Source organism: Mytilus edulis, chromosome 6 (assembly GCF_963676685.1).
Source record: "Mytilus edulis chromosome 6, xbMytEdul2.2, whole genome shotgun sequence".
NCBI lineage: Eukaryota > Metazoa > Mollusca > Bivalvia > Mytilida > Mytilidae > Mytilus > Mytilus edulis.
The window spans coordinates 44,939,322-45,011,410 of record NC_092349.1 but is presented as its reverse complement, the minus strand read 5'-3'; the positions used below and the strand labels follow the sequence as shown (position 1 = coordinate 45,011,410).

The 72,089-nt window shown below is 31.8% G+C and overlaps 1 protein-coding gene and 1 long non-coding RNA gene across 2 annotated transcripts; both read right to left on the bottom strand.

Moving 5' to 3' along the window:
* Positions 1 to 18,642: 18,642 nt before the first annotated feature.
* On the bottom strand, positions 18,643 to 21,134 carry LOC139527741 (uncharacterized). Its single transcript, XR_011665424.1, has 3 exons — positions 20,923 to 21,134; positions 20,399 to 20,504; positions 18,643 to 18,752 (listed from the first exon to the last, which is right to left on the bottom strand). It is a non-coding gene; the product is annotated as an uncharacterized lncRNA (long non-coding RNA).
* A 9,371-nt stretch (positions 21,135 to 30,505) lies between these two features.
* LOC139527740 (uncharacterized) lies at positions 30,506 to 70,100 on the bottom strand. The gene is made up of 18 exons (XM_071323382.1): positions 69,936 to 70,100; positions 67,593 to 67,657; positions 66,076 to 66,247; positions 65,419 to 65,724; positions 61,407 to 61,458; positions 60,459 to 60,532; positions 57,342 to 57,395; positions 53,431 to 53,496; positions 52,351 to 52,605; positions 50,979 to 51,530; positions 48,577 to 48,707; positions 44,215 to 45,411; positions 42,288 to 42,489; positions 37,773 to 37,981; positions 36,165 to 36,245; positions 34,476 to 34,683; positions 33,990 to 34,207; positions 30,506 to 31,276 (listed from the first exon to the last, which is right to left on the bottom strand). Exons 2-18 carry the CDS (start codon positions 67,623 to 67,625, stop codon positions 31,199 to 31,201), a joined length of 3,888 nt encoding a protein of 1,295 aa, XP_071179483.1. The 5' UTR covers positions 67,626 to 67,657; positions 69,936 to 70,100; the 3' UTR covers positions 30,506 to 31,198.
* Positions 70,101 to 72,089: the final 1,989 nt, after the last annotated feature.

The following is a 72,089-nucleotide window of genomic DNA, read 5'->3' as shown; positions in this document are numbered from 1 at the left end:
CCATTATAAAATATATAAGAACATGACCCTTGTCATACCAACAAATGGTTTTAGAATAAATGTGTTTATTTCCGATGCAAAGAACTTATAAGTGAATCAATATAAAAACCAAAATATGCAATCTTTAATGACCCGACAACATTATCGTAACTATATCCCTTCTTAATAAGTCTGTTCAGAGGTTTTTCTAGCTTTTGAGGTGAATACTGTCATTTTTGTGTTTTGTAAAGAATATTGCCATAAAAGATTGAATGTGAAATACCTGAACGTATAAGATGTCTGCATGTTGAGTTATATTTATATTTACGAATGATGTCATTGTACCGATGATAAAATTTAGGAAAGGTTTGAGTAGTATGTAATATCGAAAACCCTGGTGTAATATTTTTTCAGTAAAAAATAATTTCTTTAAGTATACATACTGAAGTCGTCATTATTGAGAGCCAATATCTAAAAGTATTGTTAAATAATCAGATGTTGTTTCGATTGGCGTTTGCTGATTTTAGACATAATTTGTAACTCAAAACAATACAGAAACAGGTCCGCAATAAAGGGTGTACAAGGAGTCCCCATTGGAAATCCGATCACTTGACAATATACGTAATCTCCAAAGCGAACAAATAGGTTTAAGAAATAATTGATGCAAGCTATATCTTATTGTAGTTTTAACATGGGTAGGCATTATATTCGTGATTATTTTTGCCTGAGCGATAGCAATACGCGTGTTATAACTACAATAAAGTATAGCTTGCATCAATTATTTCGATTCTGAATAGGACAATTCCGGTTATTTCTATATCCGATAAGTATAAGTGTAAAAGCGTTTGTGTAGGCTCTTCAATGAACCTTCCTTTTTGTAGTAAAGACGCAAACTGCTGGCACTGTGATTTTTAAGAGGGAGTAGTTTGAACAGCCATCATAAACGGTTGTCGTATCTAGGTCAAATAAATGTGCAAACAAATTTTATTGGATTTAAAGCATCGGTATGGTCACAAAGGTAAGGAAGCACGTCATTATAGAATAACTTATAAAAAATCTAGGGCAATTAAGGCATCAAGCATGTTCCATTGACATACATGTAGTTCTTTTGTTTGTTGTTATTATGAATCGGAAAAATAGTTGGAAATGACTTTGATATATAATTGTATTGTTTAGTTCCGAAGACATGTTTACAACATAATTTCTGAGCTAAAAACTACAAATTACAAAAAAAGTCTTTCAATAATTCCGTGTAATGGATCACAAAATGGCGGTAGCCTGATTTTTGAAAGTCAAAATCTGTTAAACTCTTGACTTTACATGAATTGAAAAACAAATAAAATGCTTGTCCGAAAAAACGGCATATACTAGTAGTTCGCTGGTTGTCTTTATGCTAATTAAAAGACGTGGTATAATTGATAGTTTTACAAGACTCAGGTAACAAATATCACAGATACTATCGACTATAAGTCACCTTACGGCATTCAACAATTAACAAAACTTCTATAACAGTCAGTCATAAAAGGTCACGAAATAATAAAATGTAAAACAATCAAAACGAAAATACTAACGAGCATTTATACATAAAAAAAACAATGAACAAACTACAAATATGATATACAACAACAAACGACAACTACTAAACTTCAGGCTCCTGACTTTGTATAGATGTGCTAGGTGGCTATATAGAACACAACATTTTATAAACTTATTTCCATAAATAAAACCAATTGCATTACATATCATTTGTTTATAGAATAAAAATTTCAATAACATGGTTAATCATTATCAATATATACTGTGTAATGCTACAAATTAAAAGAATGGTAAAGCTCAACAGATTCCATGAAAGTATGGTTCATTTGATACCACATTAATAATATAAATATGTTATTACATACTTGTTATCATCTGCACAAACACCCTCATCATGAAGTTGTAGGGTCATTATGATGCTATACATGTTATACAATATAATACACAAACAAATACATTTTGACATTTTGAATTACACAATGTTTAGTTTATCAGGAAATATTTGATATGATATTAAATTCTATATTTGAAAAAAAACACCGGATAGAATACAGGATAACGTTTAATTTGACAGGGAAGTTTTGTGAAATTGCCCGATGCATGACATTGTTAATTGCATATATTGTTTTATTTGTTCCAGGTCCGAAAAAAAAGAAATATGTCAACAATTTTGGAAAAACATTCAAAGATAAAAAAAAATAAAGTCAAATTGTGAAGCAAATTTCGGTGTTGTGTAAGTGCAACTCACACGTAAACTAAACAAAATTACGTTCCCATTGATAAAACTCAATGTTTACATGTAGTGTAAATCATGTTTTGTCTACATGCAGTCGATACTCGATGTAGGCCTTGTGTAGATTAAGTGTACACAAAACTAGGCATTTAAAACATTAGTTTCACCGTGCATATTTAAGGAAGAAACGATTTTTTAATAAAATTGATATTTATAGCAATTATGTATGAAGTTCTTTACAGAAATATTTGTCTCAACTTGATATATTTATTTGTTTTGTTTAGAAATAAAACTTAACGTAGCTTTATTAAGCCCTTATCAAGACCCAAAGCAGCATCATTGCTGAACACATAATTCATTTGAAAATTAAAGTCTTTCCGAATTGACTTAACTTACACAGAAATATTTGCCACTGGTCTTTACTCAAACAACGATTCACTCATAAAATTACTTAAAAAGTGTGAGGTAAATGTATTGTTTGTCTAGTATCTCGGATCCGTGAAATTACACTTAAAAAAAAAAAACATTACCCACTCCCTTGCCAAATACTTCTTGGAGGAGAAATACCATTTGAACAAACAGAAAAGACAGAAGTATAGTGATCCCTAATATATCAATCCTTCTTCTTCGTCCGTAAGCACGCTGTTGCAGCCTACGTTTTCTAATGCTTAATCGAGACATCTTTAGTATCTTTAAACTACTGCAAATCATCAAAATGGCTTTCATAAAGAAGCAACCACTTAACTTCAAAAAAAAGGGGGGGTATTTTGTTTATTTATTTGAGTCAGAATTTTGCCGTGCAAACGTTTTATTCCGGTTTTTTGTTTTTTTCGATGCTGGTAATCAATTTTTTTTTCTTCAACATTTAACACTTTAATGTATGGGGAGACTCTTGATTCAGAATATTTTTTATCATCTGTAGAACCAGAATTGTTTTCTTTATCCAATTGGGGTTCGGAATATTTCCATTCCCCCTATTTAGAGTCAAATGGTCGTTCCCTTACTGCTAGAAAAGTTGTCCGAAAATGTTTCATTCGATTCTACGAAATGAAAATTTAAATGACATAGAGTTTACAAATGTGAACAAATCTTATGTACAGGTAATTAAACAAGGTGTATAGATGTGAACAAATTTAATGTGAAACCAATGTCCAGTTCATTAAACTAATTGTAAACAAGTTTACTGTACATGGAATTTGGTGTGAACACGGCCTTACTCACATTTCTTACAAAATCATTGATTTAGTTAGCTCATTAGTATCAATTTATTAATAGAAAGTTACAACGCAAATAAAGTCCCTTTTAATTGCATTCTTCATATATAGTTAATAAGCTAGAATTTAATTGAGAAGGTGGCGGTGGTGGTCAAAGTCACCGCAAGGTTTGTTTATCCGACATTTATCTTCGAATGGAAAATATTACTTTAAGTTCGATTCTTACATATGTTTGGACTTTAACCATATGAATTAAAGCCATCAAATCTTACTTAGAGCAGAAACCATGCTGATTGTAGTGTCTATAATATTATAATTTAACAGCACCTTCTTTATTGCATACTAAAAATACAAATCACTTTTTTCAAATAAAGTGATGTCCAAGTCAATACAAGTATACAGAACAAACATTCATTGTTGAGGAAAACAGGACCCATAGTGGAAGATATTAGCAAGCAAAATCGAGGGAATTGTTGTTTTTTGGGTTTTTTAATGATCTTATGAATTCGTATGATAACATTTTTTGAAGGTTATGATACACATGCGTTTAACAATTTTGTGCAGGCGCAGACCATTAATAGACATAAAGAGCGATTTGCATGCATTATTCTAAAAATCAAGGCTCTTTTAGAGCTGTTCAAATACGTGTAACTTCTATACTGCCGCTGTTTGAAAACACGCCCATTAAGTTGCAATGCTCACAAAACACCTTACAAATATAGATTTATTTCGCCTTCAAGCCATTGTTCTACTACTAAATTGTCTATTCTTCTTACCAGCACACTTGGTACAATTAAAAACCTGATAATAAATTGTTCAAATAAGGCCTTCGAAAATAGTGGAATTAATTACTATTGGAGTGTCAAGAACTCGTTGGAAGTACTTGATAAATTGCATGCTTATATTGGTGATTTTAAATCTGTTCAAAGTTTTGATTTTTCTACCCTGTATACCACATTGCCTCACATTACCATTAAGAAAAAATTCACGCACCTAATTAAATGGGCATTTAAAAAGTCAGAATGTGAATATATATGTTCAAACTCTTTTAGGTCATTTTTTAGTAGCAATAAACAAAAAGGACTATGTCAATTGGACATGCTTTGATACTATATATGCCCTTGAATTTTTACTAGATAACATTTTTGTTCGCTTTGGGGATTCCGTTTATCGTCAGATTATCGGAATTCCAATGGGGACTTACTCTGCACCACTTATTGCGGACCTGTTTTTGTATTGCTATGAGTTACAATTTATGACAAAAAAAAGCAAAGACCCATCGAAACAACATCTGATAAACAAATTTAATAATACTTTTAGATATTTGGATGATATTTTGGCTCTCAATAATGACGACTTCAGTATGTATATTAAAGAAATTTATCCTGTTGAACTTACTTTAAATAAAGCTAATACTAACAATGACCACTGCCCTTTCCTCGATCTTGATATCTATATCACTAACGAAAAGCTGAATACTACAATTTATGATAAAGAGATGATTTTTCATTTCCTATCGTTAATTATCCATTTTTAGATGGTGACGTTCCCTTGTCACCATCTTACGGTGTTAATATATCTCAACTTGTACGATTCTCTCGTGTATGTAACAATGTTTTAGATTTTAACGAGAGAAATTTATGTATTACTGAAAAATTATTACACCAGGGTTTTCGATATCACAAACTAGTCAAAACATTTACTAAATTTTATCATCGGTATAAGGACATCATTCGTAAATATAGCTCAACATGCAGACTTCTTATACGTTCAGGTATTTCACATCCAATTTTTTATGGAAATATTCTTTATAAAGCACAAAGGTGTCAGTATTCACCTCAAAAACTAACAAAACCTTTGAATAGACTTATTAAGAAGGAATATAGTTAGGATACTGTTGTCAGGTCATTAAAGATTGCATATTTTGGCGTTAATATTGATTCACTTATAGGGTCTTTGCATCGGAACTAAACACATTTTTTTCAAAAACCAGTTGTTGGCATGACACGGGTTATGTTCTTCTCATATATGTTATGATGGTATGATACTAAACACCTAACGGGAAGGATTATGCCTGATGATCATATGATGAAATCATAATCTTTCAGTCAGTTTAATTGAAGTCTGGAGCTGGCATGTCAGTTAACTGCTAGTAGTCTGTTGTTATTTATGTATTATTGTCATTTTGTTTATTTTCTTTGGTTACATCTTCTTGAACTGAATTTTAATGTGCGTATTGTTATGCGTTTACTTTTCTACATTGGCTAGAGGTATAGGGGGAGGGTTGAGATCTCACAAACATGTTTAACCCCGCCGCATTTTTGCGCCTGTCCCAAGTCAGGAGCCTCTGGCCTTTGTTAGTCTTGTAGTATTTTAATTTTAGTTTCTTGTGTACAATTTGGAAATTAGTATTTCGTTCATTATCACTAAACTAGTATATATTTGTTTAGGGGCCAGTTGAAGGACGCAATTCAGTGGGAATGACCTGATTTTTACGGAGAAGATAAGTTTATCGTCATATTTGGTGAATGCACATTGAAATGACTTGTTATAAAATTCTGGGTGATATATTGTGTTATAGTGGATGGACATGTGCCCTCACTGAAGCCGATAATGCAACACCTAGAACGGCAGATTCTTTAAACGTATTTTCAAATGGACCTAGGACTAGACACGCGCAACAGATAACTGCATGTGTTTTGCTTGATTTATTAATATCGGCTTATGAAAGCTAAACGCAATAAATATAATTATGTCCTGATTCTGTGAAGTTCAATGATTTGATAGACTGGTGTAAGGAAATAGAGTAATCTCGACCACACTTTAATTCCTACCGTTCAGCTATAAATTAAGAACTTCTTGTGCTTTTGGTGGTTTGCTCATTTCATGAGTCAGATTTCGTTCTTTACAAACAGTCCATATAAAGCATGTTACCGTATTTATTTATGTCTTGATCGTGTAAATTATGCTCGATCGTTATCAATCCATCTCATAACAATGTTATTGTGAAGGACGATGTTGCAGCCATATGTTTAACCGAAGATCCCTTTAAGACAAATGGAAGGTAGCTGGACAAGAAGTCAGAAGACTAGAATATGAATTTGAAAGATCTAGTGGTTTGAGTCATTCTACAACAGATGAACCACATAATGAGGACTCTACGACAACACAAAAGGATTTCTGTAAAAAGCTTCAAATGCTCCGTAAGGTGATGAACGAGTTTAGAAATATCTAGAAGAGTCGTCAGATTTCTAAAAAATTTTAATCCATCAAGGAAATCATTATTTTGGAAGCAAGTAAGATATGTATATAAACTCCAAAAAATTGACCCAAACTATACGAAGATCTTTTGAAGCAAATGCAAAACGAAGGATAATCTATTTTTATAACAAGATAAAAACAAAAAGAATAACTTCCTCTTATGGCCGTATAATGAACCCGGAAACGTCTTTATCAAAAACAAAGCTAGAGATCCTTAAAAGTGATTGCGGTATCTTTGCTAGACTTTTCAGTTCTTGTCACAGTAGACAGTTTGATTTGGAATATTTCTTTATCCATAAAAACAAACTTCTAACCCGTCTTTGCCCCAGGATGTCGCAGTGGTATTAAATCGCTGCAAATGGGTATACTTGAAACATTCTTAGATTTGCTGATCCAAATTCTGACGCATTTAGCGTTGGTAAGGCAGCAATGGTTAAATCCAGGCCACCAAGTTTGGCAGAAATATTTGATAATTATGCAAATGATGTCATAATGCCTTACATTAAATATTGCATCGATAAGTATTCAAGAGTAGACAATGTATTTGATGTTACCAAATGAATAATTTAAAAGCTGTGACAAGACAAAGGCAAGGTTCTTGGTCTATACGGAAATTTGTTGGTTCTGGAAGAACACCGAGGGTTTTAAGTAGTTTTTTCCGTAAATGTGACAACGAAACGAAAATTTCAAGTTTCTTGTCGATAGAATTGCTTCTTTAGAGACTTATACAAATGTATAGGTCACTCATGGCGAAAATATTCTTTGCAATTTCAAGAAGGATACTTCCAAGATATCTCCTTGTAATCATAAAGAAGCAGATACACAAATTGTTGTGAAATGTAATTTAAGGCAGTACTGACACAGATGTAGTAGTATTAGGAATAACAGCACTCGCAAAATTAGGTGGAACAAATCGTTGATCGGTTTTGGAAGGATTAAAGACTTGTGATGACTTCCTGTCCGTGACATATCAAATGCGTTTGGTCCTCGTTTAGTTGCTCTTCCTTTCTTCGATGCATTCAGTGGATGTGACACTTTGTCGGATTTTTGTTGGAAAGGGAAGAGGTCAACTTGGCTGATATTGAAAGCATTTCCAGATGTAACGGACGTTTTGTTTTTGCTTAAGTATGAAGACACAGACATGGACATAATAGAAGCATTTGTTTTCATCATTTATGACAGAACAGCATCAACATTTGCACTTAACGTCGCACGATGTGAATTATTTGCCAAGAAGCAGCGGCATTGTGATGCAATTCCGCCTACAAGAGCTTTTTTCCGGAGCACATGAAAAGAGAAGCATATCAAGGAGGACATGTTTGGGCTCATCTGATTCATGTAATCGACAGGTACATGAACCAAGTCATGAACACTGGAGTTGGATGAAAGAAAAAATCAATGGCAGATGGAAACCAAAATAGACTTCTTTGGCTGCCGTTGCATATTCGTGTCAGGAACTTTTGAAATGCGAAAACAAAAATATCCAGCTGTGTTGGTAACTGTAAATGATCTCGTTCTGGCCTTCCTTGTACGGGTTTTTGTATTGGCAAATGTCAGATAATTACTAGATAAGCAACCTTTCTTTCTAACTAAACTAGACATTTAAACTTAACAAAGAAAATGATATAGCTTGTTAAAGTGATGAATGCCGCCATTTTGGTACCTGAAGTCAGTTGTTTCTTCAATTATGTGTTGTTGTGTCGTACTGAATCAATAAGAATTTTCATCTCACATAATATCTTTGTACTGTAACAGTCGTGATTCCCCTATTGACAACAACAAAGCCTCTAGTTTTGTATTATTTTAACTTTTAGTTTCTTGTGTACAATTTGGAGTTAAGTATGGTGTTCATTATCACTGAACCAGTATATATTTGTTTAGGGGCCAGCTGAAGGACGCCTCCGTGTGCGAGAATTTATCGTTGCATTGAAGACCTGTTGGTGACCTTCTGCTGTGTTGTCTGCTCTATGGTTGGGTTGTTGTCTCTTTGGCACGTTCCCCATTTCCATTCTCAATTTTAAACTTTCAAACGAGTTTAATATATGATAAAGTTCATTTATAAAAAAATATAGAGAAATCCTATATTAGAAACAAAAATTGATTTATACCCAGGAGCCTCCTTAACAAAGAAAATAATGACCTCACACTGGTCATTATTTAATGCCTTGGAGCATAATTCTTTAAAACATGGTATCATTCGAGTTGATTCTTCGAAAGAATGACCTACCGTTCTTAAAGAAAATATAGGTATATAAATATATTGAGTAAATATCTGAACACCACAATAGTCACTGAATTCTACCACCAGTATATTTTCAATTTTATCATACAGAGAATTACATATTGAATATAAATCATAATATAATACGTACTGCGATTTTTTGAGCTTGTGAAATACAATTTAGTCTAAGGTGCATGGTTTTTCTTATTAGTTGTTAGTGGCTTTTAACGAGCTGTCACTTACTGCAGGTACTCTAGGATCTCTACTAAGTATCGTTTTGTTGTTTGGATATACATGTACACGGCCCGTTTTATCGTTTGAATTGTTTTAAATTGTCATTTCGGGCCTTTTATAGCTGACTATGCGGTATGGGCTTTGCTCATTGTTGAAGGCCGTACGGTGACCTATAGTTGTTAATTTCTATGTCATTTGGTCTCTTGTGGAGAGATGTCTAATTGGCATTCATACCACATCTTCTTTTTTATATTCTGAATATGGCTTATCACCTTGTATATTAAAGCACGAGCAACACGACCTACTAGTGGCACATGTGGACCAAGATCTGCCTACCCTTTGAGAAAATCTGAGAACAACCCCAGTTTTAATTTTCACATTGTCTATTGTCATTGTCATTCTTTGTTTTTCTATGTTTTGTGTATGTTTTGTGGACTTACATTTGTCTATTGATTGTTTTTAGGTTTTGTTTTATTTTACTTTGGAATTATCCCTTTAAAATTTTTAGTATCCACATCTGACGCATATCGCCTCTATAGTAAGTATTTACACGATAACTTGGATGCCCCACATGATTGCTGATACAATTGATGTAACAATTATTTTTTTAAACTGTATTTGATAAACTTTATTTTATACACATCGGTGTTGACATGAATATCAATAATATGGTCATTTTTTCTGACTCGCGACTTATTTGCCTATTGTTACTATTCTGTAAAGAGTGACTGTGAAGCTTACTAGACTAGGAGCCAGCACTTCAATGTTGACATGCATATCAATTATATGGTCATTTCTATAAAAGAGGGACGAAAGTTACCAAAGGGACAGTCAATTCATAAATCTAAAACAAACCGACAACTCCATGGCTAAAAATGAAAAAGACAAACAAACAACAGCACACATAAAATATAAATTTCCTGTTGACAAAACTTTAAATTTTTCGAAAAACTAAGGAGTCTTATGTAGACTAGACGCGCGTCTGGCGTATTAAATTATAATCATAGTACCCATTATGTTGGTTATATCGATGTTTATATATTCTAGACATCCAATGCACATTTGGTTAAAGTCTCAACATAGATCGACCTATGATTATTTTTGATTTATACGAAGTTCAGTTTTGTGGGTTACATGTGTAGTTTAGATGTTGATTGTCAATAACAATTACTTTATAAAGCAGTTTTATGTTGTATGTTTAATCATACACAATGATTAATAAGGCTTGTTTGCTGGTTTTGATGTTATATTTGTTATTCTCATCGGATTTTGTCTAATGCTTAGTCTGTTTCTGTGTGTGTTACAGTTTAATGTTGTGTCGTTGTTCTCCTCTTATATTTAATGCGTTTCCCTCAGTTTTGGTTTGTTACCCCGATTTTGTTTTTTGTCTATAAATTTACGAGTTTTGAACAGCGGTATACTACTGTTGTCTTTATTTGTCCCTACAATACAACAACCCCCAACACTTCATTACATTTATTTAAAGAAAAACTATTTCAACCTTCAAGAAAAAACAGCGTCAACAATTTATGTAGACTTAGCATCGGTATAATCATGTACCTGTGTATTTTGATCTGTATGAATTGAGGGAATAGTTTGTATCGTAAGGTGTTTAAATAAATTGCAATTATACGGATTATCCTCATTATTAGCACTGTCAACTACCGAAACTAATGCATTTTCTTTTTGTGTACTAAGGGGATTATTGCGAGACAGATCATTTATTTCTGTCAATTTTGTTGATATTTGAAGGTTATTTCCTTTACTTGCTGCAATTTCTTTCATTTCATCATTGAAGGATATAACATCAGCCATTTCCTGTTTATTGCAGTTCGGTATCACTGCTTCAACTTGATTGTGTGTTATCCTCGTTATTTGATTATCACCATTGCCCTTTTCTTTAAGCTCCATATATAATACAGAATGTACTGTTGAACTTATTTCACAAGGATGAACCGTCACAGGGACTTCATAAGTGTGAGATTTTTTATTCCAGTCTTCGTTCAGAGGTTGATTTGGATTTAAGTATCCATCGTTAATCATTTGCGAGCTAGAATCGTACGTGTCATTGTTTGAGACGTGTGTGATATCGTATTGGTGAGTTTTCTCTTTCCAGTCTTCATCAATCGTATGATAAGGATGAAGATAACTTGTCGTGTCATTATTTTTGTCTGACTCATCTGAATTGTGGTTCTGATCTGATTCATGAATGGATATGTAGCTATTATTTACGCTTTTTGTAGAGACTGACGAGCTTATTTTATCATCTTCTACATGAATAGGATACAAGTAGCTTGTGTTGTCAGTATTTATAGATGTTTCATTCTGTAATATATTGATATTAGCATTTTCAACAAGCAGGGTTTCGTCAATTTCAGCGTAATTGCTTGAATTGGATTCACCTAAAGAATGGCGTCCATTTGAATGTGTTATCTGCACAGTATTAAGACTTGGTTCAGTTTTAGTTTTCTTTCTGTATTTCTGGACGAAATGCCTTAGACCTAGAATTACTATTATGCAAGCAACAACTACGGAATAAATAACTATTTCTCTGCCTGAAAGCCCTGAAAGCGTGAAATTAAAACATAAATGAAGTTCAAAATTGGAAACATACAATTTGTATTTAATCATTGAACCTTGACTCATCACACCGATATTTTCATTGAAACAAACATATTACATATATCCCATGCCTACGCTACTAAAATTACTTTATTAAATCAACCAATGTTAACTAATGTCTAGTATATCATATAATTAGATATTTAGTGAAAAATACTTTAAAAAAGAGGCAAGAATTACTAGAAGAACATTAGTCGAAAATGAACTAACAACGTCATGGCTAAAAAAAAGAAATATACAAACACATGAAACACATAAAAATAGTACAGAAAAGAAAAGAAGAAAACCAAAGAAGGAGCAAGACGAATCCCACAAAAACTTGTGTTGAGCTCAGGTGCTCCGAAAGGGTGAACATATCCTTGTCCACGTGTAGCACTTGTTGTGTTGCTTATGCTACTAGTATCACAAATAAAGGCAACAGAAGTATACCGCTGTTTAAAAGTCATAAATCGATTGATGGAAAACAAATCCGGGTTACAAACTAATACCCAGGAAAACACATTAACTCTGAGAGCAAATCAACAAAAAAACAGAACACTGACGTGCAACAAGATCACACAACAATGTAACACATAAGTCATAGAAACTATCTTTAGATAACAACTGTCATATTCCTGACTTGATACAGGACATTTTAAGAAACAACGTAGGTTGAGCCTAGTGATGTGGCTAGCAAAACCTCCGCGCTTTATGGCAATGTTAAATTACAAACTCGGTAATAAGTCTAAGGTAGCAATATACAATTAGGGAAAAAAATTACCGTGGTAAATTTTACCATCCCCTTTTTCTTGTTCTCTTACAAATTAATCTTACGGGTTGTGACATATACAGTCAAACCTGCATAAGAAACCACATGAATAAAGCAAATACCTGTGTTATAAGACAAATCAAATACCTGTGTTATAAGACAATTACTTTTAGAATCCTCCATAGTGCATTTCATTTAGATTTATCCTGTATTAAAAGACTACCTATTTTATGAGACCACTGTTTTGCGCTCTCTTAAAGTGGGTTTCACTGTATGTGCATGTATATGTAAACAGTATAATCCAAAGATTTGATTTTACGTAGATAACATATTTAAATTTGTGTATCCATGGTAACAATCTGTGTTAATTGCTATAAAATATTGCAAAACAGGGTTAAAGATGTCACATATTTCCCCACAAATTTGCCAAAAGGTCAATTTCAATCCCTTGGAGTGACATCTTTTCTGAAAATGTTTACACATAGATATCAAAAGATTAAATATGTCATATGTCTTTTGTCTCATTTTTTTTTTTTTTGTAAAATTGCGTAAAACAGTTCGTGTAAAAACGTCCTTGTAAACATTACAATAATTTCTGTACTGATGACCGGTCTGGCTATGATAATACGGTTTCAAACAGAAAACGGATCATAAAACATGTTTAAATTATTCTAGACGTTTTCATCAACCCACTTTGAATGGCTAAATAAGTCGTCAGCTGTCTAAAAATGAGTTTTATTGCACTTTCAAATTTGAAACAAATCTCCATGGCCAAAATACGAAACTACACTCCTATCTGTGTGTAACTACGAAATTCGGCAGGCACATCAAGGAAAAGGAAACCAGTGTAGTAACGACATTAAAAACATATTCATCTGTGAAATATTCCATAACGGTAAACCAACTTCTGATGGAGTTAGTAAAACTTACGAAGGGATGATCTCATTTTCACCACATGGAACTTGGATTTAATCTTTCTTTCGAGCAGCAACCATCTTTTATGGAAATCATGATAGGAAATACAAGACCTGTAATATTGTATCGTTTGGAAGATATATATTCCATACACAGGCGCCGCTGTAATGTTGCTACATAGAAAGTTTACAATGAGGAACTTGAAATCCTCTTTTTTTCGTCGCAAAGTTTTGTTTTTAATCAACCCTCATTGTCTATTTCTAGATTAAAGTAAAACTATGTGGCAGATTTAACTGTATCTGTTGTATCCTTTATTTCACGTTCTATGGAATAGATGCCTTCCATATAGTCACCAAATTTTGAATTATTCAGTTAGGAAACTGTATATAGCATTAAGAAAAGTTTAAAGACATTGTTCATGTTGTTAACATCTCCCTAAGTAGTTCCTGTATGAAGTCAGCCTCATATGATTATAGGAACAAGTCGGCAAGAAGAAGCGCACCGTTTGTTTCTTTGGGAATGCCGATTGTTTTTTGAAAAACATGATCGATTGTTAATTAAGTAATCAAGCTACTTAATAATGTAAGTTTCAAAGAATTTTTTGTTTAAATCAGAGTGATTTTTTACAATGTAGGATTTATCCCTCACTAAGACAAGGTACAAGTATCTATGTAGAACTTACTTTATGAAACAAAGCTGAAACGACTCTTTCAATATGTCTTTTAGCTTGGAATGGGGAATAGTGGCGTAAAGTATAGAAAAGTCAAATGGTTTAATACTATTGCAAGATGACATACTCTTAGACTTATCTACTCTAACAAATCTTTGGATTGTTTTAGAAACCACATCTGACTCGGTCCGCCTTTACAAAAGGTAGTTTCGCAAAAACTTTGATGTCCGGTTTTTATTGCTCATTAAATGGATGATAATAATTCAGAAAAAGGCTTCGTGGAGCACTTTGAAAAACCAGCACCATATCATTGTATGTGAAACACTTATGTAGTTTAGGCATCCAATACAGTGATGGACAATTCAGTTCTTCATCTTTGATTGAAATTCCAAAGGAACATATAACAGACCTATGATTATCTAGGTGTTTCACTTCAGTTTTGTATATGTTGAGTTTCCAAGTGAATTGTCAATAACTAATTCATTAACCAAGCAGTTTATGTAATGGTATTTTAACACAAACACGATGTTGTTGAGGGCTTAACAAGTTTACAATCACATAAAAATTACTGTTACAAACGACTGATTGATTAACTCATTGCTGTTTGCTTAACGAGAAAAAAATAGCTATCGATAAAAAGGTCTCCTCAATTGAAAGGATGACCGAAATGAAGGGCGTGTAATTTATAATGTCACTTGAAAAGTATATATTGGATAGGGAAAGAGGTTGAGTATTGCAATAGGCCTAGGTCATATTATGAACGAACTTGTTTGCTTTTAAAGTAATGTGTTTAAAAGTATTCAATATGTATGATAGGATTATGAATGAAATTTATCTACCCCGTACTAACACACTTTGATATATGAATTGCGAAATATAGAGAGGAATCATTCAAAACTTTATCCTAGTCAATATGGTTAAAAGTTTAACATTTCTGATTTTATATCGCTTTGATGAAAATGTTAGTAATTGCAAAATTAAATCATTTGAAAATAGCACCGTGTAGAACGCAACATGCGTGTCGTTGGCTATGTTTAACACGGGATGGCGGTTTTGAAAAGGTGATCAAGGTCAGTAATAAAATTAACGGTACCAATTTTCTTGCACCAGATGCGCTTTCGACAGTACATGTCTCTTCAGTAAAGTATCTTCATTTTTTTAAGAGAAATGTTAGTACCAAATAATGTATTGATTGCATGGAAGGGAAGATAATCTACTTCCAGCAAGCAGAAGAAGATTTTTCAAGTGTTTTGTTTTCTCAAACACCTCTCCCAATTCAAGTTTTCCTTGTCGACTATTCATATGCAAGTTCAAAATAAATGAAACTACTTTTGGCGATGTTTTCTAGTAAGAATAACATGTATGAATACCTATAACAGATTTTAATCAAGACCTAGCTTCTTAGTCAATATGTATTTGTTTTAAAGTTATTTACTTATGGAAATGTAATGTGTCGCTCTGGATGTAAGAATTTGAGTCTCATAGGGGTGTACCATGTATTAAGAAAAAAAATAGATGTTCCTATAATTCGGTCTTAATCTGTTAGTTTAATTCAATATGTTTTGTCAAACACATATATATGGTTGAATGATAACCCAGTACAATCATTTTAAGTTATTTCATCTGTACCATATTTCACTTTTTTAAGTAATGTGCATATTTTATTTTTAAAAAGCCTTAAATATTTGGTTTTATAATGAACCTGATTTGTTTTCCTTTTCGGTTACTAATATGGTAAGAAAGAAGTAATCACTATAGCTTAATGCAGCTAAAACGAATTAAAACAGATCAGACCTCCGTAAAAGTGTGCTTTGTAGAGGAAACTGGTGATTAAATGTAATGAAGAAAATAGCAATCAAAACCAAGGATTACACAAATCTCACAAAACCAAAGGACATTTACATCAACAGGGGAGAGGTATTTGAGAAAACAGAGGACAGGAAACGTCTGCATCTGCTTGCTGGAGATAGATTATGCTGTTATAGGTATTCATACATATTAATCATACGAGAAAACATCGCCAAAAGTAGTTTTATTTATTCTGAACTTGCATATGAAGGTCCAAAATAATCGACAAGGAAAACTTGGGAGAGGCGTTTGAGAAAACAAAGCACTTGAAAGAGGGACGAAAGATACCAAAGGGACAGTCAAACTCATAAATCTAAAACAAACTGACAACGCCATGGCTAAAAATGAAAAAGACAAACAGAAAAACAATAGTACACATGACACAACGTAAAAAACTAAAGAATAAACGACACGAACCCCACCAAAAACTAGTGGTGATCTCAGGTGCTCCGGAAGGGTAAGCAGATCCTGCTCATCTGCTTGCTGGAAGTAGATTATGTTCAGTCTTTTCCGTGCAATACATTATCTGGTACTAACACTTCTCTTTAAAACAATGAAGATACTTATTCCTTCTTTTTTTCGTGCTTGCAATTCTCAAAAATATTTTGATGCTTTTACTTTCCTTGATCACTTTTCTTAGCTTGGCAAATCTGAACCCTTGTCGAGCACAGTCAACACACCACATGGTGTGTCTAGTCTAAAAGTCTTAAGGAACATTAATAAAAGGATCGAACTTGTTTTGTAAGTGATTCAGACATTTAGATGTTTATAAATGCTCATTTAGCACGCAGAAAACATTATCATTTTAGATAATTTTTAATATACCAACCATCGCCGCTTTTTTTCGTTTGAGTTGTTGTCCTTTCCAAATTGTCAAGACTTTCAAACACATTTGTTGTTCCTTGTGTACAATTCTCTACAAAAACAAATACTTATAAATCTGTAATAACTTTTTCTGTCATTTTCGATGCTAAAATTAAATTTGAGAAATGGGTAATATGTCAATGAGAAAACAACCCGACTGAAAAGTAAACAAAAGCGGAGAGCCACCAATCGGTCTTCAAAGCAGAGAGAAAATCCAGCACCCGGAGGTGGGCCTCAACTGGTCCCTAAATAAATGTGTGTACCAGTTCATGGAAAACAAACGTTACAATAAACCCCAAAACATATAAATGAACTAAATTTAAAAAGCAAAGAAGACTAACAAATGCCAGAGACTCCTGACTTTGGACAGGCGCAAAAATGTGGCGGGGTTCAACATGTTTTGTGAGATCTCAACTCTCCCCCTATACCTCAAGCCAATGTAGAATAAATAAACACATAGCAGGACGCACAGTAAAACTCAGTTTAAAAGAAGTCGGGGTCCGATTACAGAATAGGTAACAAAAGAAACTAAGCAAAATGACAATGACACATAAATGATAACTAGCAGATATTGACATAGCAGCTCAAGACCTCAATTCAACTTATTGAAAGACTACGTCTTAATGATATGTAAATCAAGTACAATCCATCTCGTTAGTGTTTGAGTATCATACTATCATGACATATATGAGAAGAACATAACTTGTATCATGCTAACAACTGGTTTTACAACAAAAAAATATGTTTATTTCTGAAAGGAGTGAATCAATATTAATACCGAAATAAACAACCCTCAATGACTTGACTGCAATATCGTACAAGTTGAGATATATAGACACCATAAAATGGTGACAAGGGAACGTCGCCATCTAAAAAATGGATATTTAGATAAAGGAAATGAAAAATCATCTGTTCTATCATAAATTTTGATATTAATCTTCCCGTTAAGATAGATATCAAGATCCAGGATAGGATTGTCATATCACACACAAAATAAACACAGTTGCTGGCTTAGTTGAGCAATAAGGTAACTATACTGTAAATTGAGGTGAGGATACGTCAAAGATTCTTTTTGCATAAATTCTTTGCAGAGTTAATCAAAAGCAAAAAGAGGTTAAAAGAGTCTTAAAAGAATGACAAATGACAAATGATGAGTCTTATCATACTTCCTTCGTTTTCAACGAACCGCTACTGGTTAACTGTTAGATTACTTAGGTATCATAAGCTCATTCTATTTCTAAGAAAATAAAGTTCAAACTCATACAGAATGTACAGGCAAATAAACCAGATATAAGTTTGCTTTCTTTTGTAGTTTTTTTTTTTTGTCACATATCTTCGAACTTCCGTACGTTTTGTGCATATCAAGATTTCAAATATTTATGTCTGAGAGTTCCTTGTCAACGAAATTAGCAGCATTTTGTAACCATGGTGATATCATCTTTTATTATGCAATCGCTACTTGGAAGCGGGTTGTATTAACAACTGTTTGTCCATTCGTTCACCCTTTTTTTTCCATTTCTTCCGGAATTACAAATCAGAGTTTGAAAACCCTTCCTGTGAAACTATTTTACCGGGAACTTATCGCTTCTCAACGAACATTTTACTAATCACTACAAATGTACATTCTACATGACGATGTACTCATTGAAAAATTCTACTGTTATTAATATTGCTTTCATAAATAATGGCTTTTATATCATGTATATAGCTACTGTCCTTTCTTTTTTGTTTTTCTATAATACCGATTTAGAGCTAAGTATCATCGGTAATTTAAATTTATAAATTAAACTTTTAAACTAAACAACACTAATTGTGTTATTATCAATCTACCTGTGCTGCAAATTGTTGACACCGACAATGCGTGCGTGGTTATGGTTTTATTAACACATCCATTAACATTGTCACACCTAAAGAAAACAATAATTGTTAATGAGATACCATTATATGTATTAGTTGATACTCAGTTTTCAAAAGTATACCTTTGAAAGGGTTTTGATAATATATCAATACAAAATAACAGTTAAAAAACGATACATATGCATACACATACTCTATCTCCTGTCCTCCTAAAAATTATGAAAGTATTTCTGTATTCATCTTTTCTATATCAATATTATAATATACACGCCTCCCAGTTTCTGTGGGTATCTCATTAGCACAAACTTAGTTAATATTGCATGATACCTTAACAAATATTGCTCTTGGGTAGAATTGTGAGAGCCAGTTCTTTAATACAACTGCCTAAATTGTTACGGTGAACCTCGGTTCTAGAGTTGTACAATTCCGATTTATTCTAAGGTACAAATGTGAGAATGTGTTCCAGGGTAGAATATTTTGAAATGACGAAACTAGAAGCGGCTATATTATCCTTATTTTGAACCAAGCTGTATTCTTCCGGGTGGTCCATGAATACTTTAGGGCTGTTAATTGCAGGTAAGATATTTTGATTAAAATGACCATATGAAAAACGTGTATAAATGTTATACCGTTAAGGACCTTATTGAACCAATGCATGTATACTGTTGCATTTAAGTGCACACGGTTACGGGTCGTGACATTTATAAACAATTTGTCCTTCAAGTTGGTGCACTTTGAAAATAAGTGAATTTAATTTAGTACATATATACATGTATGCAATAGAGTGATGTTTATATTTTGTTTATATTTTTCAATATTTTTTATGTATATTTATAAATTAAACTTTCTCATTATAGTTTGTTTCCCCATAAGAGAAATCAAACTGGAACTATTCTTATATTACAAAGGAGGAAACATAGAGGCTAGGGATACCTGATGAGGATAAGCCTAGGTCACATGACCGTAACCGAAACACCTTTTTTTTTAGTATACACACAATGATTGAACTACAAACATGCAATTGTGAATTTCTGAGAAAAATATGGAAATAAATGCAGCAGAATGTATTTCATAACCAGAAATATTTATCATACACTGAGTTTACCAGCTCTTAATTACTCTAAATGTATGCACATAGGAAATCGAATTGGAAACGAAGTTTTATGATAAGATATACTGGATTGGTCCTGGACCCGATTGATTTTAACACTTTTCCTTTAATTGTATACAAATATCATCTATTATAGTATGGCGCATTACACTAAATCTTATAATGTGTTGATTCAATATGATAGTTTACATGTCTTTGTATTGATAGTTGACTTCGTTCTTTTTCATTAAATATCTAAACATGTAATGTACTCCATGTTAGATGAAATAGCTAACAAGTTTGTCTAAGCATATTAATTTCTTTTTCTTTACCTATAATGGTCTACTTTTACAAATTATAACTTGGATGGAGAGTTGTCTAATTGGCAAATATACCACATATTCTTATATCTATTTGTAAAATTTTTAGAATGTTTTTTATACTTCTCTAAAATGAAGATTTTATCATGCTTTATTCATTTAATTTACCGAGAAAAATAATAAATTAAAATAAAGTAGTACTGTATGAATTCGAAAAGATGATGTGTACGATAAATTAATTTGAAAAAAACAAAGACAGAATTGAATGTGAAAAAAAAGGATATACCTTTGGTGTAATAAACAAATACATTTCAGTATACATCGATCGCCGTACCAATTCGTCTTACAAGGAACACATAAACTTTCTTCAATTAGGAATCCAATCTGGCATCCTATAAAACAGAATTACTGTCAAATGCAGTTCAGTTTGCACCCGTCCTAAGTCAGGAATCTGATGTTCAGTAGTTGTCATTAGTTGATGTAGTTTATAAGGGTTTCTCGTTTCTTTTATATAGGTTATATCGTTGGTTTTCTCGTTTAAATGGTTTTACACTAGTTATTTTTTGGGGACCCTTTTTAGCTGCTTGTTCCTAGTTAGCAAAGGCTCCGTGTTGAAGACCGTACCGTGACCTATAATGTTTTACTCTTATAATTGTGACTCATTGGCACTCATACCAATCTTCTTATATCCAGATATAATAAAAATGAAATACATGACGTTTTTTGAAAGTTCATTAAAAAAAAGGAAACAGATTGCAACTGATAATTTGAAACAAACAATTCAGTTCACATTTTTCTAAAGGTACATACCGACACACTTCCCATCGATTAGCTTATGATCAAAACAACATAAAAGGTTTCTGAAAAAATAATTGTTGTACGTTTATCATAAATTTGAAGTACCAAGGTAATAAATATAATACATTAAATTGGTTTTTGCTGTTCATGTTCTAAATTTGTGTCAATGATGTATATCCCATTCAATATCCTTTGTTTTTTTCTATATAGTACAAATGTATTACTAAAAATATGTATAAATGTATCCACTGAAAAGAGTGAGTGTGCAGGCAAACATTTATTTTATCATTTTATCGCCAATTTAGACCCGAAGTGATTAAGAGGAAATCGTGTAAATATTACTTTATCATTAAAGACTGCATATCAACATGATCAACTTTTAAAAACGTTAAGTCAAAGAATTACTGGTATACTTCAAATAAAAATACAGCACAAAAGGCACTCCAAAAACAAACCAATAAAGATCGAGCAAACATAACTTTTCATTTAACTTGCAGTGAACTAGGCCGTTATTTGTTTAACATTTATTATTTCGGGGTCTTTTATAGCTGACTACGCGGTATGGACTTGTTCATTGTTGAAGGCCGTATGGTGACCTATAGTTGTAAATTTCCCTGTCATTTGGTCTCTTGTGGAGAGTTGTCCCATTGGCAATCACACCACATCTTCTTTTTTTATATTATTTGACAAGGACGAGACGATAGGCACCGCATAAAAGTGACACTAATCTGATAACTATATGATGAAATGCACCAGTTGGTGAATAGCTAACACAACATGTTGGTAGTTACCTTCATCTGTCTGGCCCTTTAATAATACAACAAAACACTAACCATCGGTGCATATGTTGTTATTTCGCAGTTATAAGCACACGCAAGCTTCTTCAGTAAACCAACAGAACCGTTCTGTATCCTCGTTAATAATTTATTTTAAATAAGTTCAGGAAAGATCGGCAAACAAAATGATTGACAGATGTTTTTTTCTGCCGTCACATACGTTTTTTTGTATTGTGAACATACTACTATTTGATTCTCCCTGATGACTCGGCAATTAACAGATGGGCGAAAGATACTAGAGGGCAGGACATTCAAACTCATAAATCGAAAACAAACTGACAACGCCATTACTAAAAAAGTGAAATCCAAACAGACAAACAATAGTCCACAAAACACAACATTGAAAACTACATACTAAGCAACACGAACCCCACCAAATACTAGGGGTGATCTCAGATGCTCCGGAATGTAAAGCAGATCCTGATTCGTATGTGGCACCGGTCGTGTTGCTCATGTTAGTACAAACCCGGTAAATAGTCTTTTTCGGTAGGTCTTTTTCGTGAAAAGGGAACGGGGTTGAAGTTACGACATAAGTAACATATTCACTATCATCTGTGAAACGGATATTCCATAACGGTCAACCAACTCCGGAGGGAGTCCCTAAAATTTACGAAGGGACGATTTCAACCTCCCCATTTGGAACTATTGGTTTAATATCCTCCAGAGACCCCCCCCCCCGCCTTTATCAATAAAATCATGATAGGCAATACAAGCCCGGAAATATCGTATGCATTGGCAGATATTACTCCGTGTGTAGTCGCTGCGGGAATATTGCTACATAGAAATGAAATTGTCACAGTTCTGAAGCTGAAATGATATTTTTTGTCTGATAGTTTTCTCCTCATCCGACTCTAACTGTCAATTTTTAGATGTAAGTCAAAATATAAGGCATACTAAATTGTATCTGTGGTATCCTGATTCTCTAGTTCTATGGGATAGATGCGTACAACATAGTAAAAAAAAAATTATCTAGTGAGAGTACATCTATCTATAGCCGAAAGTAAAATTAGAGTTTAGGGATACTGCTGACTTCTTTTATGTCTTCCTTATAAGTTCCTGTATGAAGTCAGCCTCATAAAAATGAAGAAACAAGTCGGCAAGAAGAGGGACAAAATTATTTTCCATGGGAATACCGATAGTTTGTTGAAAAACACGTCCTGTAAAAGTAACCAATATGTTGTCAAACATTAGCTCTCAAATTGTCTGCTTTCAACGTGTTGGTAATTTCAATAAAGCGTTTCGGACAAATGACATTTATAACACGTTGTTTTCATCTTTATTATCACTGGGTCGATGATACCACTGATCATGCTGATGTTGGGCCATAATTAGTCCTTGATGTATCATCAGCGAAGTTATCTGTACTGACATGATGTATTATGAGCATTTATATTATTGTCCGTTTAAAAAATTTAGAAATTATTACCAAACTAACTCCCCCATACACATTTTATCTTAATTGATTTCTAAGTAAGGTTCTTTTTAGTCATATAGCTCTTTTTAGTCATATAGCTCTTAACCTGTTTTCGTTCTTATACATGTTATACAACCTTTTTTTGTTTTGTTTTACAGCATGCTGGTGGACTTTCAGTCCCTGATTTTATCATTCGCACAGAAGTCAGTACTGACATGATTTATTCCAATACTTTAAAACATTGTCCGTTTAAAAATATTATATTACAAAATAAACAATCAAACGACCTTAGATCAATTTGGCTAATTGTTTTGATGTTTTGTTTGGTTCAATAACCTTCATCTCTGTCAGATTTTATACATTATTGGCTTTCAGATTTTTGGCTTTGAGCGTCTCATTGTGATATTTATTGTATATGTGGCATACCTTGAGCTTGCAAGATATTATCTTGAATTTTGGCCTCTGTTCAAAAACCATTTTAATGATGGGCGCAATTATTTCTGAATGAACAATATCATAACTATCTTTATATAAAAAAAGACAATAATAATTTATTATTGGCTTAGTTTGTAAGTGCAAACTTGTTTATACGATGACCAAAAAAATAAATAAATAACAGTTAATCACATGTGAAGATCTAAATGCATTAGTAAATACGTACCCTTTTTTATCCGCGCATACACCTTTATCGTTGAAATTAAGGGTCATAATAATGTATCCCATATTATACAAAACTGTACAAAAAAAAATATATTTTAACATTTTAAACCAATTTGCGTCCAGTATATCAGGAAATATTTAGTCTAATAACTTAGTTTTGATGTTAAAAACATCACCGGATGAAATACATAGTGAATCAGCGATTCAACAAGGAAGTTTGTTTTTAATAGAGTGATAAAAAGCATTGTTCATTCAATATCCTCAGTACGTGAAACATAATAAACACAATATAACATAATTATTAGGCCTTTCCACTTTTCCGTGGAAAGACCTATTGGTTATCTTCTATTTTTTTTTTCTTCCTCCTAATTTTTTCCGTCGCTGTTTTCATGTCCCTTAGATATTTGAAATATAATATCGTACAGTTTGTACGCTTTCGTAACTAACACTGGGTAACCGAATACTTTTCCATGTAAGAGTTATCCCCCCAAATACTGTTTTATTTTGTTATTTCTAACACTTCGTAACCGTATAAGAAACCGACAAATTAATTTTTCTAAATTACTCATTGTATCCTAAGGATGTTTTGTTTAATTTGACCAAAGCCAAATAAAGATTCCATATGAGAGTTATTTCCCCTTTTGTTTTTGATATAAGTGAACTGTATTTGTACCAGGAAAACCACAAGTGATAGGGGTCTAGGGTCTTTTGATTTGAGGTCATTGGTCCAAAAAAATAATAATGAGGTCAAGGTCAAAGGTCAAGGTCATGTTCATTTTTTTGATTTTGGCTTGTTATCACTTATTTTCAGAAATCTTATAAGATACCGACAAAATGTTTTCATGAATAGTTAGTTGCGACATGTTGTAACACGTAAATTTTAGTTGAAAGGGTACATAGACATTTAATGGGAGTTGCCCCCTTTTATATCTAGTCGTATGGTCATATATAACTCTTTAACAATAAATAATAGAGACCTAGAGTCTTTTAAATTGGGACCCTTGTTTCATGACCTTGGAATTGTGGTCAAGGTCAAAGCCTGATTTGACGTTCTAGATTTTGACATTTGCTTTAACTTTTAATTATGCATAATAAACCTAGGTTGCAAGTGATATGACCTTGAAAAAAATCAACTGGAAATGACCTTTTGTAAACCGGAAGTAGTCATTTTTGTACTTATTTGATGTAAAAGTGCATAGAACCATATATATTTGGAATCAGTGTCAAGTTAACTATCAAATGAGACCGAAACTGACACTTTTCAAACAGGAACTTATTTTCCTTATTTGAAACAAACATGTGTAGAAACCAAATATTTTTAGATTCAACGTACAATAAGTTATCATTTAGCACTGAAAGTTACATTTCTAACCGAGTTTTATTATTTTTAACATCAAAATATATTGTTTCGGGTGGAAAGACCTTCAATTGTTCTCTGAACAATTGGTTTTTAATTCTTATATGATTTGCATATAAATCTATAAATACTTGAAACGAATTGGTCAATTATATCGTTTGTCTTTACTTACACTTCGATGAACCATGTTTCCGAAACTACTTTCATAACCTTAACTGTGATCTATTCATACCCAATAAAATTAACGGTACCAATTTCCTTGCACCAGATGCGCATTTCGACAATACATGTCTCTTCAGTGATGCTCGTGGTCAAAATATTTGCAATCCAAAGCTTATACATGCATGCAGGGATCTCGGGATTATCAGTAAATAGAGATTGAAAAACAAAAACATAACAGTTGTTTCTATTCAAATGCATATACATGATATACATTTGTATTACAGAAAAGAAATAATGCAATAGAGCTTTGCAAATGTATAAAATTCAAATTCGTATAAAATTCAAGGAAATTTCACGAATGATTTGGCGAATTTACGTCATAGCAAAACACGACGTCATACGAATGAAAACGTCATGCGAAAGATTATTTCGTTACTTGATCGATTCAAATTCGGATAATATCTAATTCAAATCAGATTTTTGAGGTAGGTGCTTTTTCAATTAGATTCTATTGCATTTTTCGGACATTTTTGCATTTTAAAAAGTGAATATGGCGGCTTACCCCTTAGTTCCGATATGCCATTGTGCTTTTGATGGTATATATAGTAGCCATCAAACCAAAAACGTTAATTAAAAATTCCTTATTGGCTGAAGAATGATAAGGATAAAGGGGCTCTTAATTACAAACTAAACATAAAAGTCTGTTTTTTTAGTTAATCACCCCGGTTTACACATCAATAACCTGCAGAAAATTAGGTTTAATCCTGTAATGAATGCAAATAATAAACATGTAGCTAATATAACTCCAAAAAAAGCCCATATCATGATGATTTTTCTAGCATTACTTGATAAAAATTAAATATATTCTGTTTAGTTTGTTTGACATGTCTGGTATTTGCTGTGAGGCACAGTTAAAAAGAATAACAAAACATTTGGTTTCGAATTTAATTTAGTTCGTTTGATTTTTGGTAAGTCAGATATATCTTACATAGTTCTTATAATTAATGTTAGGCTTTCAAGTTTTCTATGTTTATGTGTTGCTGTGAATGTAAATACAAAATATTAAGTCAACATTGCCTGAGCAAGTGAAACCCTAGTTTCTCAACAATTTAAATATTAAAAATGGGCAATTTTAGAAAGATTTGTAATCAAATATTGCAGTATTGAAGTTCTGACTAGTAGGCTAATGATATCCACGAGAACTGATATCCCAAGAATAGATTTATTGATGACATAAACATTTGACGGATAATATCTAAACTTTTGAAATATTACTAGTAATAATTTGTTGATACTTTCTTTTAGCTATTATCATGACTGAATGGCTACTTTGGTTTACCACTCAAACAAAAAATAAATAAAAGTCGTCAGTAAAGGCAATTATCCCTATAAAAAGTCGATTTGTAGATCTTGTTCAGTTGATATGTTTTCTCTTTCTCTTTTTTAGTTTTCAAGATAAGAGCCGAACTTGAAAAGACATGATGCAAATCCTTTTTATCCCCGGCTTAGTATATTTCTAGGATTTTGATTGGTAAACGCACGTCGTTACAAAACTCATAGCCCCTAAGTGTTGCTAATCCATATCCCCGGACGTTGCTACCCATTACATCGGGGAAACTCACGCGCGTTTTCCTTAGTTCCATGGTTGTTCCATATGAAATATCGAATTCTGTAGATTATCCATGATGTCTGTATAATTAGATACTTAATCCACTAACGATTTTATCTTATTATGTCGATTATTTCCACTCATTTTAGTAAATGCATCACTATTCTGCCAAATTGTCAATGAATGGAACTACTGACCTAGCTTTGCAAATGACCCACGTTGACGTCACACCGTCTATGATGTACAACTCTCACAACTTTGATTGCCAATTTCGACCCATTTCATTTTCTCTGTCTTTAGATTAAAAACGTGTTATATTTGTCTACCTGTAGGGTTCTACCAAAGGTAGTACCCTACACCCCGTTGAAAATATGTCAAAATCCCAAATTTCAATAAAAGATATTTAAAAAATGAAAAAAATGTTACTTGCACGTTAAACTTTTTGGTCGAATTTCTCTAAAAATCGTCAGGTTTAGACTAAGACCGTGGATAAATTCGTTATCTACGTTCATATCCGTAGATATGGATATTTTAACACCCTTCAGTACTCTGTAAACCTGTACTTGGATACTTCAAGGTGTTAAAATATCCATATCAACGGATATGAACGTAGATAACTTGTATTCTTAGAACAGCAAATCTATTAAAAGGAAATCGTCATAAAAGGAGTAGGTTCAGTAAGACACCTTTTTGGCCCCAAAATATAATATTTTTGGAAAATTGTGAAAATGTAATCTTTAGCTATATTTTGGAAAGTAAAATGCTTCTGTTACAAAAAATATGAGTTGTTTTTGACATTACAATGCACAAATATCGCGTTCTAGCATCACTAAGTCATGCTAAATTAATGAACTCTTCAAAATGTTAGCATTTTGGTTAATTTTTAGACGGTTTCCGCCTAAAATGAAAGTGGCCGCATTCGTGTTCATTCATAATATTTAAATGTAAGTTGTATTCTATGATAATACAAAACGTATATAAAGGTTGAGGATGAACACGGATGCGGCCACTTTCATTTTTGACAAAAACCATCTGAAAAGTGACGTTTTTTTTTGGCATATTTGATAGATTTTTCATATTTAAGGTCGAATCAGAGCGTTTTTAATGACTAAATCAGTTAAAATCTTCACATAAACTAATCGAATCAATTGAAATAGACATTTAAGTGTTTAAAAAGTGTCCAAAAACTTTCGTGATGTGAACCTTAAATTTGGGGCCAAAATCGGCCCTTACCGGACCTACTCCTTTGGTCAAAATGGACAGACGGTTGACAATGATATTCTTTTTGACTTATCGTTTTCACGATATAAAAAAAATATAATTGCATTCTAATCTATCGATGTCATGTTGTTTTGTATGGCCAAATAGTCAAAGGTGATTGTGGCCAAGTTTGTATTAATTTGGTTAATTAGTTTCTGAAGAGATACATTTGCAAAAAATCGAAGGACGACGAACGATAAACATCAATAAACGACAAACAACGACTGCCTAATGAATGTCCGCTGGTCATCAATGGTACGAATCGTGTGATAAAAACGCATACAAGAAACCAAGATAAGCGAAATAAAAAAGAACTCATCATAGGTAACAGGTGCAATACTACCAAATCATAATACGTAACATGCGGTTGTATCCTAAAAATGGTCGAAAAAAAATATTCCTTTGAATTTGAAAGTTGTTGGTAATTAATCCTAAATTTCAGAATATTTTGGAAACTTGAGGTTGCATGGTTACTAAAGCTAGTACACAGGTAAATAGAGGTGAACATTTTATATGTTAACTTCCAGTGATGGTTATTATCTCATATACAATAAAATGAAAAGTTAACTTCAGCTATAGTACTGTACATAATAAAACTTAACTCATGCAAAGTATTCTTTATTTGAAACAAAAAAAAAATTCTGCACAATTTTTTGAAAAGTGCAAATTTAACATAGATTAATAATCAATGGGGATGTTAAACCTAATATGGGAATCTTAACATGCACATTAGACCTTGTGTGTACTCTCATTTGATAAAAGGTTCATGCTATTTAAGTGACATATTACAAAAATGATACATTCTGAGTAAATTGCCTTGAAAAAGGACACTACCATGAATAATAGTAGACAGAGCAAGCCATACACAGTGTTTACGTGAGCTTTTTCTGATTTTCTTATTCCTTAAATTTTTCTATAATAGACAACTTTTTTCTAAGTAATAAATGAGTAAAAGTTACCCCACAAATATTTATTTATTGGCTTAAAAAATTGACATTTTGAGGAAATAAGGGTTATAAGTGGACCAAAAGAGACTTTATAATGAAAACAAAGACGTCCATTAGTGGTATTTACCGTCATAAAGTCATCTTTTATGTTATATTCTAGTGTTTGTAGGCCGATAAGATGATTTGTTTAATCATTTGTTGGTCCACACTATATTCCATTATATTGATTTGGATTTTTCGAAGAAATTTTGCTCGAATCACCAGCCTTAGATGCCGTCTTCGATGTACTAGATTTTTCTCAAACTTTTTAACTGATTATGAAAACACTTAAGAGTAATGCTTGGCAAATAAAAATTGTTTAGTTTATTCAACAAGAAAGTCTTCTTTAGGTGTTATACCACAAATCATAGTACGTCACATCCGGTATTCTTATTGGTGACCGTTACTTTTTTTTATTATCGATTATGAAAGCGTAAAAAGCCCTGAAACAACACATATACATACACTTCAAACGAGAAAGTAAAGACCTGCTTAATGAACAAAATAATTAGCAAAAACAAATATTATATGCAACAAACAACAACTGCTGAATGATAAGTTCCTCACTTAGGAGAGGCGCATACAGAAAGTGGCAGGATTAAACTAGCCTTGGGCAGTGGTATAACATTACACATGAGAACAATCTTTATTGTTCTATGTTGTTTTTTATTGATTGTTGTTTTAATCCCATTTTGTTAGTTTTCCAGTAATAAGTTAAAAGTCCATTTGGTATATTTCGCCTCTATTTAAAGATTTTTATTTTTGTGTTATGGTTTTCTTAGAATACTTCTATTAGGCTTTTGGATCCTTTTTTATTATTTATATAGTGCGTAATGCCACTTAACAGGGAAAAGACTGCACCTGATAATCACGACGAATTGACTGTGAAAGGAAAATAACGTAAACTAATTTAACTGACAAACTGTTTTTAGATAGAGAAGGTTATATTCGAATCTCATCCATCGACTGACACACGAAACCTATAGTTCGGACTTAATATGTGAAAAATGTCTAAGGAAGTAATTTGTTTTTGTAAGGTACAAAGGAATAGGTACTTCCGATATTACCATCATCGAAAGTAAACATTCGTAATGACAAATAAGATACAGGCTTCAATTTACAATGTACCGATGATAAAACCAGCCTAAGAGGTTATATACTGGTTTGTTGGTTGTACGATTTTTGTTTGTATGGTTTTGGACCAATGCATTTTTTATTGAAAAATGTGAGTCTTATTAACAAATAAACTTTATTAATAACATATCGGTAAGTTAAGGCAAATATATATTATATAATTAGTCAACAGAGCAATTATTTTCATATATTAAATATAATGACTAACAAAATAAAATTAACAGCATATGCATAAAAAAACATAGAAAAATATCTTGAATACAGATAATGCTAAAGGAAGTAATTCATAGTCTATGTATCAATTTTGAAACTAAAGCTAATCAAACAATATGGGATATTTATTGATCGGTTCTAGAGTATCCATATTCTTGCGTTACTGGCATGATTCTACAAAATGTAATTTCATTTATTATTTGAAGCTATTTTGTAACGTCACACCAATAAGCAACCTATTAGAACTCACTATTTGTTCTAATAGCTTCAACATGCTCAAGACAGCGGTAAAATCGACTTAAGCTTATAGCTTCGATATGTGATGCAAAACAATGAAGAAAACAGTCTTTATAATTGAGTACACACCTAATGTTGATTTTGAATTAAAGACTTTGGAAGTGTTTTAAAGCTCTCAAATATTCATCCGTTTGATATATGAGTATTGAAATAGAGAATGGGCTAAGGGGATGTTTTCCCTAACACGAATTAGAACGTAGTTTCAATTATTGTGAGGTTCAGTGTAAGTCGAAACTTATTCTAAAAAAAAATGGTAATAAGCGCTTTACAATCATTTATTTTCGAATTGTTATTCTTGAAAAAAAACTCCTCTTCAAAACGTTCTAACATGTGTTACATATAGATTAGACAACTGTAGCGTTAACTTGAATACAACGGGGTAGTCTTAAGTTCACTGCATACATTAATGAATCTGTCCCCTCCGAGTCTCACTAATGCCTAAAAAAACCAAAATGTATTGTTATGAGATTTGGATAATAAAAACACACAAATAAAACATCAAATGAAGAATAATAAAATGAATAAACGAATGCACGATTATAAATAATGAATATTGATATGAAAAAATGTCAATACACCTACCAAATATAATATATCGCTCGAAAGCACAACATAAGAACAATCATTTATCCCGGTTTTGAATATTTCATTAAATCTACGTCAAATTAAGGTCGATGATGGACACTATTTTTCCGACGTAGTCGGTATTAGTTTCGGTTTGTGCCCTTTGAACTTAAGGACGCATCACTATGGTAACAGAATACTGCATGCTCGAAAATCCTTTCTGTGATTGGACAAAATGCTGTCATGGTGGGTGATTTGGTTGTGTTTGTTAATTATATCGTGATTGAAAAGGCAAGTGAAAAACTATAAATATTTGAACTAGATCTTACAAAGATTTATATTCTTATTAAAATAATTGTTTCTCCAATAGCTCTTTGCATCCGTGACAGCTGTTATTCGGGACAATTATATAATTTTTAATGTAAATTTGTTGTACGAACGTACATGACTTTTAGAACGCACCTACGCATGTGAGATTTCCGCGGGGTTTTGGTGAATGTAAACAGAAAGATACGAGGACCGAGAATACTGAACACAAACAGAGAAAACGTTATCTAAATGGTATCTTTGTGCTTCTGAATGTTATCGAAATGATAGTTTTAAACATATACTCATATTTAAATACGTCGGATATCTTTTTTAAAGATAGTTCTTGTTTTATTTAAGATATTATCAATATTAATTGTTGAAACAAATTATTGCTTTCGCATAATGAAATGATGAATGGAAAGAATGGAAAGAAGGAAAGTTTAACTAAGGTTAACAGTTATTAATCAAACTTACCTTGAAATAATAATACAATAAGTTTGAAAATGAACGCAAGTCAATACACTTCAATTAAATTGTTGATAATTAGATACCTTATCAAACTCTGTATATAACATGTTTAATACTCTTAACCTGGCTTTGATTGATGAACTACAGTCACTGCTTCTTGTATTAAAACAGTCGATCGGGACAGACAGCAATACCATATCATTTGTAACAATTCAAAATAAAAATTGTTTTAGCGTTAACATATAATACCTTGTCGAATAGTTTATATTGGATATAGCTGTATGTTAGGTTTCTATGTAAAAATGTGTTTGGAAAATGAAACACGCTAATTAGTGGATGATGGCTAGTTAACATTTTTAACAGAAAGTAAGGGTAATCTATACCAAATACGACGAAATATCAGGTAAATTCTTTTTCTAAACATTAAACTACATCTTCATTTTGATACAAGTATTGTTTTGTGTTTTGTTTAAGTTCGTCTTATATTTCCATCTTCTATTCTGATTCATCTTAAATTATAAATGTTTAGAAAAAATCGGTTGATGTTTAGCATGACCGTCTTATTATCAATTATGATTTTGATCTTTTATATAGATTTAATCAAACAATGAAAGCACCTTATTTCATCTGAACCTATCTGAATTAAATAGACATCCTTTGAAAACATATTTTGAGTAATGGGGAGAGTCAGTTCATGCAAAGGAGATCGCCATTCCTTTTTTTCATTCGAAAGAGGACACTATTATAATCAATAAGCCAAAGAAAAGCATACTGAAATACAATTTCCTTTGACAATACTATACTTTGTAATACCCAGAATGTTAAAACAGACCCCTCTATGTTATATCGGTAATATATGATTTTATTGGAATTGTAAGTATGTCTCAATCAATTAACATAAGTCATGACAGGTTTTAATAAATTGCATCATTGTTGATCCGTATACAGTAAATACAACTCTGTATACATTTGTAAAGTTGTCCTTTTCACTAATCTAAAAAATAGATTTATTAGATTGTATATGATAGCGTAAGGAAAACTTAACCCCTTCGTTCCATTATCTGATGTAATGTGTAGGGGTGGTCATATGATGTCTACTCATATAAAACATTTCTGTTGGAGTAAAACATATTAAATGGCGTTAAACTCTTCACTTAACCTCGGACAGTGATGTTTCAGTACAATATAAGGAAAAACTTTAAAAATCAGTCGAACAGGGCTTAAATCACCAGAGATACAAAACACGCTTTACCCGAACAAAAAGACAAAAGACGCAAAGTACCAATCTTAGATTACGTATAAGTCCAAAGTCAAAAACAATTAATACAAAACAAATATTTAAACTTAACTAACATTCAGTTATTTACAACCTTTAATATTTTCAATGACTTTTGTGTATTTGTATTTGATGTATTTGAAATAATATATTTTGGTAAATATTGACTTTAGAAGAATTTATGATTACTTAATGAACCACTATAATGAAGATATTATCAGATCTGTCCATTTCTAGATTTATAAATATTTTGATTTGGTAACTTTGTCCTCAACTTGAATCCAACATTTTCTATTTAACTTCTCGGTTCTGTAACCATTTTGCACATCTCTATTGAATCATCGATGTTCAAATGGTCTGCATTGATTGATTATAATTGTATTAGAAAGATAAAACAGGCCGAAACAAAATTTTGATTTTAATCATTCCAGGATTAGACGAAGGAAACTATGTTAAAAAAATTATCAAAAATAAAAAAATAAAGTATTTGAAAGCTACTGTATATTCTTCATTTTGGTAAAAGTTAATACTCACACCACTGATATCACACCAGCGTTCTTCAAATTGATCCATTGTGAATTTATTTAGGGTTGATATCTCTTCTCGGTACCATAAAAGTCGCGATAGGTCTGCAAGGTAGCATGTATTCGACTTTTCGCCAGGCAATCTGCTATCATACTGGACCCCTTTTATATTTTTCATTAATATAATCATTGTTTTAATGTCCAATGTTGTGGAAGATACGTTGCCTTCTAAAAATATTAATTGATAACATTATTACTTTAAATAAGGTATTTAAGGATCATGAATTTGAAAATTTATAAATGATTGAGATGTACCTGACCTACAGCTTACATGACAAATGATATGTCGAAACTATGTTACCTAGAACTTTTCCATTTTTTTTAGTCTTTGATTCTTGTTTTCATTTTAAATATTTTTTTACAATAATTGTTATCATATTTTGTAATGTGGAAGGTATCTTTACATTACCTTTTATCTAAACCATATTTAAATTACCTTTACATTGAAATAACAATTCCCACTGCTGATCACTAATGTACTTTTTTTCACTTCCCAACTTTTGCAATAACCGATTCTCTGAATTACGAATTTCTCCAAGAGCAGCTGAGTCAAGTTTCATGTCGAAACATGTTCGCACAACTTTAGTTGCTACATGATAAATGAAATGAACTATCCTTATATAATTTATATCTTCTAGCGAAACCTGAAATTTAGTAATGTATAATTACATATTACACGCGACAAAAGAAACTAGAAACCAGAAACTTGGTGAGTTACATATTTTTCATCATTAAAATCAGTTTCTGTTTTAATAATTCCAAATTCATGTTTATCAAAAATAAACGAAACGTGCTGTATATTTGTTGGTTAAGTTTTCGCTGAAATAAGTATTTTATCATTTACTTTTAAATCACACTGACCAGAATTGTTCTATCCATACAATATTTTGTAATACATGTCTACAATGAAAAGTAGCGTTAAGATGACGCTTTTTTAGTCAAGAATTAAAACAGAACTTTCTCTTTTGTGTTACTTTCACATTTCTTGGCCGGTGTGAGAAAAGTATACCTCCAAACTAGTAAAAGATCTGTTCTCAGCAAATGATTGATGATGACGTCAAATTTCTTGGTTACTTCTGAATTTTCCTTTGGTGATGTCATGACAAAATGCGACATCACAAATTAATATAGATTCCACTACGGCAACAAGTGTGTAACGATATGTCTGCACTCTAAACAGTTAAATTTTAACCCTCGTGCTTTAAATATTAAAATTTAACTTTATCATAGCGGAGAAATATTGTAACACTTGGTGCAGTAGTGATATCTAAATGTAACTGTTTCTGTTTTATAGCTTTAAAATAAAAAGGTCACAAACAATGCGGTTATTCTCCCTGCATTTAATTAAAGCCTTTGTTTTTTTAAGAGGAGCCCACAAGACATATTTGTTTTCAAACTAATACCTAATTACCAAGCGCCGTACATTTACTCCAATTTGACAAAGTTACAATAATACCATAGTCCTTGAATCGAAAAAACGCCTAACCTTTTATTGCTGAATCCTTTTTTTCAAATTTGGTTTCTATGGTTTTCTCAATTTACTCTGCTTATATTATATTTCCATAACTATCATGCCGCCATCATTTCGTCAACATATCATACAAAACACGGAAACTTACTCTGCATTATGTACAATGTAATAATTCTCAGCTTTGAAGAGTAAAATGTAATGAATTGACAACAATTCTATTACAAAATAACAGTTAAGGACATTGTAGTGGATACTTGGATTTATGAAAGTCATCAATATGTAGTTTTCTCTATCAAAGGTTACCTAGAATTAATTGTCAGGACATATATGGCATATAAAGCATTGTGTATGGGTTTGGCTCATTGTTGAAGGCCGTACGGTGACCTATAGTTGTTAATGTATGTGTCATGTTGGTCTCTTGTGGACAGTTGTCTCATTGGCAATCATACCACATCTTCTTTTTTATATATATAATACATTTATGTCAGTGTTGATGCTGGCAGAGCAGATGTCGCTTACTATGTCGACAATCCCGGTCATGATACTTTTAGGTAATTGGTGTTTTCTCAGTTATTTTTTTTGTACTTTGTTTTCTCTCTTCTCACTCGATTTACGAGAATTTATTTTCGGTTAACTACTGCTACATTAATTTACCTCGTTTACGTCATCCAGTCGACAATTTTGTATCCTTAAACACTTCGGAGCATAATTTTCGTTACTTAATCTTCCAATTGCCTATAATTTAAATCTTTAAACAATGAAATTTGTCTTTGTTTATAAAAAAAAATACTGTAGTCCCCTATATAAGTGATATGAATATAAAGTCTTATAAACAAATAATGTAGAAAAACAATATCATTTAGCAACTATGATATAATAGTAAGGGGATTGGCCGGTAGTCCTCAAAAGTCTATTGATCTTTTATTTTCAAAATCTTGCAATAAAAGTTAAGAAATGGTTCGTCATGAAAAAACAAATTAATAAATATGTTTGAACTTTAAGGTAATCATGCAAATTGATAAACCAAAAAGGTTGTTTAAAATGCGAGTTTTCTTTTTTAAATGTCGCCATTGTCAATGAAAAGTTTTGCATTTTGGGTGTTCTTATGTTATAATGATTTGCTGTGTTACCACTGGAATAATTGTGCGGGTTCATTTGGATTCTTTCGACACTATTTTGCATTAATGAGACATAGGTCTTGACGTTCAGTTAAATTTGCCATCACTTTCCTTAGTTGTAATAAATTTTACAAATTTCAAAGAAGGCCTTGCAAGAGTGAAAAATACTGTTTGGTTATGCCTGCAGCGTCCGAAAGCAATTTTTGTTAGGAGTGCGCATACATACACTTATTATTTTCGCTGGGTGCATCACAAAAATATTTCATTTTAAATGTTTTCCAAAATCATCCACTGTAAACGAAAGCTTTGGCAAACAAGTGTAACATCAAAATCAAATGTGATTAATTGTTCCCTTTTATGATTTCAAAAACAATCATTAAAACAATGTTATAAACACTAGCTTTCTCACAATGACTAGCTATAGTATTGTTATAACATGTACAACATGTGAAAATACCCTAAGTGTATTGCTACTTGACAATTTAAAAAAAAAGAAATCGCCGCAATGAAAATTTCATTACGCGTGGTATAGTTTTTGATGGTACATTCTTGTTCTGTGGTGCCAATAAGTAAGTGTCAGAAATTTAAGGCAAATATAATTGAACTTTTGAAATCTTATATCACAAGACAAATCTTACAACATGCATTATCTTTAACATTAAACCTTTCATTCAGAAAATATCGGACATCTAAAGGTAAAGTATGATTTACCATTCTGTGAATCAACAAGATTTGTTTTAATAATCCTTCACGTAACATGTGACTGGCTTAAAAAGACTTTTAAAAACATTTTGTTTAATCAATTTTGTCTAACATGATATCCAATAACTTTAAGGATATATAAACAGAACTTCAAAATGTTATCGAAAGTTAAACCTTGTGTTTAAAACGTTTTCTTGTCTTAGTATTTCAATCTATTAAACGGATCGTTTCGGCCTAAACTCGTAATAAATTAAAGATAAAAAAAACATTTATACTTGTCATATTTTGGTTGAATGTGTATCAAGACCACCATATATTTGATTCCAACGTTGTATGTTCCCTTTTTAATGCAATTAAACACTATTTTGACCTTATCTGAGAGGTTGATATAGTAATGTCTTAAGAGTACTGAAAATATTATTTTTTGTATTTTGAATCCTACCTGACTTAAATCATTCCAGAGACTATAAAAGTCAGATTCTCCCAATGTTCCATTTATATTGTTAACAACTTTTGTTCTAAAATGCAAAATCATAGACAAATCCCCAGATACTCCAGTTGCAAAACTGATAATTTTACTAATTGTCAGATTAGTAAAAGTATCTAATAAACGTAACATCAACATCAGGTCAAACTTTTTGGATGATACATCTGTAACGATAATGTATAGTATACATGTTATTATTGTGTATCCATATTTTCCTAAAACTGGACAATTAAACATATATAAAAAAACTAAAATATTCAGTTATACATATAAACGTTAATTTATGAGGAGGATACGTAGCTCATGGGATATTCAACCACCCCTTAAAAGCATACACCATAGAAATAATAAAACAACAAAAATTTGTCTATTCAACTCAACAATATTGAGTTTCAATTAGGGAAACATAACCCCTCACTTATCCTTTGGGGATTTGTATGATTTGTATACTTCGTGTAAAGTATGGGCAGTACATATGCACTAATTTTCATGTAGTATACTGTTACAAGAAAAATAGCATTTACATTATTTTCTTTTAATATTTACCAAAGAAGATTATACAATTAAGGAAAAGAAAGGGATTTTGGGAATTGTCTGATATAAAGGTTTCCCTCTTTAATACGATTTAGGGCATACGATTCAGTAGCAAGGGCAGATAATGACATTTTAAAAACTGTTCGTGTTGTTTCTATGACGTTGCAAATCAGAACGTAATAATTTCGCGAATTTTCTTTGAATCTAGTCACATTAATGGAACATCCACTGGCGTCAAGAATCCGGTTGAACGAATTTGAAAATAAATACCTGCTATGAAATCGGTCATGTAACGACAATTTTTATATTTATTTGTTACTAATAAAGTCAACAGTATTGCTGTAACTGGAAAAGTGGGAACAAAGTCAAATCTACATTGATATTATTATTTTGTTTATGTTTAATTTCATATTGGAAATGAATAAAAGATATGTACATAATAATGCGTCTATGAGACAGAACCTCAACTACACTAGAGGACAAATAAATAATTCAGATATCAACAGACTGTCTTGATCAATATATAATATCTACACTATTTGAAAAACTCTCATTCGCATAGCGAGTTGTGTGGATAAATTTAACAGAGACTATTAAAATTAAAATACTATTAAATTAAGATGATGAATAAATACTTTTCCCAACATTTCTTATCTTACGTAATTTACTAGAATACTTTTATCCAAGTTTATCTACATTCATAAAGGTTCGGCATATTTTACGAGCAACCTGCTTTGAACACTTTGATGATTTATATTTAATAGCTTACGACAAAAAAGATGGCTACAGATACCACTGAACTTGACAACGTAATCGTGAACGGCGGGAATGATTTCGAGACGTTGTGGAAATTTAAACTTATTTCAGCGTAGTTGAGCGCCTTATGGGCAAACGTTCAGTTTGCCCTTAAAAATCAAGGTTTTTTGCTCTTATTGAAAGAATAAACACATGGACCCCAAGGTTTTTTTCTTTTGCAATCAACCAAGTAATGTTTAAAGAACGATCGATTTTTTTCTGCACTTCTAAATAGACGTAAAAACGTCAATCTATTTATTTCGCTAATAGTAATATAAATTCAGAAAATGACAACTTGATTAACCTTGGACTTGTAACAGCATGAGGAAGCCTGCTTTGATCAACATTTTACAAAATAAACTGTTACGTTATGTCTTTTCGTTCAAAGGTATTGGAACTAACTTTCCTTAATAGTCATTATTTATGCAATTTCAGAGTTTTCCCTTCGAATATACAAGTTTTGAAAATACTTATCTCAAAAAGTAAGTCATGAAGGTATAGTTGTCTTTGCATGTTTCAAAAGTAAACAACGCAATTCACCATCTACCAAAATTTCCAGACAAAATCAACGACAGATCTCTACTGCATCGTATGCCCTTAATCCGAATACCTCTTGCGTATTAGATATGATATAAATATGTGTAAATAAGGCATCTTTGGCATGAACAAAAGCTACTGGAACCATTATTATTGGTTTTACAGTTAATTCAATTCTTTTGAAAAGCCACTTTTAACTTGTCAAAATATATATTTGAAAATCTGAACAATGATTTTCAATTTACAGGCACCGCTGCTCTGTTTCAAAATAACAAACTTTTATCAGACTAAATTAAATAGCATATGCACAACGGAACTAAAATATAAGATACAATTTTGAAAAAAGTCCATGGCCTTGGTTTCAAATTGCAAGATATTTGTTATTGAAAATTTATGCCCTTAATTCGAATACTTCTTGCGTATTAGATATGATATAATTATGTGTAAATAAAGCATCTTTGGCATTAACAAAAGCTACTGGAACAATTATTATTGGTTTAACAGTTCAATCAATTCTTTTGAAAAGCCACTTTTAACTTGTCAAAATATATATTTGAAAATCTGAACAATGATCTTCCATTTACAGTCACCGCTGCTCTGTTTCAAAATAACAAACCTTTTATCAGACTAAATTTAATAGCATATGCATAACGGACCTAAAATAAAAGATACAAATTTGGAAAAAGGTCCATGGCCTTGGTTTCAAGATATAAGTTATTGAACATTTTACGGGAAATGTTTCTTTCGTTATTTTTTATATATTTTACCATTACATATTATTTTTCGAAACCATCTTTAATAAAAAAATAACTAAATAATGATTTCAAAAATTGGCTTTTAAATTGGATTTCAATATGTAATAAAATCATGAAAACAAAAGTAAAGGTCAGCGGGAACATTTTTATAATGTCCCTACTTTGGTTAAAACAGAGCATACTGAATTCTAACAAGAAATTAAAAAAAAACTAGATTAGCAAACTGTCTTTAATTACTCAACATATTCCTGTTTTAAGTTTTTCATACATGTATAAGCAATACTTCTAGGTAGTTTGGTTATGGCGACTTTAGGGGAAAATGTCGTTCTTTAAAAAAATGCATTACACACAGAACACAATATTTATTTAAGAATCAGCTGAAGGCCACCTTCTCCGTGTCCAGGATTTTCTTGCTCTGTTGATGACCCATTGGTTGCCCTTTTCTGGTTTTGGTCAAGTTGTTGTGGTTTTACATGTTCTTCATCATTCTTAATTTTATTAAAAATAAATCTATAGATTTTTGGCTTTGAATAGATGTGAACTATTTACAATGTTAACATGATTCAAGTCTAAAACGTTGTTAAATGAACATTGATTACAAGGATTTGTTTACACATTTTGGGTAGATAATAAACTAACAACTCTTGATACTTGTAATATCATGACAAAAAAATCAAACCAAAATTATTTTTTTTAAATCCAGATAGTGTAGATAAATAATTCATATTCAGAGCTATTTTTAATAAAATTGAGAATGGAAATGGGGAATGTGTCAAAGAGACAATAATCCGACCATAGAGAAGACAACGGCAGAAGGTCACCAACAGGTCTTCAATACATCGAGAAATTCCCGCACCCGGAGGCCTCCTGCAGCATGCTCAGCCTGACCCTAAACAAATATATTTACTAGTTCAGTGATAATGAAAGCCATACTAAACTCCAATTGTACACAAGAAACTAAAATTAAAAATAATACATGACTAACAAAGGCTAGAGGCTTCTGATTTGGGACAGGCACAAAAATGCGGCGGGGTTAAACATGTTTATGAGATCTCAACCCTCCCCCCTCTAGCCAATGCCGAAAAGTAAACGCATAACAATACGCACATTAAAATTCAGTTCAAGAGAAGTCCGAGTCTGATGTCAGAAGATGTAACCAAAGACAATAAACAAAATTACAATAATACATAAATAACATCAGACTACTAGCAGTTAACTGACATGCCAGCTCCAGACTTCAATTGAACTGATTGAAAGATTCTGTCTTCATCATATGAATATCAGGCACAATCCTTCCCGTGAGGGGTTGAGTATCATACCATCATAACATATATGAGAAGAACATAACCCGTGTTATGTCAACAACTGGTTTTTAAATAAATGTGTTTAGTTCCGATGCAAAGACCCTATAAGTGAATCAATATTTACGACAAAATATGCAATCTTTAATGACCTGACAACAGTATCGTAACTATATCCCTTCTTAATAAGTCTATTTAAAGGTTTTGTTAGCTTCTGAGGTGAATACTGACATTTTTATGCTTTATAAAGAATATTTTCATAAAATATTAATAACCTATTTGCGATATGTAGTTTTTAAATACAGTTAATATTGACAAAACTTTGGAAAGAGTTATACTTGTTTCATTTTTAGTATCAAATTCAAAACTAAATTATCCTTTAAAATACAAATTAACATCATATCCAAAAATATATTTATCAACAAGACCAATTATTGCAGACGTCATCTCGATTATGAATCAATATTGTAGTAAGAGTATTGAGAATAATGTTTCAATTTTGCAGTAGTTTATTTTTTCTTTTTGTTGTCAATACGAATGATAATTACCGTTTGTAGAACAAATGAGTCTCCACTGAATCATAGTCAAAATTTTCTTCTTGCAAAGTTCTTCCAATCGATGATGATTTTCTTTTAACCAATTGCCAAGTATAGATGGCTTGAACTCATCGTCAAATATAAATCTGACTGCATCTTCTGCTATTTGTAGCAGAGAAACTAGCCTCAAGTAGTTGATCTCGTCCTTAGAGAACTACAAAACATAATATGTACAAGACATAATCTTAAACATTGTTGATTTATCTGATTCACATAAAATAAAAAGCTTTTTAGAAGACAAAAAAATGTCTGTATTATCGGTTACGATATTTTTCTCTGTATTCGTACTGGAATTCACGCAAGGAAATTGATATTCTAATTTAAGTCAACATGCTTTAAGTCTGATTTCTAACCACAATTAAAAATACATAAAATAAGTATTCGAAGCTAGATTAATAAAGATGAATTGAAAATAGACTTGTAACATATAACATAGTTTGATCAAATTAACACGAGGAATTATTGTGAAACAGGTTTAATCCACCATTTTCTACGTATGCCTGTTCTAAGTCAGGATTATGCCAGTTGTTTTCTATTCGTTTGATGTGTTTGAGAGTATGATTTTGCCATTGGTTAGGGACACTTCGTTTTGAATTTTATTTGGAGTTCTTTCTTTTTTTTTTGTAGTTTACGCATCCATGGATTTCATTTTATATTTGCTCGGGGGAGAGAGCATAGGGGGTAATTTTATACGCATCAATGGATTTTCAAAATCAAACACTTATCAATAACCATCCAAAATCCAGTGTTATCTTATATATCTGAAAGGGTGAGTAGAATCTGCCTTACATTTCGAACCCATTTCATTGTTTTTCATCCGGTAAGTATTCACTTACTTACTAAAGACGAATGGGTTAAGGAAACGACAATTAAAACATATTTGTCGTCATCTGTGAAACATATATTTTTATATCTGGTTAGGAACGAACCTTCATTATGGTGTTTATACCTGTATAGATAAATATTTTTTTAGGACTGGATTTAAAACAAAACCGGGCAAAATGGCATTTTTTACTTTTGTTGGCCGTCACCTGCAACATTTGATGCACCAATTTAAGTAGTTAAATTTAATATGCACACGCCCAGTTTACTGCGTATCTGACTGAACATACAACCTATTGTCATCATAATTGAAAGCTGTGATTATTAAGTTTTGCCTCAATAAACAAATTTCTAGTGTAAGATTTAACATAAAATTCCAAGGTCAACTGTCTTTTTTGTTGTTGATCAGGTGTTCACAATAAATTGCAAGTTATATCACTTAAACAGAAAAATGGGTATCCTAATTTTTAGTAAAGTGCAATAATTGATACATATAATGCTATAGATTATAGCCAATATAACAACATTTTGCCTTTTTCATGCTTTAAATCCAGTTTAAACAAAAATATCCTTCTATAAACGGATAAGTTGTATCCCTCTATAGACGGATAATCCCTCTAAACATGTATAAACACCAAATAGGGGATTTATTTCCAACTCGTTTAAGCATCAACCAACTCATAATGGCGTCTTTTAAATTGTCGAAGGAGAGTTTTAAACTTCACCACTTGCAATTGGGGCACTTGGTTTGATAACAACCTTGTGCGCAACAACCCTCATTCAAGAAACAATAATAAAAAGCAATCAATAAATTAGAATATAAGGAAAAAACTTAATGCGAATAAGCGCATTATAATACTTCAATTTCAATATTTTTATCCAAAAATAATGACCCTGTTCTGTTTTAAACCCAAACTTCGAACAGTATATGTTTGTCTCTTTCAACGACGTTTCTAGATAGGAGTCATAACCTGATTAGAATATTTGTTTTATAAAGTATGCCAATCATACCACATATTCTATTTCATATTATCATTTTATTCTGTTTGTGGCTTACCTCGTATGCATTTGTCATCCAAGGCAGATATATCAGTTCAGATTGGTGTACTTCTTTGTGCTGAGGACAGAAATATTCTGATGCACTTTTCAAATCATTGTATGATATTGTATCTTTATGATAATGGCCTGTGCTGCATTTAAAATGAATTCCATACAATATTTTTAACTTGTACCGCTCTTTTATTGCTTCAGTTTTCTTAATTATTTCTTTTCTAATAAAGCTACACATTTCTCCGAATTCTTTCTTTTGTTCCGAAAATGACAAAATTTGAAGAGCTATTGTATTGGTCGACATTGTTAGTAACAGCTTTTCACATCCAGATGTATCAGTGTCAAGTATACAAACTCCCCGAAACAAAGCAAGTGTTTCTATTTCATTGTCAATTTTACTAGGTTTGAAATGTTTTATAAACCATACAGAAAAATGGTTAAAGAAGGCTGGTGGAAGGAATGCAAATTTCAAACAAAACCACGAAGACCTTTTGCAGTTTTGTTTTCGGACACCTATCTTGTCACAAGCTTCTTCAAACGAGAGAGATGGCATCATGCTTGGTACTATATATTGTAATGTGTCCTCGACTTTCACCAATATGTCAAACTTTTCCATTATTTTCAGCAAATCGTCCTTTTGTCTTAAAAACTGACTTTCAGGTTTTGCCCCGAAGAGTTCTGTAATCAAAAGATAACTTAATTTTCCACTTCGTAAAAATTGAGTCGTATCTTCCCAGTGCTGCAGTTTATCGGCAATTGTATCGGACACTAGACATCGAAAGGCATCTACTAGCCATTGAGGATTTAAAATGATCAAGTCAGGAATATCTTTAAAAAAGATAACATTTCCTACTTTATGTTGAAAGCAAAGAAACAAAGACACTTCCTCAGTATTTGTCATATTGATATCTTTATGTTGTGCTAAATTAACCACGTCAGTGAGAAAAATGAAATGTTTTCCGTCGGCCTTATTTAATTGAATTAAATGTTCTAGAAGAATCCATTTAAACGGTAAAAGTTCACCCCAATTATTCATTTTCTTGGCTGTTGCTGAAATTGCCTTCCGTAACTTTTCAAACTGCTTGTCTGGATCATTCGTATTTGATACATAAAACGTTTTTTGTAAGTGATGGATTTTGCTTTGCATTCCAAAGACATCGTGTATTTGTTTAACTAGAGTTCTTTTTCTCTTTTTAAAATCTGCCTAAAGACAATAAAACAAAATACAAATAAGATTTAGATTATTAAGCAATGCCAAAACAAGTATTTCTACTCATTAAGATGGTATGCAGTTGATATGACACACTTGCTTGTCACTTAAATGACATTATGTGTCACCTAAATATTTATATTAGTGTATGACGCCAAATTTGAATATTTTTTATATATATATTTTTATACATACAATCACTGTTTATAAGTATATTATTATAACTCTCATGTAGGGTATAACTAATTAGTTTTTACAACCACTTGGGTGATGCTACTGTAAGGTTTTTTTCTGTCTGTTTTTTTGGGGGGTATATTTCGCCTCGCTTTCTCGTCCCTCATGATATTACAAGCTCAATGGTCAGCACTTTGTGTTGAACAGAAATATCATAGATATGGGTTTTATTATAAGAAGTATCTGTTACCAAATTTTTGAATTCCTCTGTTTTTGTACCCAAGGCATGGATGACCCGAGTTCTATAAGACACAAATTTGTCGAATGGTTGGCTTGCAATCCTCGTAAACTTCGTGTTTGATATAGACCATCAAATTTGTTAATCGACCATCACCAATGAATATCTCCTATGTTGACGAAACTTGGATCCTCGATAGTAGATTTAAACTCGAGGTTTAACGTTTATTTCATATGATATCATTATTCAAAAATTAAAGAAAATAAAACACGATAATAAAAATTAAGCTATAAAACTATTTCGGATTGTATTGTTACAAAATGAACCAAGGAACTTGAGTTACAATCATTATTGTTTGATAAATTCATTGTGTGCTTAATATAATGGAAGATGATAATTTATTGAATATAAGTATAAGGCTTAACAAAAAAGAAATGCGATAATTGAACTTGTTAGGGAATAAATCCTTTTTTCGATATTATGCCGTTCAATACACAATTAATGATTCAAAACAGGAAACATAAAACAAATTTCTGAATATTTTGTGACATTGATTTATCTTTGTTTTTCGATATTTTTCAAACTGCTTTAAAAGGATCATACTACTTTGATTGAGTAAAATTGTTACGTTCATGATGGTGTGTGGACGTTAGGTGGGTGCATTAGTGCGGCTGATTTCAGATATAATAGAATATCAACGACGAGTAAAGACTTTAAAAAATATGTTATACAATTTAATGACCATATTAATCAAAAACAATAATGATTCTTGTATAATTTATGTTTTTTGGTGGGGTTCGTGTTGTTTATTCTTTGGTTTTCTATGTTGTGTCATGTGTGCTGTTGTTTGTTTGTCTTTTTCATTTTTAGCCATGGCGTTGTCAGTTTGTTTTAGATTTATGAGTTTGACTGTCCCTTTGGTATCTTTCGTCCCTCTTTTATGTTGGAGGAATAGTGAGAATAAATTTAAATCGGTGATTTGCTCGAGGAAATATAAATGCTTATATATCACTACGAATTTTAAAGTGGTACATATAGCCGTGGCTTTAAGTATAAAACGACCAGTGTCATTTTATCACATTAAATAAAATCATCACATTTCCCAAAAACAGTTTTGACTGATCGAATAAAATGATTGCAATATAACAATTTGATAACGGAGAACCTTAGTTCACATTGTAAAGTATTTTCTTATTCGTTATCTAAATATTACGTACATCTGGGTTCTTTTGCTTCTACGGTGGTGACATTTTATAAACACTATTTGTTTTAATGCGTTTTCTTTTTTTAATCTATGTTTGTTAACAACTCCTCCATTCATAAGTGAATGCATTTCATATATTATGAAAAATTAAGTTTGAAGAATACACAGACAATGCAAATTGTTAAAGATTAGAAAGCAATACATTGGTCAAAGGAAAAACACTTCAAAACAACCACAAAGAATATACTTTTTTAATGTTCCTTGTATGAAACTTGAACGATTTAATGAAAACCTGGCAAAAAAAACCGCTTATAAGACAGTTTAATGAATGTTTTAATCAAGTTTGACTACAAATGTATGTCTAATTCAATTTCCCAGACAATCGAACATATAGGTACGAATTTCTACATTCCGTCAGAGCAATGTGTGTATGCAAGTACAAACGAGTCAATGATGTTGTGAGCATGATATAATTCAAAAGTATCTTACGCAATGTCACTTCGAGTTTAAACATTTAGTTAAAATCAAACATACAATAGAAAAACACATTTTGATAAAATGTATAAAACGCGCTGATCCCATTATATTCTTTTCACGTTTTATTTAAACGGAAAACAGTAACATGTTTACACAAGAATAGGAGACGGCTTGATTATTGTTATCGTTATCTAAGATACCCGGCTTATAATTTGATACCCCAAACATGATTTTCATCTACATAAGACTCGTCAGTGACGCTCAGATAAAAAAAAGTTAGAAAGCCGAACAAGTATAAAGTTGAAGAGCATCGATGACCAAAAAATCAAAAAGACTGTGCCATACAAGGATTTGGTAATATATGCCTGGGATACGAAATCATTAGTAATTCGAATAATTAGGGCTGAATACTGAATTCGCAATAGTAAGCTGATCTGTAGTGATTGGTCCTAGTTATATTTAGCATGCCTATTATGATGCCTATAATTAAACATTGAAGATTTTCTACTTTTTCACACATCCTCCAGTTATAAAAATGTATGTATATATAAACTCATCATAGATACCAGGGTTGGCATTTTATATAAACGCCAGACGCGCGTTTCGTCTACAAAAGACTTATCAGTGACGTTCGAATCAAACATGTTAAAAGGCCAAATAAAGTACGAAGTTGAAGAGCCTTGAGGACCGAAAATTCCTAAAAGTTTTGCCAAATACAGCTAAGATAATCTATTCCTGAGGTAGAAAAGCCTTAGTATTATCATAGACAGTTGTTATTTGAACAGATTATTGTGTAATGACATTCATTGAAGAAATATATTGAATGAAGAATAAAATTGACAGAAAAGTAGCGTTTTCAACAAGCAAATACAAATCTCTATGACATAGATACGTTGATACGAAAATGCATCTGCGTTCGTAACTAGATCAACTCACGTGTAATTCTTTTATTTTTCTTTTGAACGTATTCATGATATTCAAAGTCATGAAATAGTTATTAAAGAGAATACTGGTGTCACTGTATTCAACATATGTGAAATCTGTGAAATATTTATGTAATAAATACCTTGTCATATTTATCTTTTCCAGTGAAAACCAAAATTACTGCGGGGTTTATTGCGTAATTTATGTGTTCATTTGCTGGCAGATCGGTTGTCCGATGACAGTGGATAGTATCAAACCAAAAATCAACATACCCTGCAAATAAAATAATGTATTTACAATAACACAACAACAACAAGAACTACTACCACTTATATTTATTATTAGCAGGTTTAGTCTAATTAGTTCATCGTCAGTCGTTTTTTGTAAGGGATATAAGGCGATAATGCCCAATAACGTATGTGAGTTTGTGTTCGTTTGTGTTTACTGCATGTACTGTACGCTCGGCTCTGATCTTGTTATCATTTTCTTTCTATTGCAGGCCGATATCTAGTTAAAACTAATCAAAAACAAGAACTCTTTACCAGAAGAGGTTAACGACTAAATTGGTATATTTTGATAGGTTACATTTGTAAACTGTAGAATAGTTATGATTGATCATGTTTTAGATCTTTGTTTTAAATTTAGAGTACATTCCATAGCTAGGATTTGTTAGTAAATATTCAATCAAGGACAAAATAGTCAAATATGGCAGCGGCTAATACTTTTTATCATTCATTTCTATGATTGATGAAAGAGCATTTATTTTCACCACTGTTCCCGACAACAGTATTTTGGAAGAATAATCTTAAAATAGGCAATTTTGTATCGCAAAAAGAAGGTCAGCCACACTTGTTTACGTTTGAGTGTGTAACTGTGTTTTTGTTAACAATTAATATATAAACGACAGCCCTTGAATGACATATTCTACTTGTGTGTGTATCTACTGTAGTTACAAACTGATGCGCCGTTTCAAGAAATGTTTTTAATTTATTTTTTAAGTGTTTTACTGCACCTTCAAAAGTCCATAAGAAAACCAAACAAGAATTAATTTTATTGCACTTTCGGAAAGTCTCTATGACAACCAGCAAGTAAATAATTTTGAGTTAACAGTTGGTATAAAAGTGCATTTAATGATGCTTAATAGGTAGTAGATACATTTTGTCAGGTTTTTTATATAAAATACAACTATAATGTAGAGAACAACGTAATGCCATTTCAATAAATCTGTCAGTGTTTAAGAGCTTAATTGAAAGCATGTTATCTTGATAATGGCTTCACAAAAGACAACACATTGTGATATGAAACAGGAATTCTCTTAAAAGACTGACCACAAGTTTATTAGATAATATTTAGTTTTTCAATTAGCTTCAAGACTTGAATTTAGAAATGTTCAGATAATTCGTTTGCATCAAATTAAGATCTAATCATTTTAAGTTTCGTTCGTTCCGTAGTTTAAGACTAAATTGTAATTACTAGTGTTCGATTGAACATAATTGTTATTCATTGGCGTTTGGAAGATAATTTTGACAAACTTGAATTCTTAAATTTTCAAAAGGCGCTGGTTCTTTGGGGTTCATATGTCTCCTAGGCCTGGATCTATAAACCTATTCGGCATTATATAGCCAAGGTCGCTTGTAATGGTGGTAGTATGCTACTTATACTAGTAGTAAAGAAAATGAGTTATATGAGGTCTCTTGTGTCTAATGTCTGTATTTAGTCTCGTTTTAATATTCATGAAATTTATCAGCAGTCAATACGAATTTGTGTTGAAATGTTCTGGCAATTTATTTTGAGCCGTGTTTGGAATTTGAACTGAGTGGTTAGACTATTCACAGCTTAAAGAGCTTACTTAAACTTTAGAAATAACAAAAAAAAACAGAAAAGAAAGCGTTTGGCCCCTGCTCTTTTGGTAAAGTGTGAGGTTGGTTTGAATGTCATGAATGAAAAAATGGAAAACACGTCATATTTTGTCATGATTTTTTTACGCTTATTAAAAAAATGAAATAAATTATTTAGGCATATTCGTGTATATACTTGTAAAGTGGCAACATTTTTTGTTAAAAAAAGGTAGAAATTTTTATCAATGTGACCCATTAATGAATATTGTATGTTACATTTCCTGAATCTACAGTGTATGGTATTATACCTTCAGCATACAACACATTGTGAAATGGTTTACTTACATCCAGTATTTCAAAATTGCGCTATTTATATTGGATACAATTTTGATTATAATTTTAAGATAGGAAAAAGTTTGTTTTGCTTGACGCCTTAGGTTTAGGTTTTATTGTCTCTATTGGTTCATTGCCTGTCTTATTTGTATAACAAGTGTTTGTTTGTGCTTAATTTGTTTCTTCCGTGTATCGGTCATAATTTCAAAATAATGCAATGATAAAAAAAATATAAAGTTATAAAATAATACCGAAGCATTACCGATTTATACGATCTTTATAGGAATGCAAAAATTCAAACTTCATATCACAATGTTGCAAATAAGAAATACCTTTATCTTGATAAACACATGATAAATATGAAAGGATATACCTCCAACATTTTGGTAATCTGCGAAACACTGCTTTATGTCCTGTTTGTGAATATCATCAGCCATATCTGCAACCACCACATATATCGCACTATTCGTCAAAAACGCCTGATGTGTAGCATAAAATTCCTTTTGACCTGCAAAATCCCACAATCCACACAATGCATAAACGTTTGATGAAGAATTTGATTTTGGTGTAGAAAATACTTCAGAAATCAAATCTACAGGCATAACCAATGTTTCATTTTTTTCCTTATTTGATTCCGAATTTCTATTTTCGGAGGTCGATATGTCATCATTTTCACCTCCACTGACATTATTCATTTTGGTGTCTTCATCATTCGCCGTAGGGTCATCAATATTTCTATTAAATACAAAAGTACTGTTTTTTGCTTCTCGTGTATTATCAACTGTTTTATCTGAAGCCTTAGTATCGTTGCACAAACTTTTGTTCTTATTATTTTCGGTACTTTTAGTTTCTGAATCTTCATTTTTCAAGATTTGGTTGTCAATTGCTGCTCTCTGAATCCTGTCCACATAATCATCAGACAAACCTAAAACATCAATTGATTTTACAGACAGTTTGGTTTGCCATTATACAAGAATATATATTTGTGAACGAACATAAAACGGAATATTGGAAAATAGATACAACATGGAATATTTCTAAAATGTCAACAATATTTTTTTGTTTAAAAGTCATTTTTTATGATATGCATCAGTATGAATTCGATGTCGTAAACATGAACTCAAATTGGTTGTTCAAGAGTCAATACTTGCTGTTTTATTTTAAATTGTCTTTTCAATGCACCAAACAGGTGTGTGGTGTATATAATACGTCATTGACCATGCATTTTTTAAATGTTTCTAAAAGTTTGAAGTTAAAAACTAAGTAAAGTTTAAGTATGCAATTTAATCAAGATGTTATGTCAAAAATTATTTACTTTCAGGCTGATCAGGAATGAACATCTACATTCAGTTTGATACAATTCAAACTTGACAATGTTCATTTCAATAGGGTTTTGAATTTACGATTTATAGATAAAAAGGCCGTACGGTAATCTATAGTTGTTTATGTCTGTGTCATTTTGGTCTTTTGTGGATAGTTGTCTCATTGGCAATCATACCACATCTTCTTTTTTATATTGATAATAAAATGAAGTAGTTTAATTTCGGATAAATTAAGCAGCTACATGTACATCATATTTCAATATGAAACCGAATCAAAATCAATCAAAGTTTTATTTATTGTCGATACGTCCCCAAACATCCCCAAAATCATTATCTAGGCTGCATGTTTTCTTTGTAGTTTTGATGGCGTCGCTGAAATCGTTTACCTCGGTATGATTTTTCACAGCCAAACTATTGATTTACCTTTGCCGATTGTCCATGCTCCGTTTTCGATATTGATTTTGCATCGATGAACAACAATGTCTATCCCATCTGTACTTGATACGTCATCAATACTGTCTTTCAACAATCTCCTCAGTAAACAAGTCTTGCCAACATTTTCCTTTCCTACGATCATCATCCTAACGAAATATCTCTTCTCATTTTCTGAACTTTGCAGAAGTTCATCATACAAAACTGTGTTTTCTCTTGACAAATGTTCTGTATTGTCTGGTAAAACTGCAACCAAAACGACATGTGTAATGCGACTTATTAAGTCGTTAAAAAATGATATCAAATTAAAAGAGTGTAGGTACACATTGAGCCTTAAAATAATTTGTTTGATGTTACTTTTCAAACAATGCCGTACCGATCGTTGAAATAATGTTATTCAACCAACAAATAAACCAACGTGTAATATAGTTATTGATTCTCTATGTATATAAGAGTATGGTTTTGTCATACTAGAATTGCATAAAATTAAGATCACAATGTTTATTGACTTAAAGACGGCCAATCTCTTGTGTTGATTAAACAAACCCATAGAAACCAGAATTGTGTGCAACCGAAACACAAAAAAACAATTAAGATTATGTTAAAAATCAGAGTTTATTTCAGATTTGTATATTCAAGGCAATTATGATAAAAGAGCATCGACTTAATTAGAAAGGAGAAAATTGGTAAATTCAATATGTCAATTTTTATTTCTTATTTGTGAAATTGTTGCCAGATTCAAGGTTTGGTTTGCCTTGCATCATTTGAAAAAAATAAATGCTTCCCCTTTTAAATTTGTTTTAAAAGTTGTATAACATAATCCAGTCATTTTCTAATTGACACGGACCATTAGGTTTAGAGGTGTGGAAATTCTCCAATATTTATAGTTTTGCTATTGTGAAACCTAATTTGTGTATGCATTTCTAATTAAAAATCTTAAATCGTTTTGCTTCAACATAAAATATAAGATGATGATTGGAGAAGCATTTTACGCCATTGAAATTGTATGTCAAGAATATACATATGTAAGTAAAATAAATACGGAAATACAATTTGATCAATATTGTTTACCTGTTTTCGTCCACGTGGCTTGTTGATAAACTTGCATATTTTTCAGAAGAAAAGCTGCAATTATGACTAAAAAAAGATACATATCAATACTCAGCAAAGAATCATAGTATACTGATATTACAGAGATGTAATTTTTTAAGAAGATATTTAAAAGGATAACTGTTCGGAATATCAACATGATTAAGTTGACAATCTCATATTTTGGTTGTAGCGATAATTATAGTTTCAATCTCCGCTCGTATCAACATATAAGATTCAAAAACTAAAAGCCACGAGTGATTGAGAACATAATCGAAGGCATGATAAAGTTCTTAAAATACGTTTAGTAGTCTTCGTTTATCAATTCATTTGGATTTTATTTCGATCGTTTATCTTTGTCACACACCTTTTTGTTCTATTATTAACATTTTTTTTTCCTTTTAGTGTACTGTATATATGACATTTTGTACTATTTTATACAAACCAATCAAGCAGATTTTCAACATAGTTGCCCTACAGTGACTGTCCAGTTAATATATAACACAAAGTGTTTTTTAAAAACAACGTCTCTTAAAATTGTATTTACAAGCTAGATACTACTTTTTAATATTTATTAATTTTTTTATTTGGGTTTTAATGATGTGCTGTTATAATAAAAACGTGACAAACTCATGTGGCATTTATTTGAAATGTTCCGTAGCAGTATTATGCCATATTAAAAGACATCGGAATTTATTTGTATGGATTCAAGTAAGGTATAGTGACAAACACTTTTGGAGTATGCAACTAGATTACTACAGTAGTTTTACTAAAAGGATTCTATAGTATCTTAAGACGTGGAACTGGCCCTTCTGGTTACAAAGGTTGAAAGATTGACCGGTTTGACGAGTTAACAGGGTCGACAGTTTGAGTCGGTAAACAACTTGACCTGACTGACTTGTTGAGATGATAAACTGAATCGTCAAATTAACAGGGTCAACTAATTGCCAAGATGGACTAGGTTGGCAGGTTGACTGAGTCGACAGGATAAATACCCAAGTCAGCTCTACTTTTAATTTGAAATTCAATTTGTTGAACATGTGAGCCTTATCAATATGTGGACCCTTTCCATCCCTGCAATTTTGAGCCGTCCATCCACTTTACTAACCTGTCAATCCTATCAACATGTCAACCCTGTAAACCTCTGTATTCAAATTGTCGCTTATCCGATATAGTGCAAAACTAAATCTTAACAGGTTAAATTAGCACCAACTATTTTACCAATTACCCTGTTTTGCTATCTCTTTATTACAGACATTTCGATATAGTTAAAGTTTTTTAGACAGTAATTTTTTAACATGCAAAGTAAATTTCCACCCAATGCATTGGGCCTAGTCAGTACGAATCTTTTCGTTAATATATATCTAAAATGTCAGTTACATAATGATCGAGGTCATTGACTTCGTTGAGCTTCATAATCATCATTTGGGTATGGTATTGTTTTATCTGTCATAGACTATTATTGCCAAAATTATATGATAGGTTTCTCTCGGAAATATAACTAATACAGTATAGTGTTTATTCATGTTTAATTGTGGTAGAAACTTTTCAATATTAGTGTCTAACTATATATAGCTAGTTTGTTTTATTCTTGATAGCTAAATAATAACCAATAGTGCCTGTAAGTTCATAGAGATTTTGGATTTAATGTCTATTCAACTAATCTTGAAATGTTCACGAAACTATTATTCGTAGTGGAAAAACAAGCCAGTATTTACTTTGACTTAGTCGAACAATGCCATTATTTTTAAATGCTTTTTTAAAGAATTTTCATATAGTCAAACTATAAATTTTAGGAAAGCCTATTAAATGCTAATTGATGAAGTAAGTGTTACAATTTACACCTTGGTTCTAGAGGATGATTATACCAGCCCAGTAGTCACAGCACTTCTTTAAACAAACTGTTTACAAAACTTTGCATTTTTGAAATTCTAAGGCCTTTCTACCTCAAGAACAGATAACCTTAGCTGTATTTGGCAAACCTTTTAGACCTGCTGCTTTCACATTATTATACTGTATTTGCTAGGTTTGCAAGATATTAAAGCATTCTTATTACTTTAAAATCGGAGACATTCATGTCCTGTACTATAACCTTGCAACGGATTTGTTTTAGTATGCATGAAGGCCGGGTGTACAGCAATACTAGTGATAAATTGTGCCGAAGCAAAACATGCTGTAACATGTTAATAAGGTGTTTTGTTATTTGCCTTGGGATCTTGCATATGAAGGAGCTCCGGTAAAAATCAAACATGTTATTAAATAATTCCCCATATGCTTTGCAAATACAAAATGTATGATATAGATAAGTATCCAAAATGTTTATTTTTTCAAAGACATTTTACTGTATAGCTTGATCAACTTTTCTGTAGAAATCTAAGACACCACAAAAAAAAATGCAATGGATCTTTTTGTTTTCAATAAATATCAATCATTTACAGCAGTGTCGATGGGAGAGCTTATATGAAAAAACAGACCTATCGTCAAATTTTACGATTGTACTAGTTTCAATCTTGCACGTAAAAGTAGTTTAGTTTCATCATCAAATCAGTGACAAACTTTGTTTATTTATGTCTTGAATCTCGTGTAATACATTATGTTGATTTAATTTTAAACCGAATGGTAGATAGATAGAATTAGAGGGTGGCATATTCCCCGTTTCTTAAAGAATCCTTTTGACATCATTTTGGTTCATATATAACTGGTGTCTTTCTAGTTATGCTGCTGCTTGTGGTGGATGACATTCGGGTGAGTTTAAACTATTGTTATCAACATTCCTTTCTCAATTTTATTATTATTATCAACATCAATATTTATGATTGAGGTTATCGGCAATGTTGAAACACTTCGTTATCTTTTCGCGTTACTTCTGATCATGCGGAAACATCCAGTAGAAATATAACAAAAGAAATGGCACTCTTTGTTTCAGAAGGTAAAATAGTCGATGTTCGTTAATACGAAATGTATCATGGTAATAACTCAGTAAGACATTTTGAATACTTGAATTGTACACACATAAATGACAACAGGTACCAAATAAATGCAACACTGGTATATATACCGCTATTTAAAAGTATACTTTTCGTTTTTGTATGAATACTATGTGTTGTGTAAGTTACTGTTGCCATGTTTCCGTAACTATTCTTAATTATATAATAGTTCTTGAAAAACTGGTCATAATCGTGATATATGGACTGCCCACAGGACAGTGGTATTGACTAAGATAGTGATAATGACTGAGCCGAAGGCGAGGTCATTATCGCTGTCGCAGTCAATACCACTGCCCTACGGGCAGTCAATGCATCATGATAATGACCAGTTTTTCAAGAACTATTATGTTTATTTCATTGAGAAACCATGTTTTGGAAAATTCTCATAAATTCAAAATGCCTACAGCGAACATGAGTAGTTGTACGATTTCTATTTCAAAGAGTGAAGACCAGTCGTAGTAATACTGCCATTCATTTTAGTGCAATTGTTCAGTATATAAATACTTATTAATCAAGTTATCTTTAATTTTATAATTAACGAAAACATATAATAAACAATTCAACAACTTAAATATAATCATATATCAAAAACAGGAACATGTTTTATAAAAGGTACATCACTCTAAAAAGAGAAACCACGCCCCACCGGTCATTAACAGAGCAATCACGCCCTAACGGTCATTGTCAGACGGAAACCACGCCCCAACTGTCATTATCAGACGGAAACCACGCCCCAACGGTCATTATCATGTAAAAGTTCGTTAACAACTGGTTTTCTGGTCCGTTTTTTTCTGTTAATGACCGATGGAATTTATTACTGAAGAATAATGAATGTCATGTGACCCCTTTTAATCCGATAAGAGAATCTTATTTTCAACCGATATGAAATAATACTAATTAACTTACGGTACAAAGACACTAATATCAAAACACTTATAAATGTGTTGGTCCGATATTGATCTGCAATAAAAAAAAAATGTATATTTCAACTAAATATAATTTTTGGAACAACGTTTTTTTATATAAAATAAATTTTACAGTCATGTAAAGTATTTCATTCAATATTTTAATTTAGCGATTGCGGTACATTTTATAAATCAGTTCTGATCTGTGGACAATTTGCTTGCAGCAAATTTAGTATCATATACTAAGCTTTGGAGCCCGATCCGAATTTCACAGTTGAACAACAACTACTTAACAGTCTATACATATATTATTTGACTGCAAGCGTTTTGTACGAAAAGTGTTGAATTTACCGCATTGGATATACGTAGATCTATAAATTGACCAAGAGTCTGAAAATGTTTTCAATAAGCAAGTGTTCAGAAAAGTAAATCATAATAGAAACAGTATTTTATCATCGTGAAAATTTCAGATCAAAATTGGTTTTACTATTGGAACGTGACAGAAGTTTAAATAGCAAATCTGTAAACTGTACATGAATCTAACAACTTATAGTTTTTAAATGATGCAGTATTTTAAATATATATAATATAGAATGAGGCAGTCATTTTTCCTACCATCACTGTTTTTCCTACCATCACTTGTTTCCAGTAACTCCGGCTTCAATACTGGACTTACATTTATCTTATATATATATATATATATATATATATATATATATATATATATATATATATATATATATATATATATATATATATATATATACATTCATTTAGTAGTTCTATCGGTCATTTTATGTGTTCAGAGCAATCGTGTGTACAATATTGGTGTGTGTCAATAAAATATTATTTCATTTCTTATTAAATCGTTGTGATCGAAAAGTAAGTCAACCAGAACAAAACATTTAGAATCAAAAAGAATCAAAAACCCCTAACCAATAATTGTAAATCAGAAGTCAACAAAAAACACAAAATACCATGACTACAAAGTAAATTGACAAAATAATGAAATGGCAAATAACGATGTAAAAAGCAATACACAATTATCTTAATACTATATCTCATCTTAAACACAATTGAAAAAAGACGAAAAGACAGAAATCAGTGAACCAATAACTTGACAGAAAACTAAAAACTACATATAAGCAACACCATGAAAACGAAGCACATCAAAAGCCGGGATGAAGCCATTGGCTCGGACAGGATAAAGCAATATCGTTTGAATAATTGTAATAGTTATGCACGAGGAATGTTAGATCAAATATCTTATTTAGGTATAAATGTTTGACTTTGTGCAACTATGGTCATGCAGAAATGCAATAGTTTGATTATAAAGTGCAGTTGTGATCATGCTGAAGTGCGTTGGTGACAGGGTGACCCTATTTTGTTGATAGCTACTTCGATATGCGTCGGTGAAGACACTGAAGGGCGATGTGTTACATAAACTATATTTGCATTCGGTGTTTATGTTAATTTGAATACTACATTTGTACTAGAAGGAGCTTCTCGTGTTTCCAGCAATGTAGAAACTATTGTAGACTATTCCGTTATGTCCGTATGTCTCAATTTGCTATTGTTGCTAACATACAAAAAGTATTCTTCAGTTAAAATAGCACTTAAGTTGACTGATACGTGACTAGACTTTTTCTGGGTGAAGTAAAAAAACTTTACAACAAGAATAATGAATTTTGTCGACTTTCATCTGGCTTTTCATCGAACTTGTTTCGTTTGTCGCTAACAATTAACTTAAAGTTGCGACATTTTAACACGATAATTATTAATTGATCCGTTACAATCCATGTTTACTTATTGGAGCAGTGTGCTCACTGTATATGATACAAATGACGAAATGAAATTACTGTATCGTAAACCAAACGAAATGATTCCTGAGGCGCCATGAATCTTCAAAATGGGTATTCTGGGTAATTTTTTTTTTATGGAGTAAATGTCTAAAAATACTCCAACAGAGTTTAGCGAACAGAGAAAAAACAAAAGTGCTTGCCATCACATAGGCCATTCGAATTCAAAATGACAAATTTGCAAATTTATAAATAATTTACCCACGAATCTTCAATTTGTAAAAGCGCTTATTTTAAATCTAAAATGGGATCATAAATAGTACGCCGAAGACCGTGAAATAAAGAAGAAAATGGCAATCGATATTCAACAAACTCCGCAGCATATGTTGATTGACTGGACCAGATGGTCAGTGTACTTATCAGAGACTTGTTTTGTGATTTATCAATATATACATGTTAGTGTGCAATGAGTTTGCTCCATAAGACTGTTGGCAGCTTCCGAATAGACTTGATATTTTAGAAAACAAGCTATGCTGCAATTGAAATAAAGTCATTCCGTACGAGGACCTCTGGTCGATATGGTACTGCTTAAGAATTGGAATAGAATTGAGAATTGAAACGAAGAATGTGTCAATCATACAAAAACAGGACCAAAGAGCAAAACATAGCCCAAGGATAGTTTGCAAACGTCTTTACATGATGGATAGAAGTTGAACCGGTACTGACACTGAATTTCGCTTTTATTGTATAAAAACTCCATGCACATTACAAGCAATGGTATTTATGTTTGTGAACTCAACAATATATAGCGTAAGTGACCTACCTGTCTCCTACTTCTGTAATTGAAATTACCAACTTTTCAATATAATATGACCGTTGAAAACATTGAAATTTCGAAATTAGAAGTTTAACCATGAAATCAGAACCTTCTTCGGTTGTTCTTATCCCAATGAAGGTAATAAAAGCAAGATAAAATAAAAACGGTATTGACACTCCACAAGTGCCAGCTCCATCTTTGTCGTCTTCCTTTCCCATTTGATAAACAAAAATTTAGGACACACAGATCATATTGACTACTTTAAATAGTAAGATTATTGAAATGAATTTGTTTTAGCCAACGATCTGTAAAAACTTTGAAATGGTCAAAACACATGTTATATTGACTATATATTTAACATGCTGTTCCCTTTGGAGTGTTGAAAGATTAACGCCTAAAATAAAATCGTTATACTTACCTCTTAATTTGCGTTATAAATTACCCCTTAGTCTGTGTTTAAATTGAACGATTTTACTATTATATCCGTCATTTTGTAAATTACCTGTTGGAAGATCATCTAGATTGTACCTGTAGTTGTCAAAATCAATGATCTTTATTGCCAATGGTTTGTTCAGTCTAAAAGTTAAAGGTAAGAAAATCTTAAATAAAAAATCAAATTCGAACTTAATTTAAAGACAAGACATATGTCTTGTTATACTGAGATGCGCGTATTTAGCCGTTGAACTATGCGCATTTTCATAGCTTATTTTATCTTTGAAATCAAAGCTGTAAGACTTTGAAAATATAAGTCCCTCCTCCCTGAGCCCAATAAAGATAGCTTAGTTGAATACTGTCATCATTTTATTTACAAATAGTCTAGTCATTATAGCTCTAATCGCCAAGGACCTAATTTGACATAAATATACGGTTTCGCTTCGGGAGTGCATTTAAACTTATGAAATGGTTAATGAGTACGGGATCAAACCAAATATCTTCCACACTCAATGCAATAACGCTACAATGAGACTACCGAGGCGTTTGCCTATTTACGATACAGTAATTTTTTCAATCATCATACATTTGACTTACACATCTTGGTGTGTGCTGTATGTTATAAAGTTTTTGCATTATAATTCAATGTTGACATTACAGTTCAAATTTAATCCATGTTGGTTGATATATGGTACTTATAAAAATCTGGTAATTAATAGTGCCTAATCAAACATTTTGATAAAGCGTGATGTACATGATTTACTAAACTGGAGTCTTTACAATAATTTTATCTTATTTGATATATCTGATCACATTCTATATGTACATTTGCAATTTACTTGTGTATGCCTATCTGTTTAACCTGTTTATATGTTACATGTACACCGTTGTCTTAAAATTTAAGCGTGCATCATTCGGTTGTTCATTTTCAAACGTTGATGCATCTGATGTGCAAGTCGTTAATTGCTAAACTAATATTTCACCTTCTTATCATGACTGTTAACTTATAAGAACTTACTCATCTGCCGGCCGTATTCGAATTTGTTTCATATTATCAAAGCATTTCATATCTGAAAAATATAGTAAAGAACAGGAGTGCTATCTTACGACATACTAAGTTAAAAGTTCAATTCGTAGTGGCTATTTGATCGTCCCTCTATCACCGGTACTGGTAATAATTATTTGTGACAAGCATGTGCACGGACAAAACATGTCCAAGGGAAAGAAATGACAAATGGACACAACAGATTAAAAACACAAGAAAAAATATTCCGGAATACCACGAACGAACCATAAAACTATTGATCGAGTAATGTGCTCTAGATTGATAATTAAACTTTGCTTTATACTAGTAACTGACTTTGATCATTGTTGAAGGCCATACTGTGACTTATAGTTGTTAATTTCGTCTCTCGTGAAGTGTTTTCTCATTGGTAAGCATGCTACATCTTCTATTTTATGTATGTTGTTATAGTAATATTTTTTTCATATGCAAATAGAGCTCTGTCACAGTTATTGAACCAAAATGGTGTACTTTCCCGTCTTTAAAACTAATGTTCTTGCAATATTCCTTTTTTGCATTGTCCGAAACAATACTTAAAACATGTCGTTAGCAAATTGAGACACAAAGAAGTCTCTTATCGAGATAGTGATCATAAAACATATGTCATAGGTTCCGGGGAGAAAATATCTGGGACTGAACTTTCTGCACTCTCTTGAAACCATTTGGGAGAATGGTTTTGAGAAACGATGATAGTCCGTCGGAAGGGGACGATTCATGGCTGACCCTTGTTAAGAGAGAGCAATATCTCTTGCACGTAAAAGACACCCTTGTAGATTTCGAAAAAGAATTTTAGCAGGATAATGCCGCTACCAGGCAGCAATCGCAACCGTAAAATGGAAAGCGATTTATATAAGTTACAATAACTTGTTTCCAATCCAATTTAAATAGGTATGTTTAAAGTAAACTTATGTAGTGACGATTTCAGTTGGTCCTCCTCATCTGTGGGAGAAACTTTTTCTTACACACTTCTGCTAATAAAGTCCTTCAGTTTTGAACATGAGTCCTTTATTTATATCAACATAGAGAAAAGGATAAAGATATGAGCCAGACCCTTCTGTTTTATAGATAATTAGATTTCTCCAACAATTCTTACTCGATTTATCATTTTCCTGACCTGTTGATTATTTTTATTTAATCAACGTGTGGTTCATTTGATTTTAATTGTTCATTGGTCAAAATTCGATTATGACGTCAAATTTTCTTGCTTTCCTCTTAAATTCCTATTGTGACGTCATGAAAAAAGGCGACCATGCCTGATAACGTCGCATAGAAAGAACACATATTTTTGCAGGTCGTTCGAAAAGAAGGAATAAGATTGTCTGCATATCGTCTAAAACTCATCAGAGAAACAGATTCTATCACCAAATTTCGTTCAATACGATATGTATCCACACTCGACATGTGCATTTTAAATAATTAAAACGCTCTGCGAGCCTCGCGATTTAAATTTGAAAATTTAATTATCTCGAGTGGATTAATATCGTATAACACCAGATACAGTGGTTGAATCTATATGTACTCCTGCTCACGTGGATGCTATTAAACAAAGACTTCCAAATGATGAAGTTGAAATCATCCCTACGTAAATTTTACGGACGGCATCAAAAGTTGGTTGACCCTTACGGAATATCCGTTTCACCGATGATAGCAGATGTCTTCCTAATGTCGTACCGAAAATCCCGTCACCTTTTCACCAAATTGATCTACTAAATTAGACTTGTTACCAGGTTTGTAGTTATATGAGCGAGCAACACGACGGGTTTCACATGTTGAGCAGGATCTGCTCACCTTTCCAGAGCACCTGCGATAACCCCAAGTTTTGGAGGGTTCGTTCGTGACATGAGATCATTTCTAAAAATTCGATTTAGACACCGTGTGCTATGTTACTAGGTTTAGAAATTTATTTCAGACTTTCAGATACACAAGTCCTTGTTACCATGATATATCTAAGAGTGCTACAACTGGTGTTAAACACTAGTTATCAATCAACGAATAGACCACTTTTAAGTTTGTCCGTCACCGGAAAAAAACTCGTCAAGTATGCGTGCCTTACTGACGTCATTTACCAGATAGAGGGGATCGCCTGTATCCATGCTCTATTTACATACATAAAGCATCTTAGTGATCGTCATTGTGCAGGGTAATCAAGAAATAATGTTAGTTCTATAGGTACAATCACAATTCCCTAATGACAGCAGTACTGATTGTCAATTATGAGCATTAAATTTGCCGAATAATTCGTGCAAAATAGCATCGTAGTTTTTCAACCACTCGCTCAACATTGGAACGGAAATGATGATGCCCCTAAACGCACGAATGGTGTTCACTAAAACCAAAGTTTTTGACGGAAATGCATCGAACTCAAAAGTTGTCTATTGATGTTTTGAAGTTGTTATCACTTCGGTTCTGCAGAAAGTAGTTTTCATTATCTTAAACAAAACATTTGGCACAAGAATTAAGAAATAATTCACGGAGGGTGGAATATATCGTGATTTTACCACGGGTTGGTCCTTTAATAAAATATCGGCATAAAGGGACAACCTGTTGTAAAATCACGATATATTCAAGCCCCAATGAATATTACGATTCTAATAGGACAAATACGGCTATTGTTTTGGATCGAAGCGCTCTAGGTGGAGGCAAATATTTGCTGTTCCCATAAATAAACGCACTACTAAATTGGCGTAAAAGAACGGAGCAAACTGAATTATTTACATGCTTAAAGTTTTTACAATAACGTATATAGATAGTTTGTGGTGAATTTAAGTTATAATTTACTTATAATGTTTTATATGTTTTAAAATAGTCGGCTTATACCATGCATATTTATCATCGTTTGTTTACGTTTCCTTGTTATGGTGATTTTTGTTTTGGCGAGCGTGTAAAATGCTCATATTCTTATGTCATCGTTCTATGACGTCGGGTATCTCATTCATAAAAAAAAAAGCATATGACGTGGGAGTACGATTGGAACAGCCCTGACAATATATTCATATTTTACCACGGGTGTGTACTCAAAGCGTTTGAAGGACGTCATGTTTGAATTCCCATTTTTATATACAAAGCTTTGTATATCAAATCTTTCAAACGAACATATTAATCAGTGTTGTAAATGAAAGGAAATAAAATTGACATTGCAAAATTGTAAAGCAGTAACTGTCTATATTGTTTTAAAATTCAACATCTGGTGACATCGCGGATTTGATTTATCTGATCAACACTATCACGAAAATCATATGTGATTTCTTATTTAAAATAAGAACGTTAATTTAAAAACAGATAACGCATCTAAAATTTCTTGTAGTTAAATTTTTCTAAAACAAACCTAGAAAAATTGGATATGCATCAATGTTAATTCTAATAGCAAATCTTAACGCTGTAAAAAAAATATTAGCCGTGCGTATTTATTACAATAACTAAAAGTTGAAAAACGAGTATTCTGATAAATGAAACCAAACACACAAAAAAGTCATGTATTCACTGCAGGTTCAAACTAAATTAAAAAAAATAAGATTAATGTATTTGAAATATGCAAATCTCATATCTTTATATTATAGATCCACAAATGTATTTACTGACTTAACTGCTCAGATGATATCTTCGCTTGTTTTCACTTTAAAAAAAAGTTATAAAAGGTCAATGACACTTAATTTGCACCCTTAACCTTATAGTTATTGATTAAATACCAGTAAATTGTCATCAGAAACATAAATAATGACATAGAATTAATTTTAAAGTTGTATAGATTACAGCTGGTTACAAAAACGGACCACGACCATTCTAGTCCTCATCTGTTGTTTTCAGTGGTTTACGTTTAATCTATGTACTGATAATAATAACGTACTATAATAGTTCATGATTTGTAAATTATGTGTTGCTATGTAAAGACTTTTAAATATATAAACTAGAGTTGTCAGTTATTACATTTAAACACAAACGTTTAAAAATATATTCATAATTACTCTACCTTTGGAGCCAACCCTTTTGTTGCTAGAGTAAATATCGATGAAGCAGGAACAATCTTCATTCAAAGGATTGCAGAAACATTTGCTGTTCGGATTATTGACATAAACATATCCTTTATTATTATTACAAATACATGTCCGGTCGGATGTTGTGGACACGTTTTCGTACGTTGTCAAACCTTCGCTGTTGCAAAGTGATTTTGAAAAGGTGCAGTCACTGTACCCAATAGTGTCAAAAATAAAAGGCTGGTATCTGTTAACACTGCAGGTTGCTTTATTGAAATTAGGCTGAAAAACGTATTTATAACCTACAAATAAGTAAAGAATTACAAATTCATGTGTATTATGAATGAACAATTTAATTTAATCGTATAACAAACACTAAATCTAATGCATGATGAATTTAAAATACACACTCACGGAAGAATTACATCAGAGTTTACAGGTAAAAAATATGTGGTGTATTGTTATCGAATCGTTACTTTTGTAAATCATTTAAAAAATAAAGTAATATGTGTAACCAACAAGAGTCACATTAGTTAAAATTATTGTTTTATTGGGTTTTTTTTTTTCATTTGTACTGAATCAGTCATGTAAAGGCAAAAAGTAAAATGTTTACTGTTTTCATCCAAGACGTACAGAAGGTTTAATTAACGTACCTGGTTCTAAAATTCTTGGTCCGTTACATTTTTCTCTGTATATAATTGCTCGAAAAGTCACGTCGAATAGGCAAGTATAATTTCGGGAATGCAGGCATATAGATTTTGCTCGAATCTTCCAATGTGACTGCGATGGACAAGTAAAGTCGTATGCTTTATTCAAAGCCAATGCCTACCAAAAGGAAAAGGAAAAAATATGCATTTATGATTTGATTGCCAGACACGACGCATCTATTTTTGCCTTATTAATAGTTCAAATTTTGAATTTTTCCTTCTGTTTGGTTGTGATATGGTCAATAAGTAAAGTCACAAAAATACTGAACTCCGAGGAAAATTCAAAACGGAAAGTCCCAAATCAAATTGCAAAATCAAAAGCTCAAAAGCATCAGAAAAATGGATAACAAAGCATACAGACCTAACCAAGAAAACTAAACATTGACCAATGAACTATGAAAATGAGGTCAAGGTAAGATGATACCTGCCAGACAGACATATACAGCTTACAATCCTTCCATACAACAAATATAGTTTACCTATTGCTTATATCGGTAGTTTAAGAAAACAGACCGAACTACAAAAACTTAAAACTCAGCAATGAACATTGCAAATCAGGTCATAGTTAAATAAACCTATAAGACTGACATGTACTTCATAAAATATTTCCCATACAACAAATATTGTTGAACTATTGTATATAGAATAAGAAAAACAGACCAAAACACAAAAACTTAACTATAACAACTGCACCATGGAAATGAGGTCAAGGGCAGATTCACCTGCTAGTTGAACATGTACATCTTACAATCCTTCCATACATCAATTATACTAGACCTAGGCCAATTGATTATATTATCTAAGATATGGACTTGACCACCAAACCTAAACATTGGCCACTGATCCATGAAATGAGGTCGAGGTCTAGTAAAAGCTGTCTAACGGGCATAAGGACCTTGCAAGGTATGCATATACCAAATATAGTTATCCTATAACTCATAATAAGAGAGAACTTAACATTACAAAAATATGCTTATTTATTGTCACTGGACGATGAAAATGAGGTCATTGAGGACAATGGACATGTGACAGACGATAACTTCGTCACATAAAACATCTATATACAGAGTGTGAAGCATTCAGGTCTTCCATCCTCTAAAATATACAGCTTTTTAAGAAGTAAGTTAAGGCCGCTGCCGCCAGATCACTATTCCTTTGTCGAGCTTTCTGCTATAAAAGTCGCAGGCTCTATAAAAATGCAAACTTCCAACAAATGCACTCAATTATGAGGGATAAATTAAAAAAGGATATTTGTTAAATGGGCACCATATGACAACGAGGCTTAAAATAAAAAGCAATGGCATGACACAGTTTAACAAATAAAATGAAAACATTCCGCACTACAATTGATAAAGTTGTTCGCTGTCAAATATTTCATCAATGAAAAATATGAAAGCAGAGAAAAAAATAAATGTTTGTACTTATCTACAAGGACAAATGTCTTATACTTAAAGTATCTATACCTGAAGGATAGTCAAAAGAATTGGTGAGTCCATCAATACTGTATTATAGTAATAATGTGTTTCATCTACAATGATAAAGAAAATAATAACATGAAGAGAAATATAACAAATCATAAATAACATATGTTATTGCTGGGTAAATTTATTTTTCTCGTGCTTGTAATTGTGCTTGAAGTTGTTTACGGGTTAGAAACGCAGAACTTAGAACACAAATTGTATCTTCTTTAACACTTTGTCTAAAGAATATAATCACAAACACAAATATTGTCAAATGTTTGCAAATCATTCTTATTAAACCTCAATAACCTTGCATTTCACAAAACAAATACTGATTATTACACTACTTACATTGATGTCATCATCTCATTGGATTCACATTAGGCATGAGGCAAATTACATTGCAATGCAATGCATTATATTACAATTACCTTGACAAAACCATGCATTGAATAACAATTACAATTACATGCATTTATAAAAGTAATGCATTATATTACAATTCCTTTGCAAAGTAATGCATTGAATTACACATTACATTAGTGAATGTTATTATAAAGTGTAAAAATAAATCAATCATTTTGAAAAACAACATGAATTCACAAAAGATTCTTGCAAATGCAATAACTGTTCATTATACATCGTATGTATCAAATTTAAGTATCAAACTAAAATTGCATTCTTTACTACTATTACATTTTAACATTATAAGGGTTTCAAGGTATACTTCTCTGTGTTTTCTCTAAAACGAAATTACAGAGATGAAGTTCAATTTTTATCTTAACTAATGTTAAATTCACTTTTATAAATAAACATTTGTTTTATTAATTTCAATCAATAATATCTACTGAGAATTTCTATCCTAATAAAAAGAAAACTAATAGCTTAATTTATGACCAATTGTAAAACAAACTAATAAAGGTTTTGGACAACGGTCAATGTTCTGTTATTCAATTATGACAAGGTTCAAAAAATATTATTGATTATATAAAAAATTGCATTGTCAGAGCTCTCGAGTACACACTTTCTTCCAGAATTTTATGGAACTTCTATTATAAGTCTAAATCAGCAATGTATTTGACACTTTCGAAGATACGTGCTGATCAAATATCGTTAACGAGTTATGCACCTTGTAAATACTAGTTATAATGGAATTAACATTGTATTGCTTCGATATTATTTAAAAGTTTTAAAGAACAAAATAGTCTCTTTGAGTTATTTCCCTTGTACCTCGGATATATAAAATATGTGCAACGCGGTAGCCAAATAAACTCGTTCTTTATCTGTTCTTTATTTACTATGAACATATCATTATAGACTACAAGCGACTTTCTTGAACAGTACTGACTTCACCAAAGTGAATAATTCTGAAAATTGACTGAAAGTCTAAAATTGAGTTATCTGTTTGTTGAATTTGGGATCTCATATGATAGATGGGCCTTGCGACACGATTCGGACAAAAGTGTTTACAGTGGGTTTTTTTTCAATTTTGTTTTCATTATAATTCTATTTTTACTGCATATGTACTTTGCCGAGAAAGTTTATTTTATGTTATCAACTACAAAAACATTTTTAATCGTCTTGGCGTCTTTGTTAGATTTATTAATGTTGTGTTTATGATCAGTTTTTTGTATGCAAGTCATCGTTTGTACATGTACAGTGCATTATATGGATTGTGTATGGACATAATAAGTCATTGGTACCTTGTCTCACTTCTCAGTGTTGACATAATCGTTTTGATAACTTAAATGTTTGGCACATGCGTTATCAACATTCAGCTAAGGTGCGAATTGAATGTTGCAAGAATTCAGATTGAAATAAATTTGAAAATTGACATGCATTTAAACGATCTTAAACCAATAATACTTCAGCGATGCCTTTGAGTTTATTGATACAACATTGAACCATACTAGCTTGTATTACTCGATTTATTTCACTTGACTGGGCGGAGTTTAACCGGTTTGCTCATAATAAACCAATCCATCTATAAATAGGTGTTTTAGGATAAACTCATCAATGAAGTGTCCACTCATTGTTTTGTAAATTCCTTTGATGACACTGATAGGTGATTAGAAATCAGTAATAATTATAACGGCAATCATCCTTATCACACATATCTTCAAATAGACTGTCCCTATGCAAATTAAAACGTAAGCTCCGCCCGATCAGTTGAAATAACATTGGTAATAATAGTAAAATACGCGTTCAGAATTGCGCCTTTTTAAATGTCTAAATCATATATGATATAAAATCAAACACCCTTTAAATTCCCACTGCAAACCGAAAGTTGTTTTGATATATTATTACCATATCGTCTTGTTTTTTTCATTATAATGTGGTATTTACCTGCTAAATTGCAAACTCATTATTTTCACATTTCCTATGATCAATCATAATTCTAAATCTCCACTGTAATGTTAAACCCAAAAACTGTTTCAACAGGATAGCCATTGATGTTTCAAAGGTAATCAGGTATAGCGAATATAATCGTGTTTAAAATACACATCTTACAAAACCAACTATGTTTAAATAACCTGCATTATTATATGTTATTATACTACAGAAGTTTATATCTTTTAAAAAAAGGGTTAGTTACAGCTATGATATAAATAACAGAAATGTTATACACCCATGCAAGCAGCTTATTTGTTCTTTGGGCTTAATTTAGTCGGACAGTATACAATATTTCGAAAAACAAAATCAACAAGAATGTGTCCCCAGTACACGGATGCCCCATCCGCACTATCATTTTCTATGTTCAGTGGACCGTGAAAATGGGGTTAAATCTCTAATTTGGAATTAAAATTAGAAAGATCATATCATACAGAATATATATACTAAGTTTCAAGTTGATTGGACTTCAACTTCATCAAAAACTACCTCGACCAAAAACTTTAACCTGACATGGGACAGACGGACGAACGGACGAACGAACGAACAGACGGACGGACGGACGCACAGACCAGAAAACATAATGCCCATAAATGGGGCATAATAAAAATTTGTCATTCATCATCTAAGATATTAACAATTTCATTCAACGAGATAATATCTACTGACCTTCTTTTCGTTTGAAACGTAAGATATTCAGTACAAACAATACTTAATTTTAATATGAATTTGTAGTAAAGGGAACTAGTTTTTTAACATGAAGAATGATTATTTCAAGTTGCCTTCTATAAAAGTCACATTATATGGTATTACAAATATACCATAGTTCTCAATCGACGCACTTGTGTATACATGTTAAGTCTACATCAACTATTGTTCAGTCTTTCAGTCAATTTTTTTGTACTCTGGACATATCTTTATTGACTCCACCACAGTGAATAATTCTGAACATTGACCAAAAGTATGAAATTGCCTTACTTGTTTATCATGTTTTTAGTTGACTGATAATCGTTGTCTCAGTTCACTAGCTAGATATTTTTCACGGTCTTAGATCTTGATTAACAACAGTACTCGTCCAATCTGTAAGTATTATGATTATGTCCAATTCCTGATTGTAGAAATTCTGCGCAGTCTCAAACACATGAAAATTTTACTAATACGCTTTAAAAAATATTTTATGTTTATAGATTAATGTGTGCTTTCTTTTTGAATATTGTTCTTTATCATGTTTATGGTTATCTTCAATTGCATTATTGCTTTTTTTACTCATACAAAAGGGGGGGGGGTACGTAGCTTTATCAACTATTAAGACTATTTTTTATATAAGGTCAATGTATTTGGCATAAACAGTTTTGTAAGACGTAATATTGGTGAAATGTACTTGATTTTCTGTTGTCAAACCTGTTATCTAATGAAAAAAAGTATAGCTTACCATAGTTTTGATTACGCCACAAACTGTTCTAAATGGGAAACTATTTAAATTTACTTAAAATCATATCTATTTTCCCAGATATATTTAAATCTATGGTCGACAGGATGAAACTCTTGACATTTATGATCTTTATATACATAGGAAAAAAACGGTTTAAGAAAAAAAACCAGTCGCAAGAGAAAAGCAGAAAAGGAAAATTAGGAAAATCCCATGTTTTCACATTGTTTCATATAAACATTTCAGCAATATTGGAGCAAGAAACTTTAAATTCAATTAAAAATATTTTATTGTTCAAATGTCAAATCATGACAAATGTACATTTAAACAAAGGGATTGGACAAAAAGCTGTGCCTATACAAATCCTTTCCCATACAAGACGGATTGAATAACATTCGAGTACATAATTTTCTAATAAATTCATAGATCATACGTTGTTGCAGTGAGTCAGGGCAGGCAATTCCCCCACTTCTTGAAATATGTTATTGAGTACACATATATAAAAAATAACTATGTGAACAAAGTCATTGCTAGAAATACTGAAAGTGGTGTCGAATTTTATACCACATTAATAAGTGTTGGTAAGGAATCAATTAGATCGTTTTAGTGATATGTTTACTCAGACTCACAAACTCACTGCAACAAAGTTGTTCTATTTATATGAATAACAGGAATTATTG

What these genes read in the sequence shown, in the direction of transcription:
- LOC139527740 (XM_071323382.1), bottom strand. Translation starts at nt 67,625, where the DNA reads ATGGACTCACCAATTCTTTTGACTATCCTTCAG. An exon ending in CGAATACGGCCGGCAGATGA is followed by an intron (nt 60,533 to 61,406) that starts GTAAGTTCTTAT and finishes TTTAACTTTTAG; the next exon opens with ACTGAACAAACCATTGGCAA. An exon ending in GCTGGTGTGATATCAGTGGT is followed by an intron (nt 31,277 to 33,989) that starts GTGAGTATTAAC and finishes TGGTTTTTTTAG; the next exon opens with GCATTAGTGAGACTCGGAGG.